Source organism: Nicotiana sylvestris, chromosome 6 (genome assembly GCF_000393655.2).
Source record: "Nicotiana sylvestris chromosome 6, ASM39365v2, whole genome shotgun sequence".
Lineage (NCBI taxonomy): Eukaryota > Viridiplantae > Streptophyta > Magnoliopsida > Solanales > Solanaceae > Nicotiana > Nicotiana sylvestris.
In genome coordinates, this window is record NC_091062.1 from 25,598,435 (window position 1) to 25,670,523 (window position 72,089).

Sequence of the window (72,089 nt, forward strand, 5' to 3'; positions counted from 1 at the left end):
TGGGACGTGTGGCTGCGCTCTTACCGAGGTCTGGCTGAGCTCGGAGGCAGAAACTGTCAGTTTTCCTGCGGTCGCACTGCGGACACGCATCTAACATAGGTCCAATAAAAGGGTCATGACTTTTTGTATACAGCTCCAAATGACTAACGGTTTGATGCATTGGAAACTAGAATCAAAGAGCTTTAATTTGATAGGTTGTGCATCATACAACACCTTATATAACCGGAGATAGGATTGACCAAAGTGAGGTCTTGTGCGTACTCAATTACAACTTTAGTCTATTATGAAATTTTCCAACTTACCATATCCAATGGATATCCATTATATCATTAAACATTGTTTTCACATAAAATAAAATAATTAGCCTACCTTGGCTCCACGAAATCTTAAATTACTTAGCAAAATTTTCCGGGGCTTTACACATTGGAGGTGGGAATGATAGGAACAACATGAACAATAGGAACATGGGATGATGATGTAGGTATAATGGAGGATATCGAAAGAGAAGGAGCAGGTGTGGCTTCCCTTGATGGATTTGCATTTTTCTTCAATTTGGGCTTCATGATTTTGGTTTTTGCTTCAGCCTTGGTTGATGATTTGGCTTTAGAGAGTGTTTGACTTGCTTTAGGCATGCTGATAAGATGAGAGACTCGAACAAGAGAAAGAGAGAATTAGTTCTTGATAAATGCTTTCGATTCTTGCTTAGGGTTTGAGAGAAACAGTGAGGTCTAAGAAGCTGATCATAAGAGCCTTTTAAAGGTGTTACTCCTGATTTTACTGGAAGAGAGAAGGTGACCGAATTTGAGTTCTAATGGGAATCTTATAACAATTACTTTGACTGTTAGGATTTCAGAAGTGATTGAGCTCTAATTGCACTAGGATTTGCCCTTACTCTTTGACTAGAAGATGATTGGAAGTGATGCTAACGGAATTAGAAGTCTGAGTATATCATTAATTTTAGAATATAAAGTCCTAGTGACTTTAGACAGTAAGCAAGTGTGTGAGCTTAATACAAGGATAAAGCTGAATCAAACACATTGTACTCTTATTATGCCTTTTCTAGCCAATTATTGGGATTCAACTTAGTGGGAAGAGTTGATTAGACCTAGTTCTAGTATATTCCTTTCAAAGTGATCCCTACTCAGAGCTTTAATAAAAATATCAGTAATTTGATCTTTAGTTTTACAAAAGTTAATTGAGATATTCCCCTTTTCAACATTGTCTCTGAGAAATTTATGTTTAATGTCAATGTGCTTGGTTCTCTTGTGTTGACAAGGATTTTTATCAATGTTTATGGCACTGGTGTTATCACATAAAATGGAAATACAATCAACAAATATACCATAGTCCCTTTGTTATTGTCTTATCCATAGCAACTGAGCACATCAAAATGTTGCTTCCACATATTCAACCTCAGCTGTAGATAGGGCTATTGAGCTTTTCTTCTTTGTTCCCCAAGACACCAAATAAGAACCTAGAAAATGAGCTATTCTTGAAGTGTTTTTCTTGTCAACATGAAAAACTGCATAGTCAGCATCAGCATAACCAACTAGATCAAAGCTATACTCTCTGGGATACCATAGATAGAGGCTAAGGGTCCCCTTGTGATATCTTAGTATCCTTTGACACCCTTCAGGAGATATTCCTTGGGATTTGCGTGAAATCTTACATATAGTCCACACTCACTTAACACTATATCAGGCCTGCTTGCTGTGAGGTACAACAATGACCCAATCATTCCTCTATATAGTTTATGTTCCACACTTTTTTCTTCTTCATCAAGGTCCAGCTTTGTTGAAATTGCAATGGGCGTGTCAATGGACTTAGAGGAATCCATGTTGAGCTTCTTCAATAGTTCTTTGATATATTTCTATTGATGTATCATGGTTCCAGTATGTATTTGCTTGATTTGTAGCCATAGAAAGAAGTTCAATTCACCCACCATGCTCATTTCAAATTCATTTCCCATTATCTCAGTGAATTCCTTGCACATTGCTTCATTGGTAGCCCCAAAGATAATGTCATCCACATATACTTGCCCAATCAGAATATTCTTCCCTCTACTCCTTAGAAATAGAGCATTGTCCACCTTTCCTCTTACAAAGTCTTTGGCTAAGAGGAATTTTGAGAGCCTTTCATACCAAGCTCTAGGAGTCTGTTTCAGTCTATAAAGAGCTTTATCCAGTTTGAACACTTCGTCATAAAATTCTTCACTTTCAAATCTAGGAGGTTGTTTGACAAACACTTTCTCCTTCAGGTAACCATTCAAGAAGGCACTATTTACATCCATCTGATATAAAGTGAACTCTATGTGGGCAGCAAATGCTATCATCATTCTTATAGCCTCCATTATAGCTGCAGGTGCAAATGTCTCATCATAGTCAATGCCCTCCTCTTGATTGTATCCCTGAACTACTAGTTTGGCCTTGTTTCTTGTGATATTTCCTTGTTCATCCAACTTGTTTCTAAACTTCCATCTGGTACCTATGACAGTTGTGTTCTTGGGTCTCTATACCAAGCTAGACCTTGCTTCTCTCAAACAGATTTAGCTCTTCTTGCATGGCTATGATCCAGTCTGGATCCTTTAGAGCTTCTTTGAATGGTCTTAGGTTCAACCTGTGAGAGGAATGTTGTGAGTGCAAATAGATTTCTTAGAGAATACCTGGTTTGCACCCCTGCATTTGGATTAGAGATGATATTCTCAATATGATATGAGCTTTGATGCTTCCATGGTCTGATCTGTATTCCTAGAGAAGATTCCCTCGAGGAGTGACACAAAGGAGCAGGTTCAGTAGGTGTGGCTTCATTAGTCTGGTTAGTAGTTAGAGTGATTCTTCCTTCTTCTTGTCCCTCACGATCACTGTCAATTTCCTTGTGATTTTCATATCCATCTTCATCAAATTCCTTTGTATCTCCATCACTAGTGAATCCTATGTCATAATCTTCATCCTGCAGACCTTTCTCAGTTAAATTGTTAGATTCATAAAAAAATAACATGAATATTTTCTTCCAAACACATAGTTCTTTTATTAAAAACATTATAGGCCTTGCTATGTGGAGAGTAACCCAAGAAAATTCCCTCATCATTTCTATCATCAAACTTACCTAGAGTTTCTTTCCCATTATTTTGCACAAAACATTTACACCCAAAGGCTCTCAGGTGAGTGATGTTGGGTTTTCTTCCTCAAAGTAACTCATAGGGAGTTTTCTAAAGAATGGGTCTGACCATGCATCTATTTAGCAGGTAGCAAGAAGTATTGATTGCCTCAGTCCAGAAACTCTTAGGCAGTCCACTGGCAATAAACATGGTCCTCCCCATATCTTCTAAGGATCTATTTTTTATTTCTACAACTCCATTTTGTTGTGGAGTCCTAGGAGAAGAGAAATTATGATCAATACCCTGTGAGCCATAGAACTCGAGGAATTTTGAATTTTCAAATTTAGTTCCATGGTCAGTTCTTATACTTAAAATATTGCACCCTAGCTTTTGTTGAATCATTCTGACAAATACACAGAAAACATCAAAGGTTTCATCTTTGAATCCCAAAAACAGTGTCCATGTATACCTGAAGAAGTCATCAACAATCACAAACACATACCTCTTACCTTCTTTACTCTTTATTCTTATTGGTCCACATAGGTCTATGTGAAGTAGTTCTAGAGGTTTAGAAGTACTTTCAAACATTTTAGACTTAAAGGATGACCTGATATGTTTCCCTCTAACACATGCATCACATACCTTGTTAGAGGTGAACTCAACTTTAGGTAGCCCAATGACCAAGTCCTTTGCTGCCAACTTGTTGAGTTGAGAGAGACTGGCATGTCCCAGTCTTCTATGTCATACCAGTAGATCATGTTCCACTACACTCAAGCATGTGTTCTCACTCTAGGAAAGTTACATAATTGATATCTTGTAGACATTGTTATGTCTCTTACCCTTTAGCACAATTCATCGGTATCAAGTTTAGTGATAGTGCAAATTTTGGAATTGAATTTTACCTCATTTCCTTTGTCGCACATTTGAGAGATGCTAAGAAGATTGTGTTTAAGACCTACCACATAATACACAACTTCTATAGCATGAGAGTGTGTCTTTCCAACCTTGCCAATACCTGTTATCTGGCCCTTTTCCCATTTTCAAATAACATACTCCCTCCTTAGAAAGCTGTCAGTGAGAGGAAGTGTTTCTTTTCTATAGTTATATGTCTTGAGCATCCACTATCTAGATACCAGTCCTAATTGTTTCCTCTCACCTTATCCTCCACCAAAATTCACAAGTTAGTTTTGGGAACCCACACAAGCTTGGGTCCCTTTTTGTTTGAAAAGGGGTGAATTAGATCTCTTCTTTTCCAAAAGGGGAGATGATTAGAAGCTATTTTCTTATTAACCTTAATTCACTTAGTATGGACATGAGCATTAACCTTTGGATCCTCTTCCTTCTTTACATTTTTAGTAATATCAAAGGCATTTTTAAACTGAGCATGAATTAAGGCAAGACAAGTGTCTCTAAACTGTCCTACTCTTCCATAATGAGTGCACATGTTATTTTCATAAATTCTTACATACTTTGGGTCAAACTTAAGGACAGGTTTTCCGTAGCCAATTCCAAATTTGTTAGAGCTACAATTTTCATTCAGCCAATTCAAGACATCAGAAAATCTATGCCATCTGCTTAGTCTAGAGAATTTATAATTAGCATTTCTAGGTTTTCATACAGGACTTTATTTCTACATTCAACATCACAAATATTATCATTAGCTATTTTTAATTCCTTTTCAAGCTTATCCTGCATATCACTCATTTTTCCTTTGCCATGTATATCAGGAGACTTCTCATTCTCAAAAGTAAGCTCAAGAACCTGGTTCTTAAAATCTTTGACCTGTTTCTCTAAACTAGCTTTGTCAGATTCAAGCTCTTTGATATCAAGTTTGACACAAAAAAGGTTGCTTATTAGCTGATCTTTTCCAGTACTCATTTAATCCATTTCATTCATTAAGGTCACAATTATGGCCATCAATAGTTTTTTGGACATAACATGAATATTTTCTTTCAAGTCAGATATACTTACCTGGTTTGTTTCATCTTCAATTTCTCAATCACTCATGGCCATCGTTCCTATCATTTCTTCCTCAGTTTTGGATTTTTCAATCACCATTAAAGCCACTTCAATGTTTTTATTTCCAAAGTCAGTTTCCAAGGTCCTCCATATATCATCAGCAAGATGCAAGAAGTCACTTTGAGGAGAGTGTTTCTAGACAAGCTTCGGTAGAGCAGATCATTTGCTTTAGCATTTTTTTGAACTAGATGGCGATCTTCTTCATCATATTCCTTTTCTCTTTTGTTGCACTTGTTACCATCACTATCCAATTAGGCTATAAGAATTGGTCCACGACTGACAATTACCCATAGGTCAAACTCAGTAGCCTGAAGAAATGTTTCCATACGCAGCTTCTATTCATCATAGTGGTGTTCATCAAACAAATGAGATCTTTCAATGAGCATTCCAAGCTGTACTGGGGGTTCTGTCTTTACGGCTTGGTGTTCATTAATCACAACATAGAGACTTATAGCCTCATCCTCATCTTCTTCCTCTTGATCACTTCCACTGTCCTCATATGTTGCAAAGAATGCTTGCTTTATTGCTTCAGTAAATCCTTTGCCTAGGATTTTTCCTTTGTTGGAGCCATTTTATCTCATCTTCTCCCGTTTCTCTTTTTTAGCTCGTTATTTCCTCCACTCAATTTGCTACATTGGGCAGTCCTTGACCATGTTATCTAGATTGCCACACTTGTAGCACCCATTATAGTTAGCTTTATCGATCTGTTTGGGCTTATTACTGGTCTCTCTCTTGGATGCATTTTTGGAATTCTTCATGAACTTCTTGAACTTGGCAAACATTGCTACGTCAGGATCATCATAGTCAGATTCATCATCCTTAGATGATTTAAGAACCAAGGCCTTATTCTTCTTTGGTTCTTCCTTGCACAGTTCTATCTTTATCATTTCATGAGTTTTTATGTTTCCAACCAACTCATCAAGTGAGATTTTGTCCAATTCCTTGGCTTCCTAGATTGTAGTGACTTTTGATTCCCATGAAACTGGAAGGATTCGTAGAACTTTGCTAACCAACTCTTCTAAAGTAACACCTTTCCAAGTGATTTCAGTGCATTGGTTATTATAGTGAACCTAGTCATCATACCCTGGACGGGCTCAGATTCCTTCATGGATAAAAGCTCGTAGTTTCTCATGAGTAGCTCAATTCTTGATCTTTTTACTTGGTATGTTCCTTCATGAGTAGTTTTGAGTGCATCCTATATCTACTTTGCATTAGAGCACACATAAATTCTATTGTACTCATTAAGACCAAGTCCACAAATAAAGATTTTCTTAGACTTTGCATTCTTATCCATCAATCTAAAATATGATGCCACGAATTCAGAGGGGTCCTTTGGAACTGTTTTATTATGTGCATTTTGTTTAGTAGGAATCAAAGGACCTTGGTTCAGTATGGTCCATAGTTCATAGTATTCAGTTGTCAGAAAGTCTTCTATTCTTGTTTTCCACCAACTGTAATATTTTCCATTGAACAAGGGTAGCCTGGTAGTTGATTGTCCTTCATTAATTTCGGGTGGAACACTCTTCTTGCTTCCAAGATATCTCTAGGTGTTAGCCGTGTAAATGAGAGAACCTGCTCTGATAATAATTTTTTATTTGAGTGCCCGTATGGATTACTAAAGAACTTGGTTTTTTACCGTGTTCCTTAAGCATAGAGTAAACAAGAAATAAAATGAACACAACGAGTTTTATATGAAAAATCACCAGGCTCAAAAGATGCAAAAAACATGACCTACCACATAGAATTTTCTACTCCAACTCCACTAGAACAATGAGCCAAAATATATCAATTACAAGACTGTAATTAAATACTATCCAGTACTCCTACTTCTCTTATTTGATTCACAAGTTACTCTAACTTGTAAAGCAAAATGCTCACTCCAACTCAGTAATTGTTTATGATAATTGATTATAACTCAATTTCCTAAAACATATTGGCTTAACTCACTTAGGAAGAATACAAGGCAAGTAGTCAACACAAGTGAACGACTTATGACTCTTTAATTGCTGTGTGAAAGGATAGTTCAGAATTCCAAAGTCGATCCTATTTAAAACGCAACTTGAGATCTTCTAGGATTCCTATTCATAGTCAGTTTCCTCTTTGATAGGACTCCTACTATTTCAAGGATTCCACAAACTTTGAGACTTTCGTCTCTGACTGAATTATCCGTATCTTCTTGAGCAATGACCCTTATCACTTATAGCATCCTTCATCTACCAAACTCGGACCTGGGTAACTTTGAGATAAAGTTACTATCTTGTTCAGACATATAAGTAAAGGTAGCATGTGCGCCGGTCTCGGGCCTAAGTGGGCCGGTCCAAACAGTCCCAGTCCCAGGCCGATCCCAATTTAAACGGACCAAACGATCCCGATTCTGGTGGTCTTTTTATAGGAACAGACCCAAGATCGGGCACACAATAAATGGTTCCAAGCTAAGTGGGTCGGTCCCGGGCCTTAGTGGGCCCAACAGATACTTTTTTTAAATTGTGTTATAGAAATTAGAGAAAAAAAGATGGTAATAAAATATCTAAGGCACTTTCTTGTAAATTATATATATAATTGTGACCTAAATTTTTTAACTCAAATTTAAAGATAAAAATATTTGAAGAGATATTCAAAGAAATGCATTATAATTTTATTATAGCATTAAAAAAAATATGACAATATCTTTATTAGTTTTCCTCCCCCCTATGGAATGAGCATAACAAGGTGCTAATACCACCATTGAGAAAAAAAGAAACTAATCAAGATGTGCCAAAATACAAGTTACATAATACATACTAATTTTTGTTCATACAAGTTACATGGTATCTCTTACAAACTTCATAAATCCATTAAGGTCCGGAGAAATTTTCGTTGGTGGTGGCGGAAAAGAAGCTTGGTCATTACCGCTTCCGGGCGAAGCAGAATCCTCCACAAGTTCACCTAGCATTTCTTCGTAATCTTCATCTACCTCTGGTTGTGATTCAGCAAGTCCAAAATTTCTTCTTTCTGAACAGATCTAATCTCTAAAAAGTACTGATTTTCCAAGCTCTCCCTCATAGACGCTCTATAATCACCGAGTTGAAGTCTTACTTGACTGAAAGTGCTCTCCGATGCCACTGGCGAAGCTTTTGAATAGTTAAAATATATTGGGTCATCCTTGAAAGAACATGAAAGTATTTTTCTTTGTCCTTCCACTATTCCAAATGATTAAAGGAGCCGTCGGGATTCACTTCCTCAATTCCCTATAACAAAAAAACTTAAAGCTCATTTAGTTGTGAAAAATCACTAGTAGTAGAACCTTGAGAACCCCTAAACCCCACCCAATCACTAAGTTCTCTTACTCCCACAGTTCTTTTATATGATTGAGAATTAGAAGAAAAAGGAGTTGGAACATTTGGTCTAGCATGATCTAATGCAACTTGATAAATGTAACGACCCGACTGGTCGTTTTGCTTTTTAGAAACCCGTCCCCATAAATAAAACTTCTCGCGCTTGCGTTAACCAATTTATGACCTGCGGGATGGTTGGTTCGGGATTTGGAGGAATTTGGGTTGAAATATGCTTATTTGATTCCTTAGGATTTTCTTAAAATGCTAAGTTTGACTTTGGTCAACATTTTTAACAAACGGACTCAGATTTTTGACGATCCCGGAGGGTCCATAGGAAAGTATGGGACCTGGCCGTGTGGCCGAAATCGAATTTCGAGGTCCCTAGCTCGAGTAATGAATTTTTATTAGAAATTATTAAACAAAAATTCTAAGGATTTAAAGAAACTAAATAATGATTGATCCTGTTGGTATTGGGCTCGTATGTTGGTTCTAGAGCCCAGTACATGTCTAATATAACATTTAATACTTGCCCGTAAAATTTGGTATCAATCCGAGTAGTATAAGTACGTTTCGGCACGTTAGAAGTGAATTGGAGAACTTGAAGTTCATAAGTTTGATTCAATTGGTATTAGGGGTGATTCCTAGATTTAGCGTTGTTTTGGGAATTCCGAAGGTTCGAGCAGGTCCGTTTCATGATTTTAAACTTGTCGATATGTTTGGGCAGGGCCCGGGAGCCCCGAGCGTCAATCGAACGAGGCTCGAGTGAAGTTGGAAAATTTGAGAAGAGCTAAAGCTTTAGGTTGCTGTCATAACTGCATCTGCAATTGGTCAGCCGCCGGTGCGAGACTGCATAAGCGCTCGTCCTCTCATAGATGCGGCCAAGGCAGGCCAGGTCCAAAACCGTAGAAGTGACTCCATAGCCGTAGAAGTGACTGTGCAGAAGCAGCTTCAAGACCGCAGAAACGGTCCTAGCCCGCTTGGCCAATCCCACAGATGCGGCCTCTTTCTCGAAGAAGCGGGATCGCAGATGTGGAAATCACTGAAGCAGTGAGCTTCATTTATTTCGGGCTCTAAGTTATTTTGGCCATTTTTCACTCACCCATTGGGTGATTTTGGAGCTCTTGAGAGAAGACCTTCACCTAACATCTTGAGGTAAGTTTATCCCACCTATTTCTAGTTTAATACTTGAGTCTTGAGTAGATTAACACACAAAGATTAAGGTAAAATTATGGGGTTAGAGCAAAACCGCAAAACCTAGGGCTTTGACAAAAGTTAGATTTGACCACGAAATGTGTTATGAAACGAATTAGAAATCATATATTATTGATCCTTGGGTTTTAAAGAACAACTTTCTTCGAAATTTTTTGGAATTCGGGCACGTGGGCCCGGGGTCGGATTTTAGAAAACTTGTGTTTAAGGTTGGGAAATTGCTTAAATAGTTAGAATGCAATCATGTGAGCTTGTATTGACTAGTTCCTACCTCGTTTATCTAGTTTTGAATCGTTCGGCTCCAAATTGAGAGCTTGAGCTTGTTCTTGGTATTGGGAGTACGCTTTGGAGCGAGGTGAGTCTCCTATCTAACCTTGTAAGAGGGAATTGTCCCCATAGGTGATGTAATCGAATAATTTGCCATTAAATGCGGGGGCTACGTACGCACTAGGTGACGAGAGTCCGTGCGTAGCTACTATTATGCTTAGTTCGGGTAGTTTAGGACCCAAAAACATGCTTTATGTGATATTCTTGCAATGTTATATTTAATTTGGATTGTTTAAATCATGGTGATTATGGTAAATGAGACTAATAAGAGGAACATTATCTTTCTTGGCCTTTTTAAAGAGAAATTGATATTTCAGTGAATAATTGCTCCCCAGTTATTTATTCCTATCTGCCTATTGCCGTGTTTAATTACATTTGACTGTGTCGCATGGTTGATTCGCGGGTGAGGTAATAGATGCATCTATGGTTCGTGTCGTTCGACCCTCGGTAGTGCACAATTTATTTTTTATGTTGGATCAGGCCGTACGACCTTGGCACTACTTGCGCATGCTTTACTCAGTATTTTTCTATGAATTGAGCTTTATTATTTGTCCTGGAATGAAAGTTTCCAACTGTGACATTATCTAGGAGAGGACCTATTATTTCTTGCTATACACTGCTAATTATTTGTTCTATCCATGCTCAGTATAATTCATTTCTCATATTATTTGACCCTAGAAGTGTCAAGTTGACCTCAACTTCTCTTTAAAAAGGCCAAGAAAGATAACGTTCCTCTTACTAGTCTCATTTACCATAATCACCATGATTTACACAATCCAAATTAAACATAACATTGCAAGAATATCACATAAAGCATACTTTTGGGTCCTAAACTACTCGGACTTAGCATAATAGTAGCTACGCATGGACTCTCGTCACCTAGTGCGTACGTAGCCCCTGCATTTAATGGAAAATTATTTGATTACATCACCTATGGGGACAATTCCCTCTTACAAGGTTAGATAGGAAACTCACCTCACTCCAAAGCGTACTCCCAATACCAAGAACGAGCTCAAACTCTCAATTTGGAGCCGAACGATTCAAAACTAGATAAACGAGGTAGGAACTAGTTAATACAAGCTCACAAGATCGCATTCTAACTATTTAAGCAATTTCCCAACCTTAAACACAAGTTTCCTAAAATCCGACCCCAGACCCACGTGCCCGAATTCCGAAATTTTTCGAAGAAAGTTGTTCTTTATAACCCAAGGATCAATAATATATGATTTCTAATTCATTTTATAACAAATTTTGTGGTCAAATCTAACTTTTGTCAAAACCCTAGGTTTTGCTCTGACCCCATAATTTTACCTTAATCTTTGTGTGTTAATCTACCCAAGACTCAAGTATTAAACTAGAAATAGGTGGGATAAACTTATCTTAAGATGCTAGGTGAAAGTCTCCTCTCAAGAGCTCCAAAATCACCCAATGAGTGAGTGAAAAATGGCCAAAATGACTTAGAGCCCGAAATAAATGAAGCTCACTACTTCAGTGATTTCCGCCTGCGGTCAAAGGACCGCATCTGCAAGAAAGACGCCGCATCTGCAGAATTGGCCAAGCGGGCTAGGACTGCTTCTGCGGTCTAGAAGCCGCTTTTACGGCTATGGAGCCGCTTCTGCGGTTTTGGGCCTAGCTTGCCTTGGCCGCATCCGCCAGAGGATTACCGCTTCTGCGGTCTCGCACCTGCGGCTGACCAACCATAGGTCAGCTCTTCTCAAATTTTCCAACTTCACTCGAGCCTCGTCCGATTGACGCTCGGGGATCCCGGGCCCCGCCCGAACATAAATCAACTATGGAACCCTTCCACTCTAATCTTGGTAACCCTTCCATTGTTAATGTAACAGCCTTGGCATGGAAATCTAGGACGACATGATATGGAGATAACCAGTCCATGCCCAGGATGATCTCAAAGTCGATCATATCAAGCAATAGGAGATCCGCTCTATTCTCGAAACCACAGAATGTGACCACACAAGGCCAGTAGATTTGATCTACAACCACAGAATCACCCACAGGAGTGGACATGTGAATAGGAGTGCCCAAAGGTGCAAGAGGAATAACCAGGAAACGAGCAAATAGAGATGACACATATGAATAGGTGGACCGTGGATCAAACAATACCGAAGCATCTCTACCGCAGACGGAAATAATACCTGTGATGACGGCATCTAAGGCCAATGAATCTGGCCTAGCTGGAAGGGCATAGAATCTGGTTGGAGCGACGGCTAACTGGCCTCCACCTTACTGAGAAGTAGCTAGCTGACCTCTCCCTGCCTAGCCTCTACCTCTAGGATAACCTCTACCGGTCTGTCCCCCGCCTCTGGGAGGCTGAGTAACCGGTGCTGAAATCATAGGCTGCTGACCCTGTTGTACTGCCTTGCACCGAAGTCTGGGGCAGGTCCTCTTCATGTGACCCGGATCTCCACACTCGTAGCAACCCCTCGTCACCATAGCTTGCTGCCCTAAAGTCTGAGCCTGCTGACCCGAATATGAATTAGAAGAACCCTAAATGACTGGTGGGCGATATGAACTCTTTGGCATGGTACCGAAGTAAGCACTGGAAGAACCCTGATGACTAGAATACCCGCAGGAGGAACCCCGAATAGCTGGTGGGTGGCAAGAACTCTCCGGCATCGCACTAAAATAAGGTCTCACTGGAGCACCTCGGGGAGGTGGTGGTGGTGCTGAATACGGGGGCCTGCTGGGCTGGCCCCTCCCTGTGTGCCCCCTGCCCCTAGCTAGGGAACCTCTAAACTCTCTAGAAAACCGGGCCCTCTTGTCCTGCTGAAACTGCTCTTTACCCCTCTGGCGATAACCCTCAATCCTGCAAGCAATCTCTACCACTAGCTGATACTCAGTACCCATCTCCACCTCTCGGGCCATGCTAGCTCGAATATCGGGGTACAACCACGTAACAAATCTCTACACTCTCTCTGCATCCGTGGGAAGTATCATGAGTGCATGACAAGACAACTTAGAAAACCTCGCCTCATAATCGGTCACGGACATCTGACCCTACTCAAGATACTCAAACTGATACCGCAGCTCTTCCATCTCAGGGGGTGGAATATACCTATCCAAGAATAAATGTGTGAACTGACCCCAAGTGAGGGGAGGAGAACCTGTTGGCCTTCCAAGAACATAGGACTGCCACCATCTACGGGCCCTGCCCTCTAGCTGAAAAGTAGTAAAGTTAATCCCATGCGACTCCAATATCCTCATGTTGTGCAGTCTGTCCCTGCACCTATCAATGAAATCCTGCGCATTCTCATGATGCTCACCCCCGAAGACAGGAGGGTGAAGTCTTGTCCATCTATCCAATAACTTATGCGGGTCACAATTCGCAGATGGTCTGGGCCTGGGCATTACTGCAGCAAGTGGCTGAGCCCTATCCAGGGGTAGTGCACCCGGAGTCTGATACACTGCAGCTGCGTGACCAGGAGCTTGAGCAGTAGGGGTCTGTGCTCCCCCACCTTCCTGTGATGCAGCTGGATCCATTGGAAATAAACTAGCATGAGTCATGGTGTCCATGAACTGCAACATATGACCCATGATCTCCTAGAAACCCGGTGTTGTCATAAAGTTCGCTGGGGTAGGCTCGACTGCGGGCACCTCGCCCTGCTCCTCAACGATAGGATCTCCCACAAGATCTTCTGGTGGTGCTATTGGGACCGCTTTGGGACGCCCTCGTCCCCTACCCTGGGCCGGTGCCCTCCCCTGGCCTCTAGCAACGAGGGGAGCAGCTCCTCCCGGGACTAGAACATCAGTCGTGCGTGTCCTCACCATCTATGAAAGAATAGAAGAGAGAAATTTAGTATACCAACCACTGCACAATAGGAAATGAATAAAGAGTAGTTTTCCTAATACTTTATAGCCTCTCGAAGATAAATACAGACGCCTCTGTACCAATCCGCATGACTCTATTAGGTTTGCCCATGACTTGTGAGACCTACGTGAACCTAGTGCTCTGATACCATGTTGTCATGACCCATTTCCATTATAGGTCATGATGGCCCCCAACACCATTGTCGAGCAAGCCAACGCAGAATTATAAATAAGCTCTCATTTTACTTTTACCGAAATAAACGCAGTAATTTCTTAAGTTAATGTTAAAATAAGTAATAACCAGTAATGTACCAAATATAATTATACAATTCCCAAAAGAATAGTCTACTAATGTGTGTGCCAAGACCTGGTATCACAAGTTGTGGTCATCTAGTAGAATATACAAAAAAATAAATCTATCCTATTGTCCAAAATAGAATAGACAGCAAAAAAATAAATAAAGAGAGAGAATTCATCAAGCTGCTGAACGGCACAAGAAGGGAGCAGGTCACCGTGGAAGCCTCAGAATATGCTCAGGGATGCGCACTAGACTAATAGCCAGTACCTGCCTCTGATCATGTACAATTAAGTACAAAAGTGTAGTATGAGTACATAAACAATATGTACCAGTAAGTATCCTGTCTAATCTCAAAGAAGTAGAGAGTAATTGCTCCCCAATTATATATTCATGTCTGCCTATTGCTGTCTTTAATTACATTTGACCTCATCGCATGGTTGATTCGCGAGCGGGGTAATAGATGCATCTATGGTTCGTGTCGTTCGACCCTCGGCAGTACATAATTTACTTTTTATGTTGGATCGGGCCGTACGACCTCGACACTACTTGCGCATGCTTTACTCAGTATTTTTCTATGAATTGATCTTCATTATTTTTCCTGGAATGAAAGTTGCCAACTGTGACATTATCTAAGAGAAGACATATTATTTCTTGCTATACATTGCTAATTATTTGTTCTATCCATGCTCAGTATAATTCATTTCTCATATTATTGACCCTAGTAAGTGTCAAGTCGACCTCTCGTCTTTACTTCTTTGAGATTAGACATGATACTTACTGGGTACATATTATTTATGTACTCATACTATACTTCTGTACTTAATTGTACAGGATATGAGGTAGGTACATCTTCCTATTAGTCTGGTGCGCATCCCCGAGCACATTCTGAGGCTTCTACGGTGAGCTGCTCCCTTCCTGTGTCATTTAGCAGCTTGATGGAGTCTCTCTCTTTATTTATTTTTTTGTTGTCTATTCTATTTCAGAAACTAGGATAGATTTATTCTTTTGTATATTCTACTAGATGCTCACAACTTGTGACACCAGGTCTTGTCATGCACATTAGTAGACTATTCTTTCGGGAATTGTATAATTATTTTTGGTACATTACAGGTTATTACTTGTTTTAACTTTAATTTAAGAAATTACTGCATTTATTTCAGTAAAAGTAAAATGAGAGCTTATTTATAATTCTGCGTTGGCTTGCCCGGCAATGGTGTTGGGCGTCATCAAGACCTATAATGGAAATGGATCGTGACAATAAGCATTATAAATAGTTTGAGCATTTATTCAAATTGAGGCTATTTCTTCCGAAAGTTTAGACAACTCCTCATCTTCAAGTGCTAAACCTTTATAAACAGTTTCATACCAAAATTGAGGACCTCCTAAATTTATAGTAGGATTTAACAAGGCAGCAACACCATAAATAAGGAAAATAGTGAAAAAATATTTTTTAAACTTTTTTCTCATAGAATCACTAGTTGGGTTAATTTCATAACCAGGACTAGTGGGTGCATCGTAATTCGGTTGAGTTTCATCAAAATCTATTTCCTCATCATCATTTTAATCAATAGTTGGATTAGAATAAAGAACATTCATTAATTTATGGTCTAATTGTTCACCAACTCCAATATTATGGCAAAATTAACTCCCATTAAATTTTAATAAACTATTATCGCTATCAAGAATAGGAGGTGTACGATGGATATGGGGTTTGGGTCGGGGAGCCGGGGCAGTGGAGGAGGAACATATTGGCCATTAGATTCGCCACTCTTGAATTTTTCATTATTTTTACCAAAAAGTTTTTAAAGGAAGCCATGTTAATTAATCAAATAATAGAAAATCGATAAACAAACAAAACTATAATATTAAAAATTAAGAGTTGGAACGAGTTTACCGAATTGATGAATAACTTGTTGAAAATTGATTATCGTTGAAGACTTCAATTCACCAACTTCACAATTTTTTCACAAATTGTAAAAATAAAGTAAACAATAATAGCAATTGTAGAAGAAAATTAGAGAGAGTTCTTTAACTTCGTTGCCGATCATGAAGACTTCCTGGATGTGATAAAGGATGGGTGGATGGAACAAGTAAATGGTATGGGCATGGAAAACATATGGACAAACTTGAAGGTGATTAAACAAGGGCTAAAGAAATTGAATACTATCCATTACCAAGGTATTGATATCAAAGTTAAAGAGATTAGGAGACAGCTTCAAAGCATATAGGAACAAATGAGAGATCATAGACAATCAAATGACTTGTATGAACTGGAGAGAGAGCTTAGGCTGGACCTCGAAAAATGGGGGCTTATAGAAGAAGGTATAGCTACATAGAAATCTAGAAACCAGTGGCTATGACTAGGGGATTCAAATACTTCCTACTTATATTCTTCAATGAAGACAAGAGTAGCACAGAATAGAATAAATAGTTTGGTAAAGGAAAATGGCCAACTAATTCAGAATGAAGAGGCAATCACTAAAGAAATTCTTGGTTTCTACAAGCAACTACTAGGGACAAATGCTACAAGGATCCCTGCTATAAATCCAGAGGTGATGAAGGATGGACAAATTTTAAACAGGGAGCAACAATTGCAGCTTATTGAAACTATAACTAGGCAGGAGATCTGGGAAACTTTAGCAGACATTGATGATTAGAAGGCACCAGGGTGTGATGACTATAATGTTTTATTCTTCAAAAAATCATGGAGCATAACAAGAAGTGAGGTAACAGAAGTTGTTCTCCAGTTTTTTTGATTCAACTAAACTGTATAAGGCCATCAATTTCACCTCATTAACCTTGATCCCAAAGGTTAAGAACCCACCACAATAAAACAGTTTAGGCCTATTTCTTGTTGCACAGTGATTATAAAATTATCTCTAAAGTGCTGACTAGAAGATTACACAGAGTAATGGATATATTGGTAGATAATTGTCAATCTGCATTTTTACATGGGAGGGTCATCAGAGATAATATTATTCTAAGCCATGAGCTTGTAAAAGGATACAATAGGAAAGGAGTGTCTCCCGGGTGTATGATGAAGGTAGATATGCAAAAGGCTTATGATTCCCTAGAATGGCCTTTCTTGGAGCAAATTATTTGTAGCCTAAACTTTCGTGATATTTTTGTTCAATGGGTAATGGCTTGTGTTAGCAGTGTGTCATACTCTATCATAATCAATGGGAAGCCTAGTGTGCCATTTCCAGCTAGGAAGGGGCTACGACAAGGAGATCCCTTGTCTCGTTTTTTGTTTGTTTTGGCCATGGAGTACCTCAATAGGTTGCTGAAGACATTGAGGAGTAATCCAGACTTTAATTTTCCCCCCAAATGCGATAAATTGTAGATATACAGCTTGGGTTTGCTGATGACCTTCTCATGTTCTCTAGAGGGGATGTTATGTCAGCTCAACTTCTTTTCAACTGCTTCAACTATTTCTCTAAGGCTTCAGGACTTAGAGCAAATCTTGATAAGAGCTCAGTGTATTTTGGGGGTATTGGAAGAGATACACAGTTGGAAATTTTAAATGTTCTAGGCTTTACAAAAGGGGAGCTTCCTATTAGATACCTTGGTGTCCCGCTGAGCACTGAACGATTATCTGTGATGTAATGTTACCCTTTGGTTGACAAGATGCTGGGTAGAATAACCTCATGGAATACTAGACACTTATCCTATGCTGGGAGAGTTAAACTAATAAAGAATGTCTTATTTTCCATACAAACCTTTTGGTCCAAAATCTTTATTCTGCTCAAAAAAATTATTCACATGATTGAAGCAACTTGCAGAACATTCTTATGGACGGGGGGTTCTGCATTATCAAAAAAAAAAAACATTGCTAGCATGGGATAAAGTTTGTTGGCCAAAATCACAAGGAGGCTACAATATTCTGAATGTTAGGATGTGGAATAGAGCAGCTATATGCAAATTATTATGGAACTTATGCCGGAAAAAGATAAGTTGTGGGTTCAATGGGTCCACATTTATTACGCTAAGAAGAGAGAAATTTGGAGATAGAACATAAACAAGCCTCTTAGATGTTGTTGAAGATACTGAAAGCTAAACATTACCTTACAGATATTGGTATTGATATTGATGAACTGAGGCGGATGCAAAACTTCTCTATAAAAAAATGTACCAGCTGCTATGTAGTATGTTTGTAAAGGTTCCATGGAGGAAATTGACTTGCAACAACTATGCTTCTCCAAAGTGGATATTCATTCTAAACCTGGCTGCTTGGGGTAGATTGAATACAAAGGACAGGCTGGCCAAATGGGGTATTGTAAGTGAACAGAAGTGTATCTTGTGTAAAGAGCAGAATGAGATCATTACACATCTCTTTTTTGAGTGCAAAATTTCTACTGAATTATGGGGAAAGATGCTTCTATGGCAAGGGATACGAATATCTGTGATGACATGGAAAGAAGAACTACATTGGGCTGTTTCCAAGATGAAAGGCGAGAATGTCAGTGCTGAGATCTATAGAATGGCCTTTGCAGGTTGTGTTTACTATATTTGGCAAGAGAGGAATCTAAGGGTATTTCAGAGTAACCAAAGAAGTGTTGGGATGATTACAAGATAAGTGATTCAAGACATATGCTGTAGAGGGAGCATGAAGCATACGATGGCCAGGAGGCTTGAAAGCTTAAACTTTTATCCATAACATAATTACACCGGTAGGTTATTACAGTAGATTATAGTAGGTGAATATTTCAAAACTCTCACCAACTACATAACTTCTAAAAAATTAGAGAGAGATTGATGATTTTGTTAGAAAAATGAAAGAATGAGGGGATATTTATAGTTGAAAATAGGGAAAAAGTATAATTATAAAAAGTTTGAGGTTAAAATAAAGTTGGGGGAGGGGAGGGTTAAATGGCTATTTTGTAAATAGCCAATAGACCAAACGACTAGTTTTTAAATGCCCAAACGAACAGATATTTTTTAAAAAATTTTGAACGTTGGGACGGTTTGGGCCCGCCAAGGACTGGTCCGGTCTCGGTCCTAAATGGTCCCGGGCGTAGCAGTCCTAAAGTGAAGAACCGGCCTAGAAGATCGGACCAGACCCACATAGCTGGTTCTAACCGGTTCAGGCCCGTTTAGGCCCAGAAGCCCACATGGTCCGCAATCCTGGGCATGCCACCCTTACGTACAAGTATCAATCATAAGGAGCTGACTCTTTGTCCTAAGGAGCTGGTTCTTTAGAACAATTAAGCAACTACGTTGAGGACCTGACTCTTTGAACATTTAGCCATACTTTGTTTCATCAAAACATCAATACTCAACACAGTTTTAAACTATTTCTGGATGCTCATCTTCGTGATCGAGAAAAGTCCCACGCGATCGCGAAAAACAAAAATCACAGACCTCCAAATTTCTCTTCGCGAATGCGAACAAACAGCCGGGAATGCGGTGCATAGAAACTCAAAATCGCACGCCTCCTCACGCGATCTCGATGAACAAACGCGTGGCTTCCAGACCACCCCACATTCCTTCTTCCGAATGCGGTACAACCCACGCGTTCATGTTGTACTGATGACCATAGCTCTGCAATCGCATAGAAAAATTCTCACCGGTCGCCCAAACAACCCTTCGCGATCGCGTATAAGGAAACCAGAAGCACATACGTCAACAACTTCAGCAAATCTTCTAATTTTGTATTTCATCATCATATCGACCTTGAATATGACAAATGTTACCAAATATACTAAAAGCTCAAAACTAAAATTGGAATAAGCCCAACTATGTTGGGCGTGATGGTGCTTGATAAGTTATAGTTTTCTTAGCACGTTATGTTATCCGATTGACGATTTAGTGAATTGGAAGTTTCCAAGTGTATTGTATATATGCTATCTGTTTTTATCTGGAATGCTATAATGGCTATAGAGATTGTTGACTCTTTTCCTCTGCACTGTATATTTGCCTCCTCAAATTTGGACACTTGCTCTTAATGTTTCTTAATGTTCAGTGAGGAGTTTTTTTCTTCTTTTCTTCGTGGTTAGCGGGATCGGATTTTGGTTTCGAAAGTTGGATTAGGTCCATTGTGTCATTTATGACTTGTGTGCAAAATTTGAGGTCAATCGGAGTTGATTTGATAGATTTCGGCATCGGTTGTAGAAGTTGAAAATTCAATAGTTTCATTAGGCTTGAATTGGGGTGCAATTCGTGTTTTTGATGTTGTTTGATGTGATTAGAGGCCTCGACTAAGTTCGTATCGTATTTTAGGACTTGTTGGTAAGTTTGGTTGAGGTCCTAAATGTCTCGAGTGAATTTCGGATGGTTAACGGATCAAAAGTTAGACTTGAAGCATTGCTGACGTCTTACCTTCTGGTGTGATCCTACATGTGAGGGTATCAACCGCAGGTGTGGCTAAAGTGACGCAGGAGCGGAGCTGGGTCTGGCCAAGGGAGTGTCACTAGGCGGGAAGAAGAAGCACTTCTGCGAGTCCGCAAAAGCAGAATGTTTGTCGCAGGGCGAAGTTTTGGAAATTGGCTTGGGCGCGCACGCACGGTCTCGCAGGTGCGATTAATCATATTTTAAACTATTTGGGATTTGGTATGAATATCCTTTTTCCTTTTTTCTTTTTCCACAGCCAGGCAGGAAGTTATATATCATGTCCATTAACTTCAGATTTAGCGTTTACCAGAAAATTAACCTCAATCAGTCAGAGCTATTACTATAGAGATTACTGAAAGAAATTGTTAGGTTACTTTAAATCTAACAATATATCGAGAGACATAACGAACAAATCGATAACTAAATTCAAATCTATAGAGAGCAAAAGATAAACATCATGTACAACCTTAAACTGAGAAACCTTCCATTGTCAGGTTACTGTTATATCCACTCTTTTCAAAAAAAGTAGCTCAGTGCATTATCACTATGTATAAAGTCCAAAAAAGGGTCGAGCCGTATTAGGTTTATTATACGCACATTTACCTTATATTTTTGTAGGAATCTGTCTCAAAGCTTGGATATGTAACCTCTTGATCACTTGTTAGACATTCTATCATTGTGTCAAGGCTCTCTTTTTCAAATTGCTCTTTCTAGTCAATGCTAAAATCTTTATAACAGTGTTCTTTATACTTTGATGTCAAATTCAACTACTTGTGAATTGTGTTTATGTCAAGCTCTTAATTAATGGTAGTTTAACTATACTCAAACAGTTTCTTCTTTTCTTTTTCAAATAAAATTATTTCCATGTATACATATATGATGCTTGTGTCAAGTTTGACAATTATTTGGATATGCAAAAATGTAAGTAGTGCAGAATGCTAGATTAAACCTATATAGGATGTTGAAATGCTAACAATTCCTTTTCGTTAGTGTAAGTGATGCTGGATTAGGTGGACATCAACTTATCAAAGTAGACAACAAAAAGGTAAGATGCTTTCCTTAGTGTTACACTAACTTTAAGAAGTGGAAATCGTTAGGCAATTGTTGGAGGTCTATCATATTTGACAAAGAACACAGAGAATGTTTGCTTCATAAACTATCAACCTTTATTCTGAAAAACTAAGCATCTACCATTTGCGTCTGAGATATGTACTGAATGGACGAGACAATAAGGGGTCGTTTGGTATGATAGATAAGCAATGTGATAAAAACCTAGTATCACCTCATCCCTTGTTTGGTTACCAAGCTTGGGATAAGTTATCCCGCAATTAAAATTAGTACTGGGACCTGCAAGAGGGTGGAATACTAATCCGAGGATAAGTTATCCCAAAATAAAAGCAGTAAAATTGACAATCTCATGATTAATATAATATACCAAACAATTAATAAAAAATAATACCTGAATAACTAATCCTAATATAACTAATCCCAACATAATTTGTCTTCAAACCAAATGACCTCTAAAAGACCTCAAGCAAAAAGGATATACCCTTGAGTGCCTTCTACATTTGGATTTGCTCTAGGATTTTAGGATGCCTATTAAATTCTTCCTTTCTAACTTGGATTCTTACAAGGCTAGGAGTAGCGGATATGAATAGAAGACATGGAACACTTAGTCAAAGGATAAGAATAGTAGCAAGGTGAAGGTGTATTTCATTCATGAAGAGCTTGGTTAAGTGCCCATGACTGCGCTCAGGTGAGAAGCTACATATCCTAATTGGTGGTCAACTGACCACCCTTCCTCGTTACACTGCATATATAGGTAAAAATGATTGACATATAAAAAAGTTCGTAAATAAAAGAAAGACATAACTTCATATCATAAAGATAGTGAACTAGAAACCATATTTTGATTTGTTTGAGAATTTCAAAGATTGCTCTTTCCTCTCTACTATATGGCAGGGAGTCCCTCCAGCTCGTCTGGTTTACAAGTGCATATTCAGTATGCAAACTAAAAGGCCTGGTGATTTGTTGCATTGAGCAAAGTCGTATATTCATCATCTATTACAATAACTAAGTATTTTTACAAAGTATTAGCAAGCGGAGAAGGCAGAGGCGGATCTAGAATTTTTATAATATGGGTGCACCACTAAAAAAAGGAGTAAAAAAAAAGTATTAAGTGGGATTTGATCCCTGCTCCTCTAGATAAATAACTCAGAATTCAATCAAGTGCACCTTTTAGTCTCTTTGGAGCATGGGTGCTAGCAGATAATATTAGACCAATTCTAAAAAATATGTACATAAAATACCTAGTTTAGCGGAGAGATCATGGGTTCACATGCCCCATAGATTTACCTATAAATCCACCCCTGCGAGAAGGTGGTCAGAACAAGAGAAGACACGTCACTAAACAACAACATAGGAAAAAACAGATTCTGCTAAGCGATCTATCAGCCTGTGATAGTTGCCTTCTTAACCTTGGACTACTGCTGCCTGATAAATTATATGAACTTGGATATGTATATAAAGTAGTCGATGAGTTCCCAAACATCCGCGCATAAACCAATTCCCCTGTTGTCGTGCCACCAGGACTTAGCATAGGTTCGGGCATGTAGCTAGAAGTATAAGGTTGATGTGTTGGAGACTGCTGAAGTTGCTGGGATCGATGTGAATCACTAGGTGCTATCAGTGCGTGACCCCCACATCTCGGACTAGGAGGCCTTTGTGGTATGATTATACCAAGATTCGGGGCCTTTCCTTCGGATAGTTTTGTAGCTTGGCCGCGACCATAGAGTGGAATCAACGTTTTCTGTGATACTTCAGCTTTGCAAACAGGACATTGTGGTTGTTGGTGATCAGTATTTTCGGACGATTTGCTCTGAAAATGAATCCATTTATAGATGCAAGGCCAACAATAAAGGTGACCACAGAAGGTAACAACAGGATCATGCACAAGATCCAAGCATATATTACACACAAAGCCTCCAGAGAGAATGTCGTCAAGCTTATCATCAACTGTCTTACACTTCTCCAAATTAATATCGCGTTCGTCAAAGTTGGTGTCTGTTATTTGCTCCTGGAAAACGTGCTCTAAGGCCATAGTATGCTTCTTGATGTAATTCTCTGTTTGCTAATATATGCCTGTTAAACATACGCCAAGATGAACAAGGTTAGATTCCAGGATATAAGACAGCTGCAATTCAGAAAAAGGTGGAGGTTTATAAAAACAAGAACAAACTGGGAACTTTATTAGGCAATATTTCTTTTCTCAGAACAAACTGGAAAATGCTTCTAAGATTGGCCAAAACCAAACTATTAAAGGGGGTTGGGCCAAAAAGGACAGGCCCTACATAATATTAAATATATGAGGACCTTATTAATTCTAATCCATCAAAGGAAACTATGTTATCCACAAACTCTCCAAATATATGTTGCTGAGAAACATCAAGATTTGGTTCCACTGAAGAGGATTTAATTTCATCCATCTACCTCTACAGTCATACCTCTCTATAATAACATCCATATATAACAACCATTCATTATAAAAGCCACATTTTTCTCGGAACCAATTTTTATGTTATGTTGTTATATGTGTGTAACGACACTTTACTATAACATTCAAAATATATCGAAACAAATAAGGTTGTTATAGAGAGGTTTGACTGTATATCAGTCGAAACTAATACCATATGCTTTCAGGCTCCAATGGTTCTTGATTATGTAGTGAAGCAACAATTATCTGTAAGCATAAGAAAATTTGGCAATTTAAACACATACAATTCTAAAAATAGTCTCTAAAAATGTTTTAAATTACTCCTTTTACTCGTTTACCTTCCCATGCACCCCTCCCCCTTACCCTCCCACTCCCTTTGTTTTTACTATTTCTGACTGAAAGTAATATCTGAAAAAGAAATAAATTTATATTCTATGGACTCCTTCCACCAGATTATTTTACTGATCATAATACATTCAAATCGAATAAAGGAACTGGTTTAACAAAAGTACTCTAAAAAGTGACCTGATACAAGTAGAAAGAACTTCAATCTTTCATCATAAGGCAATTAATCAGTATCAAGTACTAGTAATCAACCAATTCACAATTCATAAGAAAATTTCCTCAGTAATCTCAAGGGTGCTCTAGGTAAGGATTTCTACCATTTGCTCAACTGATAATTAACACTACTTAACAAAAAGTAAAAGGGATAACTTGTACCAGTACCACTAAATTAAAGAGTGATATACATAGGTTCATACGTAATTAAGTTGTCAAGAAATTAAAAAAAAAAAATCAGGGGTCATAATTTACAAGGTAAACAGTACTATGGCTCTTTGTACCTAAAAACCAACTCCAGAAAGGTATAATCTTTTTGTCCTATTAAGATCAAAATTCGACATGGATATATAAAAGTAAAAATTAGAAGGAGAATACAAAGCACATTTAAGGTTTGCTAGCTATACAGCTGTAAATAAGGGCATAGAAAAGAAAGGGTTAAAAGATACATATTTTAACACAAATCTTTAATTTTTCCAAGAAAATTACCAAGTATTTTTGCCTCCGAGAAGAGAAAGAGGTAAGTGTTTTCAACTATATATTATACATGAAAAGAAAATTAAAAGAAACAGAGAAAGAAAGAAGATACATACCCAAATACGTAATATCAAGAATGTTCCTGAAACTGGATACAAATATCGGAATGTTCAATCCAAACACTTGGTCTTAGATAAAGTTAAAGATGAAGTTTTTAAAAGGAGAAAGCAAGTAATAATCTGTATACTCTGCGGAAACAGAGGTTAAAGTAGAAGCTGGAAAGATAAAAGTAGCGTTGAAGAGGAGATGAAGGAAGAGGTTTGAGTTAAGGTCTATATATATACTGCTTTTTAAATACGCGCCTATAGATACAGGTGTTTTGTATGTATAGTCAAATTAGCTTGTACAAATAAACTAATACTAGTATTATATTCATATAAAATTATAATAAGGGTACTTAATTTTAATTGTCACACTTCTTCTGGATTGAAAGCGAAAAGAAAAATACATGGAAACCCATGGGCAATTTCACTCGTCATCCAATATTTGTTTTATTTTCTTTTTTAAACTTCCATCCCCCTTACTTTTGGCTTTAACGATTCCCATTTATAAATATTTAAATATATTCATCCTAATTTATTTAACGCTCTTTCTTTTTTGGTCAGTTCTAGAAAAAAAGTATCTTTCTCTATGTTGAAATAATTTATCTTTAGAATTCTACTTGAATTAACTTATAACCATATAAATATTTATGATTTTTTCAACCACAAATTTCAATAATATTTTTTTTTTTAATTTCGTACCGTATCAAATATCGTCACATAAATTAAGATAGAGGCAGTAGTTATTTTGAACTCAGAAGAGGATATATTATATTCTTCCCACTCCAGGATAGTCACATCACTCTTAATGTATCGCATCAAAGTCATGAATTTTGTAGTATTTTATATTGTTTGTGATATATAAGCATAATACAATTAGTTTTTTTTAGTACAAGAATTAGTTTTATAATTTTAATAAAGTAAACTAAAAGTTGAATGATCTTGTGAATCTTCTATTGATGATGAATTAGATAGTATACATTTTGCTACGTGTCACGACCCAAAATTCACTATAGACCGTGATGGCACCCAACATCGTTGTGAGGCAAGTCAACGGTGAACCATCTAAATAATTATTCATTTTGTTACTTTTGAAATCATAAACTTTATTAAATAAGGGAATTAATGCATTTGAAATCATAAGTGCATACAATCTTAGTAAGACATAAATTAAAAGGTGCCAATATTAAAGCAAAACCATTAACATCAACTATAATCTCCCAAAATTCGGCGTCATTAGTGCATGGACATTTACTAAGGAGTACAATAATAATACAACATTGGTCTGAAATAATAATACAACATCTGTCTGGAGTACTAAGGAGTACAATAATAATACAATATCTATGCGCCGCGACACGTAGCCTGGAATGCAACTCACCATAAAGTCTCCTCAGAAGCTGCACCTACGCGCCAAGATGACCATCAAATGAACCTGTCAGATCCTGCACATTTAGTGCAAAAGTGTAGCATGCGTACGTAAATCAACACGTACCAGTAAGCATCTAGACTAACCCTGGAGAAGTAGTGATGAGGGATCGATATCGACATTTACTAGTGGTCCAATAAAATAATATAATAAATTATAAACATATATATATGAAACAAACAATAACAATGAGGTAAAAACTGTAACTCACATAATCCTCCAACATTTTCTTTTGACGATATAAATCTCTCAAATCTCGTATGCTATATCAAAAGATCCGAAATATCAAGTGCAATCACAACGGATAAGGAATATCATATAAATGCCAGGTTTCAATCAAAGAGAAATCTCATGAATATTCGGACTCCTAACGGTATCATGCACGATTATGCCGAGGTCGTACGACCCGATCTAGAGTAGTGTGTGCATCGCCGAAGCTCGACCGACGCAAATCAGAAATGCATCTCAATATATTATAGAGGCGCTCGACCCGATCCACATGAAAGAAAGAAACTTATCGAATTAAAGGCTATATGTTTGCAACATAAAAATAGAAACGTAAATAATCATGACTTTACCAACATTCGAATATCTCGTCAGATAGCTTAAGGTGATGAAACTCGGCCTAACATATTTCCAGTTTAAATTTCAATTATGAAGTCAAGTAATTAAATTAGCAACTTGAGTTCAAATAATTCAAATATTACATGATAATTTAAGTCTACCCGGATATAAATATGCTTTTAGCTACGTACGGACTCTCGTCACCTCATGTATATATAGTATCCACAACTAGTAGCACATAACAATTTAATACCTACGGGGTAGTTTTCCCCCTTACAAGGTTAGACAAGAGACTTACCTCGCTCCAAAGTTCCATAACGGGCTCCAACGTCTCTCTAGTACCTCATACCAATGCCCATCAATCCGAAACTAATCAAAAAACATGCAAACCAATAAAAATATGCTCGAACACTCATAATTAATCAATTTATAATAATTTGCAACTTCGCTCGAAAAGTCAACAAAGTCAACCCTCGGGCCCACGTGCCCGGATTCCTAAGTTTTTGAATATAATCAATACCCATTACACCACGAACTCAAAATATATAATTTATTTCCAATTCATAATCGCGGTCAAACTCAAAAATATCAATTCTAGGGCTTCTACCAAATATCCTATATTTTTAACTTAAATTCTTTAATTTACAAGCCTAAATGCGTGTATTCATCTCACAGCATGTAGAAATCACTTACCTCATGATTGATGATGAAAATGGCACTCCAAAATCATCCCAAAGTCGACTCCTATGGAAAAAATAAGGTGAAAATGAGCCAAACCCCCAATTTAAAACAAGTATGCGCATCAATCCTTCTTCGCGATCGCGAAAATACCCTCGCGATCGCGAAGGCCAAAAAAATTAGCTTCCAACAATCCTCCTTCGCATTCACCATATCGTGTTAGCGATGCCTCCAGGTCCTAATGCTTTGCGTTCGCGGTCAACACGCCGCATTCATGATCAACGCGACGCGTTCGCGAAAGCTTAACGGCTCCAGTTCCCTGGCTCCCCATCCTTCTACATGTTTGTGACTCCCTGTCGCATTCACGGAGGGCAACTCAGATTCTTCTCCGCGTTCGCGACCCCCTGCGTCACGTTCGCTATGAACACTTCCCAGCAGTCTAAAAATCCTTCTTCGTAAACGCGTATATCTTTTCAAGATCGCAAAGCACGACACTAGCACAAGCAGCCAGCACAATCAAAACACTTTAACTTGGTCTGAAACAACCTTGAATCACACCCGAGGCCCCCGAGACCCCATCCAATCATACCAACCAGCCCCAAAACATGACACGGACCTGCTCGAGACCCCAAATCACACCAAAAAATATCCAAACTACGAATCGACGATCAAAATTCTTCTTTTAATTTTTAAACTTTTAAACTTCGACGAACGCATGCGAATCATACTTAAATATTCCGGATTGACGCTAAATTTTATGTACAAGTCACAAATCATGTTACGAACCTATTCCAAAGCTTGGAACCTTAAACGGACATCAATAACACCAAACTTTACTTCAAATCAAACTTAAAAAATTCTAAAATCTTCAAAATGTCAACTTTACACAATAAGCGCCAAAATGCTCCCGGTCCACCTAAAACTCGATCCAAACATACGCCCAACTCCAAAATTATCATAGGAACCGATTGGAACCTTCAAATCCCCATTCCGAGATCGTTTACTCAAAAGTCATATCTTGGTTAATTCTTCCAAGTTAAAGCTTCCTAATTAAGAATTTTCCTTTCCAAATCAACTCCAAACTTCCCGAAATTCAATTCCGATTATACGTATAAGTCGTAATATATAAAGTGAAGCTATCCAAGGCCTCAAACCGGCGAATGCTGCGCTAGAGCTCAAAACGACCGGTCGAGTCGTTACACTAAATTCAGAAAGAAAAAAAAAAGAGATGAAATAATTCAATCAACTTTTGACAAAAGTAAGTAGGTTTGACAAAAAAACATGAAGTTCTCCATTACTCATTTCACCACCATTCGCTAAAAAAATAGGATTGGGAAGTTCTAAAAAGAAAAAATTAAGAGTAGGAACACGTTTCTATCGCATTGTAATTTAATAAGTATTTGGTTAATTGTTTCATTGCTTCAATAATTAAATGATTAACCAAAATCTAACAAAGAAGAATGAAAAGGTAGCTTACATTAATTAGTTAAAGCAAACTGAGGTGAAATTGAACAAATATGGAATAAAACCATACCCGAAGGGCTTCGGCAGCTTCAAGTGATTAATATTTGATTTGTCGCATCTTATTCTATGTAATTTATAACAACTTAACTTAACCACAATCTAAACCTTAATCAGTAACAATTAATATACTAAAGCATAGCAGTGGCAACTTCTTCTCAAATTCGGACTCCCTTCCTCCAATATTGTCTCTATTTTACAAAATCTTTCCTTAAGAGCTTCGTAGTCGTACAATCACTTTCATTTATTGATGTTTCCCACGGTGTTTCTTTATGCTTTTGTGGGATAATATTAAGTATTTTGTTGTTGTTGTTGTTGTTGTAATATAGAAAAGTTGATCCAGTTTCCTGTACCAATCAATGAAGTCCTAGGGATTCTCATGTCGCTCACCTCTAAAGACAGGAGGGTGTAGCCTGGTCCATCTTTCCAATAGATTCTGCGGCTCGCCGGCCACAGCTGGTCTAGGCTGAGGTATAGCTTCTTCCACTGGCTGGGCTCCGCCCACGAGTAGTGCGCCAGGGCTTTGATAGATGGCACCTGCATGCTCGGGAGCCTGAGTTGTAGGGGTCTGTGCTCCCCCTCCCGCCTGAGATGTGGTTGGGTCCACTGGAAATAAAACAGTCTGAGTCATAGTATCCATGAACCGTAGCATATAACCCATGACCTCATGGAATCCCGGTGCGGACATGAAATCCACCGGGGCTGGCTCTGATGCAGGCACCTCACCCTACTCCTCAATAATAGGATCCATCTACTAGATCCACTAGTGGCATAATTGGAGCAACTCTAGGATGCCCTCGTCCTCTACCACGAGCTAGAGCCCTCCCTCGGCCTCTGCTTCGGCCTCTAGCAACAGGGGCGCAGCTCCTCCATTGTCTGGAACATCTGTCGCGCTCGTTTTCACCATCTGTGAGAGAATAAGAGAAAGAAACTTAGCATAACATCAACTGCACGATAGGAGATGGAAAAATAAAGGTTCCATAACACCCTATAGCCTCTCAAAGATAGGTACAGACGTTTCTACACCGATCCGCAAGACTCTACTAAGCATGCTCATAACTTGTGAGACCTACATGAACCTAGTGCTCTATTACCATGTTGCCACGATCCAATTTCTCCTATAGGTCGTGATGACACCCAATGTTACCGCTAGGCAAGCCAACAGTGAACTATCCATGTGAATGTTCCTTTTTAACAATTTAGAAATAGTTGGTTTTTAATTATTAGGTAGGTAAGAAGTGAGAAAGTTAATAAAATAAAGAGTAAATAATTATAAGAACTTTTGATACCCAATATTTCCCTCATATTTTTTTAAATATACATATATATTTCCAAAATAGTGCATATGCATCATCACTTGATTTTAAGACATATACAAGCATTTTTCATAATTATTCATAATTTAAAGAAGTTTTAAATCAATTTATTTCTATAGTTTATTATATAAATATTCATTAATTGCATCACAAATTATTTTTTATCATTTAATTCCATCATTTACACCCAGATTAGGTTTTAAATACTTTAATATATTTATCATGAATACATTTGCATTTTAAAAAGCTAAAATTGCACATTTTGCAATAATAGCCCATATATACTTATATTTGCCATATCTATGTAAAAAATAATTTTCTATAATTTTACAGAGTTAAATAATTGTTGTTACCTATTTTTATGCACAAATAATATTTTTACTATTTTATTTGTCATTTTACATATTATTTTATTAATTAAAAATGGGTATTTAAAATCTGGCCCCGATTTTCAATTAAATTTTCGGACCTAAAGCTACCCAAACCAACCCAATTACCCCCAACCCACCTACTTAATACCTAGCCTAGTTTTGCCCAGCCTAAATCAAATAATACCCTAACTTAGTACCCGTTTTTACTCGACCCAAATTACCCCTTTAATCATGGTCGTTGATCTTGAAAGATCAACGACCCTCATTCGTCCGTCCCTTTTTAATCAACCTACCCTCCCCAAAACCTAGCCATTTTTTACCAAACACCGCACTTAAACTCTCTTCTCTCTTCATCTCTGAAACCCTAACGTCGTCACCTAATTTCCTTCTTCGATTCCAACTGGATATGGAATCCCTTGATGATTTTCTTACCTTATTGGTCCTATCTCGCTACTGGCTACTCGATTATAGTATAACCTAATAGTTTGCCTAACATGGAAAGCCGATTTCCCCATTTTTGGACCAAATCTGGTTCGAATCTTTCCCCTTTCTTCATCTATGTTCATTCTTCATCTTTTCGAGTACGAATCTCCAAGATTTTCTTTAATCTTTGTTTACTCTAAAGCTGGGGTTTAGATCTTTTAAGATTTCGTTCTTTTTTTTTTTGGTTAAAAATATTATCTATATTTCTGCATGTCTATCTATGAATATTTTTCGCGATTTTTGTTAAAACGTTTTCCGCCTAATTTATTTTGCCCTAAAATTAGGGCTTCGATCTTTTAAGATCTGTTCTAGTTCTATTTTGATTGAATATTTTCTATAATGTTTTCGTGTATCTATCTATGTGCATCTCTATATGATTTTTCATAGATATTTCTGACTAATATTTACTTACCCTAGACTTAGGGTTCTCAGATTTTCTTAAATCAGAACAAAATTAGTTTGACTCTCTGATTTTTAGTGCATTTTGGGTCTATATTCATCTTATGTTATTGCTTTTTTGTATATGCTGGTAATATTGTCTTCCTTAAAAATAGGGTTCAAAACCTTTAATGATTTTTCGATGCTCTTTCATTTCTCATATGGGACTAATATTTTCCTTATTTCTGTTCAGTCTACCATGTTTCCTTTATTCCTTTACCTTATTTTTCTTGAAACTGATTGTTAATTGATTCCATATGATATTTTCCTTATTCTAAGTGTTACTCGCCTAATTACACGCCATTATTCCCTGATAATTTACTAAACTCTGTATTATTTGTCCTAAAGCTAGACTTCAATTGATTCTGTGATTGATTTATTTCCTTACTTATATGTGTTTGATTACTTCCTTTATTTGCTCGCCTAATTGAACATTATTTACCCCTCCCTCCCCTCACTCTTTTCCCTTTAGACAGACTTCAACTATGAATACTTTCACTAAAAAATCTAGAGCTTAGTTCTATAATCTTTATGGGCTCTCTCTTATTTACTACTAGTCTTGGCCGGCTGAAAGCCAATGCCAAATATTTTGGACTCTTGACTCTGTGGTATTATTCGGGTTTGCTTGCTTAACTGGTGAGTAACTAACATTTGTCATTTCATCTCTATGCATCCCTGAACTATGTTTACAATCCAGCATGTTTAAAAGTCCATTCTGAGCATGATTCTGCATGTCTATATGATTCTCTTTCATTTCTATAGTTGGTATTGTTAGTGTCACGACACAAATTCCACTTAGGGTCGCTATGGCGCCGGACACCGCTGTCAGGCAAGCCAATCATGTATATTTAATTAAATTTTCATTTAAATAATTGTGAAAACTATGATTTTTCCTTCAATTGCATTAGTAAAATATAACCATATCAAATTAAATAAAAATGTTTGGAATTAATACAGAATAACCTATAATCATCCCAGAACCCGGTGTCACAAGTGCATGAACATCTACTAGTGAATGGAATAAAATACAGTAACTATCCGGAATACAATTGGACAAAAATAAAAATACAATACAACACGCTGAAGGAGACTCTGCTGGTTGTGAGACGTCTCGATAAATGAAACTCACCTAAGTCTCCGTACCAACCATGTCGTTATGCCACTAAGCCACTAGCCACACATGAACCTGTGCAACAAAAATGCACAACAAGTGTAGTATGAGTAGAAACAACGTGTACCCAGTGAATATCCCGTCTAATCTCAAAGAAGTAGAGATGAGAGATCGACTTCGACACTTACTAGTAGTCCAATGATAATATAGTAAAAATGTGAGGAGATCATGAATTTTTATAAAAATAATTATAAACTCATAAAGTCAGATAGCAGGTAAACAACTTCTCAAATAGTAATGGGTTTCCAAAGATTTATTTTTCATCCTCTTTATCAATTTATCTCAGGCTAGGAAAGGCAATTATCAACATCTATAAATCTCAGGCAAGCAATACAAGCATGCATATATCATGTCGAGGTCGTACGGCCCGATCCAACAATATTTAAACTGTGCACTGCCAGAGGGTCGAATGGCGCGAACTATAAATGCATCTATTTAATCAACCAAGGCGTTGGGTCCGTTCCGAAATTAAACACACACACAGACAGTCAATCAAAAAATCAACAAGGAACAATTATCCAAAGAAAAAGCCAATTCTCTTTTAACAATTTAAGAAAATGAAGTTTAATCTTTTTTTTTTAGAAATTCATTTACTTATTCGATGTGATTTAAGCAATTTAAACTGTCAATAAGATTACAAATATTTCCAAGTATAGCATGCTCTTGGGTCCTAGACTACCCGGACTTAAACGTAATAGTAGATACGCACGGACTCTCGTCACCTCGTACATATGTAGTCCCCACAAATAGGAGCACAAATCCCATTAATTCACCTGTGGGGACAATTCCTTCTTACAAGGTTAGAAGGAGACTCACCTCACTCCGAAACTCCAAAACCGGCTTCCAAGCCCTTCCGATGACTCAAACCGATGCTCCAAAACTAGCCAATAATTATGTAAATCCATTAATAGGTGTTCAATTACTCATTATAATCCAATTTATAATAATTCCTAACCCCGATTGAAAAGTTGACAAAATTGCCCTCAGGCACACGTACCCGGATTCCGAAATTTTCGAAGATAAAGGTTACCCATAACTTTACGAATTCAAATATATAATTCTCTTTCATTTTCATGCCCAAATTCGTGGTTAAAATCCAAAATACACATTCTAGATCTTTCTTCAAAAATTTCAAATTTCTACTAATTTCCTTGACCAAATTCACATACAAACTTTGTATTTAGCTTGTAATGAGTAGGAACAACTTACCTTGACATAGATGATGAAAATCCCCACTTGAAGCTCTCCAAAAATCGACCCCCATGAAAGATTTAAGATAAAAATGAGCCAAAACCCGTTTTAAAACACTTCACTGTCCAGGCGACCCTTCTATCCGATCGCATTCCTCCGACCACGATTGCATAAGCCAAATCCCAACGGCCTCCAAAATGCACTATGCAATCGCACACTCTTCCCCGCGATCGCATAAGCCAAATGTCCAATAGCCCCTAAAGTGCACTATGCGATCGCACTTCTCTCCATGCGTTTGCATAAGCCAAAACAACAGCCTCCAAATTTTGCACTATGCGATTGCACTCCTCTCCATGCGATCGCATAGAGTAAAAATCTACTGCACTAACACCAGAAAACCAGCAATCACCCACAAGGCTAAAAATGTTTGTTGAGCATCCGAAACACACCCGAGGCCTCCGAGACCTCAACCAAACCTACCAACCAGTCCTAATACCTCATTCAAACTGAGTCGAGCCTTGAAATCACACCAAATAACATCAAAATCATGAATCGCAACTCGATTCAAGCTTAATGAACTTAGAAATTTCAAACTTCTACATTCGATACCGAAACCTATCAAATCATGTCCGTTTGGCCTCAAATTTTGTACACAAGTCACTTTTGACATTATGGACCCATTCCAAGTTCTGGAATCGAAATCTGCCCCTGATATTAAAAAGTCCACTTCCAGTCAAACTTCTCAAAAACTTTCAAATTTCTATCTTTAGCTAATGACGCCAAAATGGCCCACAGATCTCCGAATTCACTTCAGATCACTCTTAACACCAGAATCACCATACAGAGCTATTCCCAGACTCGGAATCCCAAACGGACATCGATAACACTAAAATGCACTTCAACCCAAACTTATGAAATTCTTCCAAAAATGCTAACTTCTACATTAGGTGCTGAAACGTTCCCGGGTCTTCCAAAACCCGATCCGGACATACGCCCAAGTCTGAAACCATCATACGATCCTGCTGGAACCTTTGAATCCTGATTCCGAGGTCATTTACTAAAAATTCAATCTTAGCCAATTCTTCCAACTTAAAGCTTTCGAAATGAGAATTCTCTTTCCAAATCAATTCTGAACGTCCCGGAATTCAATTCCAACCACGCGTACAAGTCATAATACATGAAGTGAAGTTGCTCATGGCCTCAAACTGTTGAACGACGCACTAGAGCTCAAAAAGACTGGTCGGCTTGTTACATTCTCTCCCACTTAAACATATGTTCGTATTCAAACGTGCTTAGTTTTACGTTGGAGTTGTCCGAAACCACTGTTTAACACCTCGAGCACCTACCTGTGCTACCACAACTCAGCTGAGCATATTAGCTCGATCAAATTTGAAGATATTTTCTTGTATTTAGGCAAATAGGCCTTAGAGCCTAGTCTCTACATCCGAAATTCTCTGTCAGGCCTGCTTCCAACATACGATCATCGTATAATCACCACACGATGTACCAGAACTTGACTGCATACCTTTGCTGAATTCACACCTTACAGCACTTTATTCACAGGACTAAAATTACATTCTCTGATCTTAATAGTCGAAATTCCACGAATCTGATGCTCCCATTGCACCTCATGACATATATAGGTCTTGCTCTAACTCTTACAATACCACCATGACGGAAGATGCAAGAAATTCATAACCAACTGTCGAATCAACATATCATTGGGTCTATACTTATAACAACAACCATCATCTTGTTCTGAACCAAATAATGGTATTTGTTCTTTAATACATTTCATATAGTTCGATTACGCTGATCCTAGATCCAATAATCTTGTCTCACCTGGTATGAACTGCTTAGGCAATAAGCCACCCGGACATAACCAAAAATATCATATGATGCCACAATGTAACAATAGGCTACCAACTCGAACGTGATACATAAGGAAGACGAACTCTGGAAGGGACTACTCAACTCACGCAACTGCTATGAACTTTCCTTAGAAAATGAAAAACAAAACACAAAAAAACAGAATGTAGAAATTGTACTCAACATCACACTGTTGCAGCGTGCAATCCGATCCAAACAACATACCCATGGCGGCGTGCCACTCGATCTACACATAAAATTCACATAAGGTGATACACACCGAGCTAAATTGCTCATTACAACAAAATACCAAATATCGCTCACAAGCACTCTAAGTGAATACTACCATCCCTAGGGAGACACATAGCTCCATAAGCTACAAAACGCAAACACAACTGGGGTACGATATATGATCTGAATCTCAAGAGCCATACTGCTCACATAACACCATCGCTACGCGGAACCTCAACACATAAGAGAATTGTCAAGATGCCTCGCAGCTCATATGGCACAATAATATTACATGAAATAGCCATCGATGAAATCGCATCCAACGTCCGAATACTCCTCCATAAGGAGTGCTATGCTGAAATGAACACATCTGGCCTGATATAGAGCCCACATTCATATTTAAATCCATCCACAGACCTCAAGTTGATTATGATCGTACCAAACTAGGCTAATAACCTTTCATGGGTCCACAATACCCCCTTTTCTCATAACACACGAGATCAACCATCATAATCGGATCAATCCTCCATAGTCCACAACCCAATAAACCAGGTGCACTCCAGGCATAAATTCTCAAATTAATGTTATCACCACTATCTTCATACTTGGTTTAAATTCTTCAATCAATCAAGTGACTACATGCCACATTTATACAATCTTCTCGTGGGACACGCTCCCACAACCTTCCGCACCAGATAACAAGTCTGCACATCCTCACCACCGGCCATACCATGCTATAAAGCAAATCAAGAATCCACAAATCAATACACGAAGCCTCTTGTACAAGGCACTGATCTCTGGTAAAGCTAAAGACAATACCAACTTACTTTAAACTTCAAAACTCCTTTCCTACTCATCCGAGCTCGCGACATTCTTGCCAACACCGAACCGCAACCTTGACCTTCACTTTCAAATTTCATATCGCTCACTGCACCCAATGTGCCAATATGCGGTAGTACAAGAATTTCATCATAACTCTTGGGCCACTAATAGATTAATACCTCATCATATAAAAACTTTTTACTTAGCTCATTTCAGGAGAACCATAGCAACACATGAGTGAATTCTCATAACCGTAGAACATTCAAATCCTCAAGTAGTGGTCTAAACCACCATGACCCTTCCGGGATCCGCCTACACATAACAAGACCATAATACCTGAATACTTCCAAATAAAATCAATTACGACGGTCGTCAAGCCTCGCACGCACCGCCACAAATCACATGCATCACTTAATCACGCTGAATGAACTGATCACCGCCACCATTATGCCAATTCAATAATGGTTAACCAAATCTACTTCTTCTAACTTATCCTCAATTGTCTTAGAAATAATAATAACTCCCTCCAACACATAACAGACTCAATCCGCACTCATCTCGTGTGGTCTTTAAACACGAGACCATGTTGTCTCAAATTCAATGAACCACCCCATACCTTCCTTGTGCGCTTATTCACATCTTAATTGGTATATCTATTCTGATAATTCCTCTATGAACCCGGAGTCTTTTCTCATTTTCCTCCCAACTGCTACACTACAAGTCAAAAATACCATAGAACACTCCAAGCCTCTTATCATAATCTTCTACAAAAGCTCGATCCTTAACCATACAACGGACTCGGAATCCTTAGGCACCACATCTTTAACTATTGAATTTGCTAGGACCATTGTTGAGAGTCACCCACTCTGGCTTGGTCTCGAATACAATCAACTCCGAGGTTCCGTTGGCACATGAACACCCATTTCTATGAAACACTCGACTGAATCGCTTCCCTTGTAAATCACCTCTGTACGGAGCATAAATCCTAAATCTTTCCAAAGCCCAAAACATGAGTCCATAAGGCCAACTACAACACACCTTTGTCAATTCCTTTGCTCAACTTACCACCTATGTTCTTTTCCCTTAGCTGGAATAACCCATCCATATGCTCATAACCTGAAATCCCATAAATAGACGACCATGTAATCAACCATAGGTGGTGGGACTCTCCCACTTAGCTTAAAGACACTATTACATAGCTCTGGAACCCACCAAGACTCTTTATTTCTTATTGATATGACTTTGCACCATCAAACCGCCAGATTCCTTGAAATCCTTCCGTTAGCACTTCATGAACACTCTGAATCCCCATCAATAACCACATATTTGACCTCTTACCGGATGGCCAGTAAAATCCTTTGCAGAAGCTTCGCCAACCACGCGATCGCTAACCTACTCACAGGGGATAAACCACATGTGGAAATTACCTACTACGACATCAATACCCCATCCTGAGCCCGTGTTCATTCACCAGCTGCACAAGTCCATTCACTCCTCGTGGACATCAATTAAATATGCGATAATATCCTTCCATCCCAAGTCATGTTGTATCCTTCTTCATATAGAGCAACTCCCTTCTGTCATATCCAACTTCCCGCTGCATAATCGCCAATACTTCAAATTAAATCAGTAGACCCAATCACTGCCCACTAACATTCCCAAATCATTCCGAACTTTCCTCAAAGGTGCATAGTCATCCTTCCATAAAACCCATATGCAACTCCGCCACTCTCCCACTTTGGCGAAACTCACTCTTTTAATCAGCTACTCGACCCCCGCTTCTTATACCCAGCCTTCTAGAAATTTAACCACCAGCTGACACTCCCCACATGTCCTTCCTCATCCTTGGCTGCCTGGTTGTTGCCTTAATTCAAAATCTATCTCGGTAGCTCTCGAACCAATAGATCACTACTAACTTTAAACCTTTCCAAAGATAATTTTTCTCAAGCCGTCAACATTAGAAACACCGATTCAATCCTGAAACACCACACCCCACGATCTCTGACAACCGTTTTTTCAATACTATTTCATAATATCCTGTCCCAAAGGCGAATTGAAGAAAACCATAACACCGGCGAACCTAACATATTCAATCGAGGACGACGATACCACGCGCAGATGAAAATTTCTCCACACTTGAAAACACTAAGTCTCGTTACCCTATCATCCCAAACCTGAACATTCGTAGGCCAATTGCCTTTCTCCGCCGGAAATGAAATACCAAGTATCTGAATCATGCACTAAGTAGACCTCCTTTTCAAATCCTTCACTGCCCTAACACAAAGGCAAGAACCTTACCAACATGTCCATACTGTATGATAACTGATCATGGGCAATCATAGAAATCTGTGCATAGACTTAAAGCTCTCAAGAATACTGCTACTGAGCTGGAATGACAAGATATCCTTTTGCAAGGCGACGACAATAGCCCAATCAACAATGCAGGGAGAAACATCCCGCACCACATCTATAGTACCATTAAAATTCTTTAATTCTCGATTTATAATAAGCGCTTCACGTCGCATAAAATTGAATAGGAAGGAAATAAAGGCATAAGACTCAAAGGAATCAAACCGCACGATGAGGAATCAAGAAGAGAAGTGCTCCTAACAGCCCTGTAGCCTCTCGAAGATAGGTACAGACATCTCCGTACCAATCTGCAATACTGTACTAGACTCGCTCATGACTCGTCAGACCTAAGGGAACCTAATGCTTAGATACCATATTGTCACGGCCCAAATTCCACTAAGGGTCATGATGGCGCCGGGAACGGCTGTCAGGAAAGCCAATCACGTGTACTTAATTAAATTCTCGTTTAAATAATCACGCCCGATTGACCTCAAATTGTGCACACAAGTCACTTTTGACATTACGGACCTTCTCCAACTTCCGGAATTGGAATCTGACCCCAATATCAAAAAGTCCCCTTCCGGTCAAACTTCTCAAAAATCTTCAAATTTGTATCTTTAGCCAAGTGACTCCAAAATGGGCCACGGATCTCCGAATTCACTTCAGATCGCTCTTAACACCAGAATCACCATACGAAGCTATTTCCAAACTTGGAATCCCAAACGGACATCAATAACACTGAAATGCACTTCAATCGAAACTTATGAAATTCTTCCAAAAATGCTAACTTCTACAATAGGTGCTAAAATGTTCCTGGGTCTTACAAAACCCGATCCGGACATACGCCCAAGTCTGAAATTATCATACGATCGTGTTGGAACCTTCTAATCCTAATTTCGAGGTCGTTTACTCAAAACTTCAATCTTAGTCAATTCTTCCAGCTTAAAGCTTCCGAAATGAGAATTCTCTTTCCAAATCAATTCCGAACGTCCCGAAATTCAATTCCAACCACGCGTACAAGTCATGATACCTGAAGTAAAGCTTCTCATGGCCTTAAACTGATGAACGACATGCTAGAGCTCAAAACAACTAGTCGGATCGTTACAGTTAGTTCCAAGGTTGGCTATCTTTGAATAATGTGAATCCTCTTAAAGGATAGCTTATTGTTTTAACCTGTCCCATACATGCTGCTTGTTGATCCTAAACTTGTTATGAACTTATCATCCTTAGGGTACTACTAGTATAGAATTAGTTCATCAACTTTACGATTTGTATTGTTACTTAATTCATGTGCCCGACCAGTTTGTTTTCTAACTTGTCTTGTATCCCTTTAGATTTATATGATGATCTGACTATTTGCCTTGACACTTGCCTCAATATTTTCTATGATTAAACAAGGTTTTCCTAAATGTTAGCATGCACACTTAGTATAATTAGGTCTTTTCTGACTTGACCATGTTTGAAACTGTGTACTTTGCCACCTTTGCTTGTTTTCTTAATGTCATTATGCCTGTAGGTTCCGTGTTCTAAAATTTTGTTATGGTTGTCTTATTCTGGGAAATCCAAACTGTTAAAGTTGTCCCTTCCCCTATTTATATGCTATTACTCTTAAAAAAAACTCCCAATCTTAGTCCTTTAGGTTCTACTCTCAACCACTCTAGTGTAAGCACTACTCAGAGTCTATATGAGACTCTTGTGGACTCTAACACACTGGGAACTGGTTCCTAATCCCTTTTGAGTCATTTTTGGTATGTGGTTCTGGTGTAAGTATTGCCCTGGGTCCCTGCGGCCCTTGGGAACTTTGACACACTGGAAGCCTAATTTTATATGTGCTATGGGTGACTTACTGTTATATTGTACCTGTGAAATAAGCTTAGAAGCTGATTGGTTTGAAGGCCTGGCTTTTAGGTTTATTTGGGCATGATGAAGGCTCCCTATAGTGTATTCTTATTACTGTTATGTAATTCATTCATTATCTGGTCTGTAATAACTCTGTAATAAACATATTCTGGGGTATTTAGTAAAATCGGGGGGGGGGAATTCTTATTTCCTTTACTTAAACTGGATAGAAATCCTGCCTATAGGGATTCGTCTATGCTATTAATTCTGTTCATTTGTCAAAATTGTTAAGCCCCGTAATGTGTTTTAGAAATCCTGCCTATAGGGATTCATCTATGCTATTAATTCTGCTCATTTATCAAAATTGTTAAGCTCTGCAATGTGTTTTAGAAATCCTGCCTATATGGATTCATCTACGCTATTAATTCTGCTCATTTGTCAAAACTATTAAGTTCTGCAATGTGTTTTAGAAATCCTGCTTATAGGACACATCAATATGTATTAGCAATCATGCCTATAGGACCCCCAATGTTTGATTCAATTATTTGCTAGTAATGGGTACAATTTCTGCCCATATACTATTTAATTAGAAGTCATGCCTATAGGATTAAGGTCAATACAGTGTTAGATATCATGCTTATAGGATCTAAAATCAGTCTAATTTTAGATATAATGCCCATAGAATCTAAAATCAGTGTAATGTTAAAGATCATGCCTATAGGATCTGCACTAGGCGATTAACTGCTTTACTCATTTCTTTAATAGTCATCAACGCTGGTTTAACCATTGTCACTAGAAATCATGCCTATAGAACTCAGTCAACCCATTCTAAAAATGATCCAGTAATCACTACTATTAGTTACTGCACAAGGCGCCTATAGGTTCAAATAACTCTAATTGAAAGCAGTAGTCAGTTATAGAATCACTCAGAAATTACTGCTAGCATGTTTAAAATCCAGACTCATATAGAAATCATGTCTATAGGATCTACAGCCTTAACTGCTAAAACTGTCAATACGTTTGCGTGCATTTGCTGTTTATGTGTGGAGGTCAATATGAGCATGTATCTGTTTGTTATCTGAAAGTCCTAATTGTTTTGCTTGTCGCCTAGTATTTTACTTTGTTTAGCAACTTAGGCTGGGTCTAGAACTATCCCTAATATAGGTCCCAATGCCTCTAAGACCATAGGTGAGGGACGGGTAGTGCACGCATAGGATATAAGTTAGAATTGATTAGAACGCTTTAAGTAAAAACTCAAAGATAGTAATCGGGTAGCAGGATATTGTAATCTGTGCCCGTTGAATAATATGAGTACACCCCGACTCGAGGGAGTTGGGAAATACTATTAATGTTGCACGGGGTGATCCTTTAGGCTAAAAAATTTAGGACCCCCCATCTCTATTAAATAGATTTCTTTTCTTTCCTAGACTAATTCGCTTAATTTAAGTTCGGTCGGGACCCACCGTTGTGGACCTCGGGGGTGCCAAACACCTTTCTCTCAAGCTAATTTTGAGTCCTTACCCGATCTCTGGTGATGTAAACTGGTATAACATGAGTTATCTGCTCTAGGTGCCCTAACACACCTTAATCCGTTAGGTGGCAACTCTAAACCAATTCCTTTCCCTATCCTCTCTCAAAAGGAGTTGTCAGAAATGTCGAAACCCGATTTCACGATAAAAAGGGGGCGAAAAGAACAAATGTGATGAAATAAATACTCAAAAATCATCAAATATCTACTAGCATAATTTTCAAGACCTGGTGTCACAAGTATATGAGATACTAGTAGAATATACAAAAAACTAAGCTACTGTCTGAAATAAAGTAGACAGGAAGTAAATACAAAAGAAATACTTTGGGTGCTGCAGAACGGGCTCGGAAGGCAGCTCACCGCTAAATCTCGGGGTATCAGGAGTGCGTGCCGGGATGACCAGATGCACCTGCCTTAGATCCTGCACGAATAGTGCAGAAGTGTGGCGTGAGTACATAAACAACATGTACACAGTAAGTATCCAGTCTAACCTCAAAGAAATAGTAACGAGGGGTCGACATCAACACTTACTATGGGCCAATAAAGAAAATACAGACATTTTAATTAATCATGGAAAACAATAATAATAACTCAATAACAAGCATCGAATAAATAATCCTTTAACTAAAAGTTACTTCCAACTAATTTATGTAATTAACATAACTATTACTTCTCAAGCCATAACACATATCAAATGGACTTAAGCTCTGAATATTATCACACACGATTTATGCAGAGGTCGTATGGCTCGATCCCAGTAATCTACTGTGTGCAGTGTCGGGGGTCGAACTGTGATGACCTGGCTAGTCGTCTCATGAGTTACCGCTCTGTTTCACCCATTTCTACTTCTTTATGCTTTGTTTATCTATGTTATGTGGTATCGGGTTGGTCGGATCGAATCTGGAATGATTTTGGTAAGGTTTGAGACACTTAGTCTCTTTTAAGGGAGCTTAAGTTGGAAAAGTCAACTGAATGTTGACTTATGTGTTGAGGGCTCAGATGTGAGTTCTAATGGTTCGGTTAGCTTCAAGAGGTGATTTGGGACTTAGGAGCATGATCGGAATGAGTTTTGGAGGTCTGGAGTAGATTTAGGTTTGAATTGGCAAAAGTGGATTTTTGGCGATTTCCGATTGGTAGGTGAGATTTTGATATAGGGGTCGGAATGGAATTCTAAGAGTTGCAATAGCTCCGTTGTGTCATTTGGGACGTGTGTGCAAAATTTCAGGTCATTCAAATGTGGTTTGGTTGGGTTTTTGATCAAAAGCGGAATTCGGAAGATTTTGGGAACATAGGCTTGAATCCGGTGTGTTTTGGTTGATTTGATGTTGTTTGAGGTGTTTTGAAGATTGGTACAAGTTTGAATAAGGTTTTGGGATTTGTTGGTGCTTTTGATTGAGATCCCGGGGGCCTCGAGGTGATTTCGGATGGTTGATGGGGAGTTTGAGGAATTGTTGCAGCTCCAAATTTTGCTGCTTCTGGTATTTCCGCACCTGTGGATTGGGGACCGCAGGTGCGACGCTGCATGTGAGGACGATTGGTCGTAGAAGCGAAAAAGGGCTTGAAGAGAAGGGACCGCAGAAGCAATTAGGAGGATCGCATCTGCGAAGTCGTAGATGCGGGTATAGGACCGCAGATGCGTACAATGGGGAGTTAAGTGATTTTCGCCGAAGTAGATGAAGAACCGCAAATGCGGTACTGCAGAAGCAGTAAATAGGGCCACAAATGCGAAAATGTTTGGGGAGAAGGTATAAATTCTGTCCTTCGCGATTTTGAACTATTTTCACCATTTCTAATTCGGCTTGGGAGCTTTTTGGACGATTTTGAAGAGGGATTTTAAGGGAACTTCAATGAGGTAAGGAATTTGGACCAAAAACTTGTTCATGTGCTATTATTTCACGAATCAGAGTTATGATTGTGAGCACGTGATTTTTGTTTCGCACGACAATCGCTCCAAAAGGAAGTAAAAAATAATAATTGGCCCTGCTGTACAAATTTTGGATTTCTGTGCGGCACCTTGTTAATTTATTTGTGACTTCGGCCCATTTTTATTTATTTACTTTATTAAAACAAAATTCAAAAATATATATGTGTTCTGCATAATTCGAACCGTAATCCGGTCGTTAAATAGAAAATCATAAACGGGCATCTTTGTCCGTGATTTTGTTTTGTTTGATTTTACTTGTCTTGAAATATTTTAGTATATAATTGTGTTGAGTGTGTATTTAATTTTTTGATTTTTGTTTAGTTTTGTTTTTAAATAAATAAAGAAAAGAAATAAAAATAATAAAAAAAAAGAGAGAAAAGGGCCCCTTCTTCTTCCGGATTGGGCCAATTTATTAAATTGGCCCAAAACAAACAACGTCCAAACCAGGCCTGCCCGGTCCAACACCAGTGATGCCCAGGTTGTCTAAACGACACCGTTTTAATCCAGTGTGGTCTGGGCCGTTGATCTCAAATTGATCAACGGCCAAGATCAATTCCCCATAACCCATAAACTAACCCGACCCGTCTTACCCGGACCGAACCCAAACCCTCAACACTTGAAACGACACCGTTCCACTTAACCATCAGATCCAGACCGTAGATCTAAATTGATCTAACGGTTGAGATCCGTCCACCCATTAACTATATAAGTTCATAACCTTACCCTGCCCCCCCTATCCGATACCCAGCCTTCGTCTTCAACCTCATCCCCTTCAAACCCTAGAGCCGCCCCTGTATCCTTCACCATGGAAACCGGCGGCATGAACGCCGGTGACCTTCCCCTTAACACCCTAGAACGCCCTTGCCATCCTGAACCCAAATCTATCAACCATGTAGTTCGAATCCCTCCCTACCTTCTCGAATCTTCATTTAAAGATTCGAGTCAAAACTCGATCTACTCAGTTTAACTCCAGTTTCATACCAGACACTCCCCAGACCCCTTCGTGACCAAACCATACTTGGTTTGGTCCGAATCTGATCAGGGAGGCATGAATCCCAGATCTGAGTTTGGAAATTTTGTGTTCCTCCGTCACTGGTTCAACCGAAGAGATTAAGGTCTAATGGACTTTAATCAAAGTATTTCTCGTCTGAGAAACACTTCGTTTAAAGTCCGTTCAGCCTTAAGAAAGGCCTGACCAAGTCCGAGTTAAGGTTTTGATCTTTTGCGGTTTAAGGTGAGTTTTCTTTCTTTTCTTAGTTGTTTTGGTTCGTTTGATTGTTGTAAGGGTCTGTTCGTTTTCTGTTTATGTCCTTGACCTCTATCAACTGTGCTTCAACCACTTTGCCTGAACCTCTGTTTGTTTGTCTAAATTCCCCCCTCCTATTCTGATAAGGCATTATGTATTTGTTTGTGCAAGTAGCTGATTTTCGAGTTTGGACTGACTAGTTGACTCCTCGAGTGTATTTCTGCTTAGTCAGTATAATTCGAACCATGTATCGATACTGTTTAAATGTCTGATTTTTGGCTACGATTGTGTATGTTAATGCTAATATAGTCGAGTCGACATGTGTCGTCAATTAGTTTCAACTGTCCGAACAATAACAAATCGATTTGCTTCTGTTGAACATTTGCCTGAATCAATTAAGAACCAAGTCCTGTTACTTATAGTCGTTAATATGATTTCAGAAACCTAAGGCTTGGTCTGTAACTGAAATCTGAGTTGATGGCATGTGCACTTGTGCACAGCATGTGCATTGTGCACAGCCTGTTTTCCTGCATAAAAAGGCTTTTGATTTTAAAAATGGTTTGACAGCATATGCTGTCAGATATATTCTATTGCCCATATTTGCTTTTGGTTAATAAAATGGGAAAGTTTAAGGCTGCCAGGGGAATGATGGGGTTTTATACTTAATTAGCTAAAGTGGAACTGAAAAGGAAAAGGCACATGGGAGGGGTGTTTGATATACTCTAAACAGGCTGTTAAAAGGGGAAGGTGAAGGCTTATAAAAGGAGGACCTGGGGACACAGGGGAGAGAGAGAGATATACAGAGGATTGGAGAGATAGGCAGATTTGAGAGAAAGAAAGAGAGATAGAGACTGAACCTTGAAAGCTGAAAAAGAAAAACACACACACAGAGAGAGAACACTGAGAAAGAATTCTTTGATAGCTCAAATAGATTTCAGGACTGAACATTTGAGAGTTCAAATTCTGGAAACAGAAAATTGGAAAAGAATTTTTGTCTGATAACTCAGACAGACAAAAACTAGAAATTGCTTCCTTTCCTTTTGTTTTGATTTCACTAAATCTGGACCTGTTTTTGTGCAACACTAATTTCTCCCAACTGAGTCTGCTTGGTTGTTTGCTTTGTTCTATTCTGAGACTTGGTCTAGCTGGGATCTAGATTCTGCCCCAATTGTTTCGTTTGTTGCTGCTGCTGTTACTCTGATTCCTGTTGCTGCTGACCTTTCTGCTTCACTTCTTCTTTGCATTTCAATATTCAGTGTTCTCCAGGTACACATTCGAGTCCCCATATTGGTGTAACCTAAACAGTTTGAAAGCATGAAATGAAAAAGAGTTGAAGAAGTTCAAAGTTATTTGTCGTAATATTTGTGGTATATTAATGGGCCTGTGTAGTTGTTAGTTTACAATTCAACAGTACGAAAATGTATGTTAACTAACACTCATCTGAGTTTAGTCCTTCATGTTTTAGTTTGTAGTTGTTTTGTTAATACGGGGTATAGATACTCCAAACTTATACTATGCTGCTTTGTTTTATTTTATGTCCTTTTGCTGTGTCTCGTTAGGTAGTGCACAAGATCACATTCAAATCACCTTAGTAACAATGTCTAGTAGTTAATCCCTTTAATCTAGGCCAATTAAGTTCAGTTAAGTTCAACTCAAAAAATGTTCGGATTAGGTATTGCATTTCATCAATCTCATATGTAGTCTTTTTGTTCGACTGAAACATCCTCGCAAGGCATGACGTTTTTACTTTATAAGTAGTTAATCAGAAACTGACAAAAATCCGGATTAGGCCAAAGCCTATAATTGAATTAGCATGTACCTTTTCTTCTAGTTTTAGAGACAAATGCATTAGAAATGTAGCCATTTTAGGATATCCTTTTCTAAAATAGAGATGAGCCTCGCCAAACAAAGATGCAAAATTGCGGGGCCCTCAATAAATAACCATGGTAATTATTTAGAATTCAAGATAGGCCATTTAATAAATTTCATGGCCTTCTACAAAGATAATAACGCGTTTAGATTCTTTAGGCGCGACTTTAGTAAATTATATTCTTAAAAATCGGGTGCACATTGATGTGACCCAAGTCCAAGTCCCAACGGAGTCAAAATATGTTAACAACTACGGGTGCATTGATTGTGACGTGGTTCGAGATGCATTTTCACGACGTTGTAATTCTATAAAATAAATGATAATAATAAAAGCGGTTTAAACTTAATAAAAGCACATAAGTCACAACCTGTATTTAAATCAGATATTTAGCCATTATAACAATTTAAGCGACCGTGCTAGAACCACGGGATTCGAGGGTGCCTAACACCTTCCCTCGGGTCAACAGAATTCCTTACTTAGAATTTCTGGTTCGCAGACTTCATTTGGAAAAGTCTAAAAATTCCTCGATTTGGGATTCAAGATAAACCGGTGACTTGGGACACCAAAAGCCAAACCTTTCCCAAGTGGCGACTCTGAATTAAATAAATAATCTCATTTCGAATATTGTCACTTAAATTGGAAAAACTCCACCCGCGCATCTAACCCTTCGGGACGGGGCGCGCAAAAAGGAGGTGTGACAGCTCTGGCGACTCCGCTGGGGACTAAAACCCAGAACCACTGGTTCAGGGTTCAAGAATTCGAGCTTAGAATAATTGTTATATTTGGCTTTATTATCTGATCTTTATTACATATTTTTGCATAACGTGCTAAATGTTGTCTTTTACCGCTTTGATATTATCTGAACTGTATATAAACTGTGCCGAAACCCTTCTCTCTTCACCTCCGGGGAGAAGCTCGCTGGTCGAGACTCCCTATTCTGTTAGTGTCAATACCCGAAATAAGAAAGAGGACGGATAAGTTACGAAGCCGGACGGCCTTTTGGTTCCCGGTAAGTTGCCCCTCCTCGACTCGAGTTGTCCGCTCGGGTACACAGTCTAGAACAAATACCAAGGTTTAAACCTAGTATAACTCGACTTCATGCCGGATCCCTAGTAGGAACGCTTATTTGCATCATGTTGCATTTGACTTAGGGGGCTCAACACAGGGGTTGGGTCCGTCTAGGACAAGCAACCAGAAATGAAAAGGCCACCCTGCTGCATCTTATTTGTTTTGCGCATTTATTTGCTTCGGTTCCGCATGTTGATCGGTTTCTAAAAAAAAAAATAGCAGCGTAGGGAGATAATTACTTATTTTGAAAAAATAAAACCAATGTCCAAGTAGTGTCGAAACCTCGTCGGAATTTTTCTAAAAAAATATATAAAACCAAAAGTTGTCTTTTAGTTTGATTCATTAAAAAAAATATAAAAATTGTTCTTTTCTTTTTAAGAAAAAAAAGGGATATTTATTTAAAAAAAAAATGGAAAACTCATAATTCAAAAAAAAAAGGTGTTATTTCTTTTGTAGTACCCTTTTATAAATTCGGACTAATAGTCCAAATATTGCAAAAAGAAAAAACAAAAAAAAAATATTTTTTAGTATTTATCTTTCTCCAAAAATAATACTTATTCTTGATTGCTAGGTTTATTTGATTTTCTCTATTCACGATATGACCGAACTACGCGGGTCTGATTCTCACCGGATGTGAGATACGTAGGCAAATCCCATCGGTTCCGGCCCCAATTTTTAAAATCCAAAAAAAAAATATTTTTCCTTAGAAAAAAAAAAGAAATAAAAGATATAGAAGTTTTCTCTAAAATCAAATAAAATAAAAAATAAAAAAAATAAATAGTCTTCTTCTTTCTGAAGTCTTTCATATGAAAAAATGAAATAAGCAGCAACAAAAATCAAAAAAATAATACTCTTTGCTTTCTAGTCTTTTTTTGTAAAATGTCCAAAAAATATATATTTGAAAAATTGAATTTCAAAATATTAGGATTTTTCTTTAGAAGTGCTTTTGTAAATAAATAAAACTCATAATTCCGCATCATTTTCTTAAAAAGTCCCTCTTTCAAAATTCAAGAGGCAACATCATATACATTCTTTCTTCCGTAGAAAAGGTAAAACAAAACAAAAAAAAATCAACCAAACATATTTTTCTTTTTTTTTTTAAATTTTCCAGAATTCCAGTCAAAAGCAAATAAACTTTTAGAAGTCTTTCTTTAAAAATAAAACAAGAATCAGAATAAACAAAATTTTCTTTCTTTTTTTTTTTAAAGAAGTTCTTTCAAAAAATCCAAAAACAAAAATCAAATCTTTTGAGTCCTATGCTAAATGAGCACTTGCTTCTTCATTTTTATATATTTGTTAGTTTCGAACTACGTAATGGTCTGATTCACGTAGGCATCGTGATACGTAGGCAATCCTCATCGGATCCGGTCGCATTTCTTTTACTGCAAAATAAAAAATAATGATAAAAGAAAAACAAAAAAAAATAAAAACAAAAAAAAATAATAATAAAAAAGAAAAGAAAGGGGAAAAACTAATAAAAATGACGGAATGACGCATGCTCTCGTAGCAAACATATAGTAATCCACTTAACTGTATAGGTGCATCATGCCCAACGTGAGATTAACTATCTGTTATTTGCTGCAAATTAACCGTGCGCTTGTCGATGAGTATATCCAGGGTTTTTGAAAGACGGTTGGTTTGGTGAAAGTCTGGCCTCGCACCCATACTTCACAAGGTCAAGGGGAAGTGTTCAGCTGCCTAGGGCCAGAAGCGGTACTCACACTTACTTCACCAGGTCAAAAGGAAGTGTGGGAATGTCTTCAGAAATTCCATTGCAAACAATCCCTGTTTCTGAGGAGAGTTCGATCTCAGCCGTCCTCACGCCTGAATCCGCAACTGCGGAGGAAAATAGAATCCTACGGCTCCGCATGCTGGAAATGCTGGACGACTGGAATAGTGGGAAAGAGCCGCCAAGTGTCATCCCCGGATTCCCTGAATTATTCTCCAGGTCAAGTGGGACTTCAAATGTTCCCATAAATTATCCTGCTACCCCATTCGGGTACCCAGCCACCTCAGCCTTCTCTGCTGGATCGCCTTCTGACCCTCATCCCCGAATGTCAGCCACCGATGCAAGCATGAACATCTTTACTGCATCGCCTTGCCCGATTACGGCACAACCTGCCACGTACAAGCCAAGCTTTGACTCATCCTCTTTTACATTCCAAGCACCATCGTTCTCAATGGAACCAACTAGATTCGCTACCAGCACTAATCCTCTACCGCCTCAGTGCGAGCTTGCGCCCAGGCAGGATCAGAGCCCCAGGATTGCAGAACAAAATGAGATTGCCAAAAGAATGAGAAGCCTTGAACAAAGTTTGAAGAATATGCAAGGACTGAGCGGACAAAAGAGCGTCTCTTACGCCGACTTGTGCATGTTCCCTCATGTGCACCTGCCAACGGGTTTCAAGACCCCAAAATTCGAGAAATACGATGGGCACGGTGACCCCATTGCACATCTTAAAAAATACTGCAATCAATTGCGGGGAGCCGGCGGAAAAGAAGAACTGCTAATGGCATATTTTGGAGAAAGTTTGGTGGGAGTCGCTTCGGAATGGTATATGGACCAGGACATATCTCGCTGGCATATATGGGATGATCTTGCCAGAGACTTCGTAGGGCAGTTTCAATATAATATTGACATCGCACCAGACAGAAATGCTTTGTCAAACTTAAAGAAGAAACCCTCGGAAAGTTTCAGAGAATACGCCATCAAATGGCGTGAGCAAGCGTCAAGGGTAAAACCTTCCATGGACGAGATAGAGATGGTCACTACTTTTCTCCAGGCTCAAGAGTCCGACTATTTCCAAAACATGATGTCGGCCATGGGAAAGCCTTTCGCAGAAGCGATTAAGATTGGAGAGATGGTGGAGAACGGTTTGAAAACGGGAAGAATTTTGAGTCAGGCAGCCATAAGGGCAACCTCCCAAGCCGTCCAAAGCGGGTCTGGAGGAATAGCAAGAGGGAAGAAAAAAGAGGAAACCTCCATGGTAGTGTCAGAGGTGGGAGAATATCATAATCCCGGGCTTTGTTCTCCGGAAAGAACCCCGCAACATCATTTCCCCCACTAAAATGCGACCTACGCTCCTCAGCCTTACATGGTTATGAGCACCCAGCCTTATATCCAGCGGTCACAACCAGTCAATCGGGGGCAGGCCCCACATCCTAGGAATCAGCCTCCTTACCGAAACCACTACAATCCTCGACCTCCTCCAAATAATTTCCGTCCTCGGGAACCACCCAGGAGACCCAACTACACACCAATCGGTGAACCCTATTCCACCCTATTCCCTAAGCTTGTCCAAATGAATTTGTTGCAGCCCATACCACCGAACGGGCAGAACCCGGGGTCACCATCATATCAGCGGGGTGTTAGATGTGCGTACCATTCAGGGGTAGAAGGGCACGACACCAACGACTGTTGGACATTGAAACAAGCTGTAGAGAATCTGTTAGACCAGGGGAAGATTGTGTTGAGAGACGAGGATATCCCAAATGTGACCAATAATCCGTTGCCCGCCCACGACAACGGGCCGATAGTTGGGATGATTTGTGAAGACGAGGAAGTCGATCTGGCACTGAAAGCCATAATTGCTATTGCTGATACAGAAAAGGGACCCAGGGTAACTCCGGAACAAGAAAAGGGAATAAGTGATGTATTCAAGCAGGCCTCCATGGTATGGGGGACGGTCAAAACACCTCGGCCGAACGAGCCAGTGTTTGTCGGACGCATACCACAGGAGCCAAAATACAACAAAGAGGAAGATGATAAGGTGTCCCCGCTCGACGAAAGTGAGGAAATATGTGAGGCAACAAGGGAAAAGCTATGCGAAATGCACATGGTCCAGCCAGGAGAGGGCACTAGCACCGTTGAAGTATCGTACATGGGGCCAAGCACCAAGCTTCAAAACTAGAAGGCTACACCATTCTTGATCAAACGGAAGTCCTAATGAACCTGTCTTGCCACTTTCTCTGCATCACGAGTAACCCCCGAGGGTGACTCAGATGTTTTTCTTCAGTTTCATGTTTTTAATTTCCTGAATGTCGACCTTTTTCCTTATCTTCCCCAAAATGCCAAGAAATGAAATCATGCTTGATTACTCACTTTCTTCTTCTATGTTTTCTTTTGTGTTCTCTTCAATTCTGATAAATGCAGCTTTAAATAACATGACATGTTTGCGGACTTCATGCCCGGATCACGAGAACTCCGATCAGACTTCAAATAATGAGTCAAAATTTGAGATATAAAGAATTTGAAAGTAGGAACAACTAAAGAAAATTGGTTCATGGTTTGGAAAATGTCCGTCACTAAAGCAGAATTTGAGAGCAGTAAATGGGTTTAGACCCGTACAGAATGATAACCTTAATAACTGCGGTTTGTCACGGGCAATTATACCCAGAAAGAATGGTCCATACGTCATTGAAGAACGTTACCAAATGGAGCATTTGTATCTGGGCGACGTCGAAAGAAACGACGTCAGCCTTGCTTGGAAAGCAGGTGCGGTGATATGTCTAAATCACTCTGGCGGTATCTTTGCACAGTTTGAGATGACGAAGGCTTTCATTCTCGCTACCCAAACACTATCAACCCTTTGCAAAACCCATTTGAGCTGGTTACTCTTCTTTGATTACCCTCTTTGGAACCTGAAAATATTGTTGAAAATAAAGTGAAAAAAAACAGAAACAAAACAAAAACAAAAACAAAAACAAAAAAAAAACAAAAACAAAAACAAAAATCCAAAAAAACAAAAGTGTGCCTGAACTACGTTTGACTTGATTCTGAAAGGATACGTAGGCAACCTCTCCGTGGGGTTCAGTCACACCAACAATAAAATCCAGGAATTCCCCCGAAAATAAAACTGGGGCAGAAGTTATAACGATTCAACAATGATCCCACCCAAGAGTTCCAAAGTTGTAGTTCAATCCAAATTCTTTTCACCCCAAACCTTTTTAAGTCCTTCTGATCAATCAGCAAAGCATTTCAAAATAGGAAGATGGAATTATTTGGGTTCGATACAACAAAATGAGGAGAATAAAAAATGAGAGAGTCTTGTCGGTAAAAACCTATTGGGCACCGTGAGGCGACGAGAGAAGAGAAATTGAAATGAGAGAGCTTGTTTAGTAAAAACTCGCAAGGAGTACTAGCAGGCGACAGTAAGAAGAGAAATGAGAGAGGTCGACTAGCGAAAACCCGCAAAGGGCGTTGTTGGCCAAAAAGATGATTCCACCTCAGAAAGTCCTGGCAAGGTTCCCGGGTTTTTTTTTTTAAAAAAAAAAATATAGATCTGTTTTGATTCATGAGGAAATGCAAGTTCTCGGAGGTCGGGCATCCAGTCCAAAAGGCATGTCATGTCAGTTTGAAACTGGCATACACTCCAGATAAGTCCTTCTTTTCTCCCCGAAAGGGGCGTTTCTCTTTAAACTCATATGTTCTCCTTTACATAGTTTTCTTTGAGTTCTTTTTGATCTAACTCTTAATTCCGTAGTAATCGCAAAGAAAGGTGGCAGGACCGGTTTTACAGGGCTCCGTTTGGCGAGAGTCGAATAAAATGTACAACCTCGGTGGCGCGTCAGTCCCATCCCGACTGGCCATGATAGTTGATTTGCTTCCAAAATCGACAAATCCCCACAAGCTATCCCTTGTACAATTCCCCAAAGAAATCCACCCCAGCACATCCCCAGCAAGTTTGCTACAAAAAAAAAAAAAAAAAAAATATCCCCACAGAGTCTCCCTGATAAAATCCCCACCAAAATCCCCAAGCAGAAAGGGACAGAAAAGCCAAAGCCTTATAAGGCAAATCTGGAAACGCAAGTCTGAGTAGTCCAAGAGTTTTCGCATGTGAAATCCAATCAATAGCAGAGTTTCTCAACAAGAATTGGGCCAAGACAAAGCAATTGGAACAGTCAAGGCCCCCAAATCAACCGCCGTTTTCAAACTAATAATCTTTCTTTGTTTAGGAAGATTGAGACATGTGCGACACAAAGCAGTTGTGCAAGAAGTAGGTGTAGCCCAAAAGAGATAAAGCGCGCAAGCATTAAAACAACCCCGCAGCAGAAAACGACCAAAGGTAAGTTTCCCATAATATTTTCATGCATTTCGATGAATCTTCCCGGCATGACCCGATGAATCTTCCCGGCATAACCCGATGAATCTTCCCGGCATAACCCGATGAATCTTCCCGGCATAACCCGATGAATCTTCCCGGCATAACCCGATGAATCTTCCCGGCATAACCCGATGAATCTTCCCGGCATAACCCGATGAATCTTCCCGGCATAACCCGATGAATCTTCCCGGCATAACCCGATGAATCTTCCCGGCATAACCCGATGAATCTTCCCGGCATAACCCGATGAATCTTCCCGGCATAACCCGATGAATCTTCCCGGCATAACCCGATGAATCTTCCCGGCATAACCCGATGAATCTTCCCGGCATAACCCGATGAATCTTCCCGGCATAACCCGATGAATCTTCCCGGCATAACCCGATGAATCTTCCCGGCATAACCCGATGAATCTTCCCGGCATAACCCGATGAATCTTTCCGGTACAACCCGATGAATCTTCCCGGCATAACCCGATGAATCTTCCCGGCATAACCCGATGAATCTTCCCGGCATAACCCGATGAATCTTCCCGGCATAACCCGATGAATCTTCCCGGCATAACCCGATGAATCTTCCCGGCATAACCCGATGAATCTTCCCGGCATAACCCGATGAATCTTCCCGGCATAACCCGATGAATCTTCCCGGCATAACCCGATGAATCTTCCCGGCATAACCCGATGAATCTTCCCGGCATAACCCGATGAATCTTCCCGGCATAACCCGATGAATCTTCCCGGCATAACCCGATGAATCTTCCCGGCATAACCCGATGAATCTTCCCGGCATAACCCGATGAATCTTCCCGGCATAACCCGATGAATCTTCCCGGCATAACCCGATGAATCTTCCCGGCATAACCCGATGAATCTTCCCGGCATAACCCGATGAATCTTCCCGGCATAACCCGATGAATCTTCCCGGCATAACCCGATGAATCTTCCCGGCATAACCCGATGAATCTTCCCGGCATAACCCGATGAGTCCTCCCGGCATAACCCGATGAATCTCCCCGGCATAACCCGATGAACCTTTTCGGCATAACTCGATGAATCTCCCCGGCATAACCCGATGAAGCCTCCCGGCATAACCCGATGAATCCTCCCAGCATAACTCAATAAATCTTTTCGGCATAACCCGAGAACTTTTCCATGCAATCAGCATTAGGGTTTAAAACCCTAAACTGAATTTTCCTTCCAGCCAGCTTTAGAGTTTTAAACTCTAAACTGAGTTTTTCCATGCAATCAGCATTAGGGTTTTAAACCCTAAACTGAATTTTCCTTTTAATCAGCATTAGGGTTTTAAACCCTAAACTGAATTTTCCTTTTAGTCAGCATTAGGGTTTTAAACCCTAAACTGAACTTTTCCCTTTCAGCCAGCATTAGAGTTTTAAACTCTAAACTGAGCTCTTCCATGCAATCAGCATTAGGGTTTTAAACCCTAAACTGAATTTTCCTTTTAGTCAGCATTAGGGTTTTTAACCCTAAACTGAACCTTTCCCCAGCTAGCCGGTATTAGGGCTCCAACCCTGAACTAAGCATGCATATCCTCTTTTATCAATTTTATGAACTTCCTGGTAAATAATTAACGAAATTTTCCTAGTGAAACTGGGGCAGAAAATTTCGTTCGTTTGTTTGTTTTTTCCCGCAGGTCTAACCTCGAGCCACACGGATCGAAATGACCCACGAGATGAGTCTCAACTCAGAATCAAAGAAGAAAAAGACAAAAGAAGACATCCCGAGATATCAGAGTGAATGGAGAGCAGATCGACTCCCAACATTTGACTAAGGCCCTGAACCCTACCAATCGCGTCTCACTCAGTATCCCAGAGATTAAACAAGTCGCCGCAACTCGCAAGCATCAAGATTCAGATCGAAGTCTACAAGCAAAATCAGCTAAGACCCAAGATCAAGTTATAAAAGAATCATAGATAGGAATCTTGTAACTAGCAGTTGACATGCATATAAGTAGTTAGTTCAGTTTCCAATTTTCGTTTGGTTGTAATAAGGCGGTCAGTGACGCAGCATTGACAACAGCAACAGCAGTAGCAGCGAGCATTGCAATACCATGGTAGTCCCAGCTACCAAAACTTCTCGAACTACATTGACCTGATTCCTGTTTAGCCCAGGATATGTAGGAAATCTTTGAAGCAAGATTCGGTCAGATCTTTCAAAAAAGAACATGCTTCATACGGAGTGGTCCATAGGCAAAAATCGCTCATACACGCTCACTTCATCTTTGCACGAAAACTCTTCGTGTTTCCGAACAAAGAGGGGCAGCTGTGAGCACGTGATTTTTGTTTCGCACGACAATCGCTCCAAAAGGAAGTAAAAAATAATAATTGGCCCTGCTGTACAAATTTTGGATTTCTGTGCGGCACCTTGTTAATTTATTTGTGACTTCGGCCCATTTTTATTTATTTACTTTATTAAAACAAAATTCAAAAATATATATGTGTCCTGTATAATTCGAACCGTAATCCGGTCGTTAAATAGAAAATCATAAACGGGCATCTTTGTCCGTGATTTTGTTTTGTTTGATTTTACTTGTCTTGAAATATTTTAGTATATAATTGTGTTGAGTGTGTATTTAATTTTTTGATTTTTGTTTAGTTTTGTTTTTAAATAAATAAAGAAAAGAAATAAAAATAATTAAAAAAAAAGAGAGAAAAGGGCCCCTTCTTCTTCCGGATTGGGCCAATTTATTAAATTGGCCCAAAACAAACAACGTCCAAACCAGGCCTGCCCGGTCCAACACCAGTGATGCCCAGGTTGTCTAAACGACACCGTTTTAATCCAGTGTGGTCTGGGCCGTTGATCTCAAATTGATCAACGGCCAAGATCAATTCCCCATAACCCATAAACTAACCCGACCCGTCTTACCCGGACCGAACCCAAACCCTCAACACTTGAAACGACACCGTTCCACTTAACCATCAGATCCAGACCGTAGATCTAAATTGATCTAACGGTTGAGATCCGTCCACCCATTAACTATATAAGTTCATAACCTTACCCTGCCCCCCCTATCCGATACCCAGCCTTCGTCTTCAACCTCATCCCCTTCAAACCCTAGAGCCGCCCCTGTATCCTTCACCATGGAAACCGGCGGCATGAACGCCGGTGACCTTCCCCTTAACACCCTAGAACGCCCTTGCCATCCTGAACCCAAATCTATCAACCATGTAGTTCGAATCCCTCCCCACCTTCTCGAATCTTCATTTGAAGATTCGAGTCAAAACTCGATCTACTCAGTTTAACCCCAGTTTCATACCAGACACTCCCCAGACCCCCTTCGTGACCAAACCATACTTGGTTTGGTCCGAATCTGATCAGGGAGGCATGAATCCCAGATCTGAGTTTTGGAAATTTTGTGTTCCTCCGTCACTGGTTCAACCGAAGAGATTAAGGTCTAATGGACTTTAATCAAAGTGTTTCTCGTCTGAGAAACACTTCGTTTAAAGTCCGTTCAGCCTTAAGAAAGGCCTGACCAAGTCCGAGTTAAGGTTTTGATCTTTTGCGGTTTAAGGTGAGTTTTCTTTCTTTTCTTAGTTGTTTTGGTTCGTTTGATTGTTGTAAGGGTCTGTTCGTTTTCTGTTTATGTCCTTGACCTCTATCAACTGTGCTTCAACCACTTTGCCTGAACCTCTGTTTGTTTGTCTAAATTCCCCCTCCTATTCTGATAAGGCATTATGTATTAGTTTGTGCAAGTAGCTGATTTTCGAGTTTGGACTGACTAGTTGACTCCTCGAGTGTATTTCTGCTTAGTCAGTATAATTCGAACCATGTATCGATACTGTTTAAATGTCTGATTTTTGGCTACGATTGTGTATGTTAATGCTAATATAGTCGAGTCGACATGTGTCGTCAATTAGTTTCAACTGTCCGAACAATAACAAATCGATTTGCTTCTGTTGAACATTTGCCTGAATCAATTAAGAACCAAGTCCTGTTACTTATAGTCGTTAATATGATTTCAGAAACCTAAGGCTTGGTCTGTAACTGAAATCTGAGTTGATGGCATGTGCACTTGTGCACAGCATGTGCATTGTGCACAGCCTGTTTTCCTGCATAAAAAGGCTTTTGATTTTAAAAATGGTTTGACAGCATATGCTGTCAGATATATTCTACTGCCCATATTTGCTTTTGGTTAATAAAATGGGAAAGTTTAAGGCTGCCAGGGGAATGATGGGGTTTTATACTTAATTAGCTAAAGTGGAACTGAAAAGGAAAAGGCACATGGGAGGGGTGTTTGATATACTCTAAACAGGCTGTTAAAAGGGGAAGGTGAAGGCTTATAAAAGGAGGACCTGGGGACACAGGGGAGAGAGAGAGATATACAGAGGATTGGAGAGATAGGCAGATTTGAGAGAAAGAAAGAGAGATAGAGACTGAACCTTGAAAGCTGAAAAAGAAAAACACACACACAGAGAGAGAACACTGAGAAAGAATTCTTTGATAGCTCAAATAGATTTCAGGACTGAACATTTGAGAGTTCAAATTCTGGAAACAGAAAATTGGAAAAGAATTTTTGTCTGATAACTCAGACAGACAAAAACTAGAAATTGCTTCCTTTCCTTTTGTTTTGATTTCACTAAATCTGGACCTGTTTTTGTGCAACACTAATTTCTCCCAACTGAGTCTGCTTGGTTGTTTGCTTTGTTCTATTCTGAGACTTGGTCTAGCTGGGATCTAGATTCTGCCCCAATTGTTTCGTTTGTTGCTGCTGCTGTTACTCTGATTCCTGTTGCTGCTGACCTTTCTGCTTCACTTCTTCTTTGCATTTCAATATTCAGTGTTCTCCAGGTACACATTCGAGTCCCCATATTGGTGTAACCTAAACAGTTTGAAAGCATGAAATGAAAAAGAGTTGAAGAAGTTCAAAGTTATTTGTCGTAATATTTGTGGTATATTAATGGGCCTGTGTAGTTGTTAGTTTACAATTCAACAGTACGAAAATGTATGTTAACTAACACTCATCTGAGTTTAGTCCTTCATGTTTTAGTTTGTAGTTGTTTTGTTAATACGGGGTATAGATACTCCAAACTTATACTATGCTGCTTTGTTTTATTTTATGTCCTTTTGCTGTGTCTCGTTAGGTAGTGCACAAGATCACATTCAAATCACCTTAGTAACAATGTCTAGTAGTTAATCCCTTTAATCTAGGCCAATTAAGTTCAGTTAAGTTCAACTCAAAAAATGTTCGGATTAGGTATTGCATTTCATCAATCTCATATGTAGTCTTTTTGTTCGACTGAAACATCCTCGCAAGGCATGACGTTTTTACTTTATAAGTAGTTAATCAGAAACTAACAAAAATCCGGATTAGGCCAAAGCCTATAATTGAATTAGCATGTACCTTTTCTTCTAGTTTTAGAGACAAATGCATTAGAAATGTAGCCATTTTAGGATATCCTTTTCTAAAATAGAGATGAGCCTCGCCAAACAAAGATGCAAAATTGCGGGGCCCTCAATAAATAACCATGGTAATTATTTAGAATTCAAGATAGGCCATTTAATAAATTTCATGGCCTTCTACAAAGATAATAACGCGTTTAGATTCTTTAGGCGCGACTTTAGTAAATTATATTCTTAAAAATCGGGTGCACATTGATGTGACCCAAGTCCAAGTCCCAACGGAGTCAAAATATGTTAACAACTACGGGTGCATTGATTGTGACGTGGTTCGAGATGCATTTTCACGACGTTGTAATTCTATAAAATAAATGATAATAATAAAAGCGGTTTAAACTTAATAAAAGCACATAAGTCACAACCTGTATTTAAATCAGATATTTAGCCATTATAACAATTTAAGCGACCGTGCTAGAACCACGGGATTCGAGGGTGCCTAACACCTTCCCTCGGGTCAACAGAATTCCTTACTTAGAATTTCTGGTTCGCAGACTTCATTTGGAAAAGTCTAAAAATTCCTCGATTTGGGATTCAAGATAAACCGGTGACTTGGGACACCAAAAGCCAAACCTTTCCCAAGTGGCGACTCTGAATTAAATAAATAATCTCATTTCGAATATTGTCACTTAAATTGGAAAAACTCCACCCGCGCATCTAACCCTTCGGGACGGGGCGCGCAAAAAGGAGGTGTGACAATGATTAACGAAACTTAAGGGCTAAAATTGGGAAAACTAGGGCTTGGAAACTTAGACCTTTGCTTGAGGATTTGAAAGACCATTTGATGTCCGATTTCAAAACTTTTAATTTGTATGAACTCGTGGGGAGATAAGGAATCTATTGATGTAAAAATTATCGAATTTCGAGATGTGGGCCCGGGGGCCGGGTTTTGGTAATTTCGGGATTTATGTTGTAAATTGATTATTTTCGCTTGGGCTTCGTTGTCTTAGCATATTTTGACGTCCTTGTTCTGATTTTGGATAGATTCGACGCGAATGGAGGCCGATTCGAGGGGAAAAGGCATCACGAGCTAGAGAATTGACCAGTTCGAGGTGAGTAATGATTGTAAATGATGTTCTGAGGGTATGAAACCCCAAACTTGCACATCGTTGTGCTATATTGAGGTGACACACACGCTTGATGACGAGCGTTGGGTCGTGCACTGTTGGGGATTGTGACTTAGTCCATCCCGAATGACTATTTTACCACGTATTTGACTGAAATCTATTTGCTTTCATCATGATTTGGGTTGAATGCCATATTTGGTCCTTGTGCCAACTATTTGAACCCTTCGGGGATTTTTACTGGTATTTACTCACTGTTTTGACTTTATACTTGAACTTAGTCATGTTATATTTCACTGTTTTCGTACTCAGCCATGTTTACTCTGTTTTAACATTTACATGATCTTTTAAATGATATTTTGGGCTGAGAATCATATTTTACTATTGCCCAAGTGGCTTGTGAGGATTTTGACTGAGTAAGGTCGAGGGCCTATGTTGTGAGGAAACATTTGATAGGAATTATGAGGCCGAGGTCCTAAGATATGTACGCCATGAGGTGGCTTGATTGATATGAGGCTGAGGGCCTAGTGATGGTGCCACGAGGTGGCTTGATATTGCGCTTGGGCCGTTAGGGGCCTTTGAGTTTGCACACCCCCAGTGAGCGCGAGTACCCATTGTGATCTGAGATTGAGCCCGAGGGGCTGGTATTGTTCTGAGATGTTGCCCTAGGGGACGGATTTATTGATATTGTACCCTAGGGACGAACCTTTATGTGTTTATATTTTTCTTAATTTCCTGTCAGTTACCATGCTTAATTATTGAAAAAGGCTTTTCATGAAGTTAAATTTGAGAAGGATTTTTACCTATCTTTCACTGGTTTACCATTTTAATGGTTTACTGCTTCATTATAGCATGCTTTTGTGCCTTACGTGATTTCCTGCTTTTAGTCTTTATTTATGATTATTACTCACTGAGTTGGAGTACTCACTTTACTCCCTGCACCCTGTGTGCAGATTCAGGCATATCTGGTCCCACTCCCGAGTACTGAGCATTTCCAGCTCAGGCGGATCCGAGGAGTCTCTAGGTAGTTGTCGGCATTCATAGCCCGAAGCTCTTCCCCATCTTATTTTTTCATGATCTTAGTTTCTGTATTAAACTCTGTAGTTTGATTTGCAGTATTCCGTTTTGTTAGATACTCATGACTAGTGACACCCCGGTATTGGGCTATGTTGGGTTATTTTCCGCGAATTATGCTATTAACTGCTTAAACCTTGTTTTATTTGATCGTGCTTAGACTGTTTCTTAATGCTTAATTGTTAAATACTGAAATGGGTAGTGTCAGCTAGCCTTGTCTTTACGAGAGGCATCATCACGACCGGGTCTGGGTTTAGGGTCGTGACAAGTTGGTATTAGAGCCTAGGTTATATAGGTCTCACGAGTCAAGAGCTGGTTTAGTAGAGTCTCATGGATCGGTACGGAGACGTTTGTATTTATCCTCGAGAGGCTACAGAACCTTTAGGAAAAATTTCACATTCTTGAATTCTTATCGTGCGTCCTTGATTCAGCTTGAAAGGTAACTCTTTGAATTCCTTCCACGCGTTCATATGTGCGCATGAGCGCTCGGTATCGGATATGCATCGATGGCTTATGATTCCCTGATCGAGGGGCGAGATGTAATCTCTGTGCATTGATATTGGGTTAGTCTGGAGGACTCGAGGCCAGATTTTTGCCTATAACTTAAGCCCTGAGCTGTTGATTTTGTGAGCGCATATTTCTGGATCCATATGTTTTGTTGTGTCCCTATTAAGGGAGGTGATGACTGGATAGTTACGTGATGAGTGTGATGTGACTGCGAGATGTATTAATGTGATTTGGAAGCGACGAGAAGGTTTTGTTGGAGGATAGAAGGACTATTAGGTGCTCGATTTTCATCTTGACTTGAGGAATAGCCCCGAGTTATGGGTATGTGAAGAATCTTTCCATATTTCCTAATTTGGAGTGGAGTAAATTTCATATTGCGGTCTGAAGTTAGACTCAAGAAGTTTAAGTGACTGCGTAATGTTTATGACGGTGGAAGGTATATAGAAATGTTAGTTTGAGGCAAAGCAGGTGAGGTTATCTACTGCGGATTGTTCTGAAGTTGACGTAATCCCTTATACCATTTATTGGAAAATCTTTGTTACCAGGGAAATATATGTTTTACAATTTGAATTTGGGTTTCTCAAGAGAGTAGGCTTGACTACTACGAGTGTGAATGCGAGATTTACAGAAGATATAAAGTACCAGATGGTCTGTGTTCCATGATCTTATGAAGGATTGAGTTTAATCTCACTATGGTATTATGGCAGCAATAAAGTATATGCGTTATGAGTTATTGTGTATGTTTTGGTCTATGGCTTCGAGCCAAGTGGGGGAGTCCACTATTAATTAGTCGATTGCACGATTATCTGCTATGTTGGTTCCAATTTGAGACGTGCGAGTGAATCAGTCATCCGCTTCAGTGCCAGTTACTTCACCACCACCTGCCCAGTCAGTTAGGGGTCTCCCTAGAGGGGGAGGTCAATCAGGTGGCGGTCAGCCCGTTTCTATGCACTTCCAGGTAGACCCGATGCTATTGCTTCAGATGTTGTTATTACCGGTATTGTTTTAGTCTGCCACAAAGATGCCTCTGTATTATTTGATCCCGGTTCCACCTTTTCTTTGGTGTCATCATACTTTGCTCGTTATTTGGGTACGCCCCGTGAGTTTCTTGTTTCACCTGTTCACGTATCTACCCCGGTGGGCGATACTGTTGTTGTAGACCGTGTGTACCAGTCGTGTGTGGTGACTATTAGGGGTCTAAAGACCTGTGTGGATCTTTTATTATTGTGTATGGTGGATTTTGATGTCATTTTGGGCATGGATTGGCTATCTCCGTGTCGTGCTATTCTGGACGGTCATGCTAAGACAGTCACATTGGCTATGCCGGGTGTGCCACGGATTGAGTGACGAGGTGTGACTAATTATGTTCCTAGTAGACTGATATCATTATTAAAAGCCCAGCGTATGGTTGGGAAGAGTTTTTTTTCGTATATAGCCTTTTTGATGAAGGTTGGTGCTGAGACTCCCAGTATTGATTCTGTTCCAATTGTGAGGGATTTTCCCGATGTGTTTCCTGTAGACCTGCTGGGCATGCCACCGGACAGGGATATTGATTTTGGTATTGACCTGGTGCCGGGCACTCAGCCCATTTCTATTCTGTCATATCGTATGGCACCAGCGGAGTTGAAGGAATTAAAGAAGCAGCTTTAGGAACTCCTTGATAAAGGGTCCATTCAGCCTAGTATGTTACCTTAGGGTGCGCCGGTTCAATTTGTGAAGAAAAAGGATGTCACTATGAGGATGTTCATTGATTATAGACAATTGAACAAGGTAACAATTAAGAACAAGTATCCTTTGCCTCGCATTGATGATTTATTCGACCAGCTTCAGGGAGCGAGAGTGTTCTCCAAGATTGATCTCTATTCAGGTTATCACCAGTTGAAGATCAGGGACTCGGATATTCTTAAGATAGCTTTCAGGACCTAATATGGTCATTATGAGTTCTTGCTGATGTCTTTTGGGCTATACAATGCCCCAACAACGTTCATGCATTTGATGAACAACGTGTTTCGGCCTTATCTCGACTCATTTGTCATAGTCTTCATTGATGATATTCTGGTGTATTCGTGTAGTCAGGAGGAGCACACAGAGCATTTGAGGGTTGTGTTGCAGAGATTGAGAGAGGAGAAGCTTTATGAAAAATTCTCTAAGTGAGAGTTTTGGCTCAGTTCAGTGGCTTTCTTGGGGCACGTGGTATCCAGCAAGGGTATATAGGTTGATTCGAAGAAGATAGAGGCGGTTCAGAGTTGGCCCAGACCGTCCTCAACCATAGAGATTCGCAACTTTCTTGGTTTGGCGGGTTATTATCGCCGTTTTGTATAGGGATTTTCATCTATCGCATCGCCCTTGACCAAGTTGACTTAGAAGTGTGCTTCATTTGTATGGTCGGACGAGTGTGAGGAGAGCTTTCAAAAGCTTAAGACAACTTTGACCACAACTCCAGTGTTAGTTTTGCCATCAGCTTCAGGTTCATATACTATGTATTGTGATGCTTCGAGAGTTGGTATTGGTTTTGTATTGATGTAGTAGGGTAGAGTTATTGCTTATGCTTCTCGTCAGTTTAAGCCCCATGAGAAGAACTACCCCGTTCATGATTTGGAGTTGGCTACCATAGTTCACGCGTTGAAGATTTGGAGGCATTACTTGTATGGTGTCTTGTGAGGTGTTTACTGATCATCATAGTCTCCAACACTTATTCAAGCAGAAGGATCTTAATTTGAGGCAGCGGAGATGGTTAGAGTTGCTAAAGGATTATGATATCACTATATTGTACCATCCGGAGAAGGCTAATCTGGTGGCCGATGCCTTGAGCCGAAAGGCGGTGAGTATGGGGAGTTTGGCATATATTCCAGTTGGGGAGAGACCTCTTGCGGTTGATGTTCAGGCCTTGGCCAATAGGTTTGCAAGATTAGATATTTCGGAGCCTAGTCGGGTATTGGCTTGTGTGGTTTCTCGGTCTTCCTTATATGATCGCATTATAGAGCATCAGTATGATGATCCACATTTGCTTGTCTTTAAGGGCAGAGTTCAGCACAATGATGCTAGAGATGTGACCATTGGTGATGATGGGGTGTTGAGGATGCAGGTCCGGATTTGTGTGACCAATATAGATAGGCTTCGGGAGTTGATTCTGGAGGAGTCCCATAGCTTGCGGTATTCCATTCATCCGGGTGCCGCGAAGATGTATCAGGATTTAAGGCAACACTATTGGTGGAGGAGAATGAAGAAAGACATTATGGGATTTGTAGCTCGGTGTCTCAATTATCAGCGGGTGAAATATGAGCATCAGAGACCGGGTGGCTTGCTTTAGCGTATAGATATTCTAGAGTGGAAGTGGTAGAGGATCACTATGGACTTTGTAATTGGACTTCCACAAACCTTGAGGAAGTTCGATGCTATTTGGTGATTGTGGATTGGCTGACCAAGTCCGCGCACTTCATTCCCGTGTGTACTACCTATTCTTTAGAGTGGTTGGTAGAGATCTATATTTGGGAGATTGGTCGTTTGCATGGTGTCCCATTTTCCATCATTTCAGATAGGGGAACTCAGTTTACGTTGTAGTTTTGGAGGTCTGTGCAGCGAGAGTTGGGTACTCAGGTTGAGTTGAGCACAACTTTTCACCTTCAGACGGACGGACAGTCTAAGCGAACTATTCAGATATTGGAGGACATGTTGCGTGCTTGTGTCATTGATTTCGGAGGGTCATGGGATCAGCTTCTACCTCTTGCAGAGTTTGCTTATAACAACAGCTACCAGTCGAGTATTCAGATGGCTCCATATGAGGCCTTGTATGGGAGGCGGTGTAGATCTCCAGTTGGTTGGTTCGAGCTGGGTGAGGCTAGACTATTGGGGACAGACTTGGTGCAGGATGCCTTACAAAAGGTGAAGGTGATTTAGGAGAGGCTTCGTACAGCGTAGTCGAGGTAAAAGAGTTATGCGGACAGGAAGGTTAGAGATGTGTCCTACATGGTTGATGAGAAGGTTTTGTTGAAGATTTCGCCCATGAAGGGTGTTATGAGATTTGGGAAGAAAGTTAAATTAAGTCCTCGGTTCATTGGGCCTTTTCAGGTGCTTCGGAGGATTGGGGAGGTGACTTATGAGCTTGCTTTGCCACCCAGCTTGTCGATTGTGCATCTGGTATTCCATGTTTCTATGCTCCGGAAGTATATTGGGGATTTGTCTCATGTTCTGGATTTCAACACAGTTCAGTTGGATGATGATTTGACCTATGATGTGGAGCCAGTAGCTATTTTGGGTTGTTAGGTTCAATAGTTGAGATCAAAGAATATAGCTTCAGTAAAAGTGCAGTGGAGAGGTAGGCCCGTGGAGGAGGCTACCTGGGAGACCAAGCGGGAGATGCGGGGCAGATATCCTCACCTGTTTGAGACTTTAGGTATGTTTCTTGATTGGTTCAAGGACGGACTTTTATTTAAATTGGGGAGGATATGATGACCCAGCCAGTCGTCTCATGAGTTACCACTCCGTTTCCCCCATTTATACTTCTTTATGCTTTGTTTATCCGTGTTATGTGATATCGGGTTGGTTGGATCAAATCCAGAATGATTTTGGTAAGGTTTGAGACACTTAGTCTCTTTTAAGGAAGCTTAAGTTGGAAAAGTCAACCGGATGTTGACTTATGTGTTAGCTTGGATGTGAATTCCGTTGGCTCGGTTAGCTTCGGGAGGTGATTTGGGACTTAGTATCGTGATCAGAATGAGTTTTGGAGGTCCGGAGTAGATTTAGGCTTGAATTGGCAAAAGTGGATTTTTGGCGATTTTCAGTTGGTAGGAGAGATTTTGATATAGGGGTCAGAATGGAATTCCGAGAGTTGTAGTAGCTCCATTGTGTCATTTGGGATGTGTGTGCAAAATTTCAGGTCATTCGGATGTGGTTTGGTTGGGTTTTTGATCAAAAGCGGAATTCGGAAGATTTTGGGAACTTAGGCTTGAATTCGGTCTGTTTTGGTTGATTTGATGTTGTTTGAGGTGTTTTGAAGATTGGTACAAGTTTGTTTAAGGTTTTGGGATATGTTGGTGCTTTTGGTTGAGGTCCCGGGGGCCTTGGGGTGATTTCGGATGGTTGACGGGAAGTTTGAGAAATTGTTGCAGTTGCAGATTTTGCTACTTTTGGTATTTCCACACCTACGGATTGGAGACCACAGGTGCGACGCCGCAGCTGCGACGCCGCATGTGTAGGTGATTGGTCGCAGAAGCAAAAAGGGGCTTGAAGAGCAGGGACCGCAGAAGCGGTTAGCAGGACCGCAAATGCGAACAATGGGGAGTTAAGTGATTTCCGCAAAAGCGGATGAAGAACCGCAAACGCAGTACCACAGAAGCGGTAAATAGGGCCGCATATGCGAAAATGCCTGGATAGAAGGCATAAATTGTGTCCTTCGCGATTTTGAGCTATTTTCACCATTTCTAATTCGGCTTGGGATCTATTTGGACGATTTTGAAGATGGTTTTTAAGGGAACTTCATTGAGGTAAGGAATTTGGACCAAAAACTCGTTCCTATGCTATTATTTCACGGATTAGAGCTATGATTAATGGAATTTAAGGGCTAAAATTGGGGAAACTAGGGCTTGGAAACTTAGACCTTTGCTTGAGGATTTGAAGGACCATTTGAGGTCGGATTTCAGAACTTTTGATATGTATGAACTCGTGGGGAGATAAGGAATCTATAGATGTAAAAATTATCGAATTCCGAGACGAGGGCCCGGGGCTCGGGTTTTGGTAATTTCGGGATTTAAGTTGTTAATTGATTATTTTCGCTTGGGCTTTGTTCCCTTAGAATATTTTGACATCCTCATTCTGATTTTGGATAGATTCGACACAAGTGGAGGCCGATTCAAGGGTCAAAGGCATCGCGAGCTAGAGATTTGACCAGTTCGAGGTGAGTAATGATTGTAAATGATGTTCTGAAGGTATGAAACCCCGTACTTCCACATCGTTGTGCTATTTTGAGGTGACGCACACACTTGATGACGAGCGTGGGGTCGTGCACTGTTGGGGATTGTGACTTAGTCCGTCCTGAATGATTATTTTACCGCTTATTTGACTGAAATCTATTTGCTATCATCATGATTTGGGCTGAATGCCATATTTGGGCCTTGTGCGAACTATTTGAACCCGTCAGGGATTTTTACTGGTATTTCCTCACTGTTTTGACTTTATACTTGAACTCAGTCATGTTATATTTCATTGTTTTCGTACTCAGCCCTGTTTACTCTGTTTTAACACTTACATGGTCTTTTAAATGATATTTTTGGGCTGAGAATCATATTTTACTATTGCTCGAGTGGCTTATGTGGATTTTTACTGAGTAAGCTGAGGGCCTATGTTGTGAGGAAACATTTAATACAGATTATGAGCCGAGGGCCTGAGATATGTACGCCACGAGGTGGCTTGATTGACATGAGGCCGATGGCCTAGTGATGGTGCCACAAGGTGGTTTGATATTGCGCTTGGGCCGTAAGGGGCCCCTCCAGGAGTCTACACACCCCTAGTGAGCGCGGGTACCTATTCTGATCTGAGATTGAGCCCGAGGGGCTGGTACTGTTCTAAGATTGAGCCCGATGGGCTGGTATTGTTCTGAGATGTTGCCCGAGGGGGCGGATTTGTTGATACTGTGCCCGAGGGGCGAACCTTTATGTGTTTATCTTTTTCTTAATTTTTTGTCAATTACCATGCTTAATTGTCAAAAAAGGCTTTTCATGAAGTTAAATTTGAGTTAAAGGATGTTTACCTATCTTTCACTGGTTTACTATTTTAATGGTATTACTGCTTCATTATAGCATGCTTTTGTGCCTTACGTGATTTCCTGCTTTTAGTCTTTATTTATGATTATTACTCACTGAGTTGGAGTACTCACTTTACGCCCTGCACCCTGTGTGCAGATTCAGTAGTATCTGGTCCCGCTCCCGAGTACTGGTCATTTCCAGCTTAGGCGGATCCGAGGAGTCTCTAGGTAGTTGTCGGCGTTCACAGCCCGGAGCTCTTCCCTATCTTATTTCTTCATGTTCTTAGTTTCTGTATTAAACTCTATAGTTTGATTTGGAGTATTTTGTTTTGTTAGATGCTCATGACTAGTGACACCCCGGTATCGGGCTGTGTTGGGTTATTTTTCGCGAATTATGCTATTAACTACTTAAACCTTGGTTTATTTGATCATGCTTAGACTGTTTCTTAATGCTTAACTGTTAAATACTGAAATGGGTAGTGTCAGCTGGTCTTGTCTTCACGAGAGGTGCCATCACGATCGGGTCCGGGTTTAGGGTCGTGACATGAATGGTACAAACCATAGATGCATCTATTAACCTGTTGAGGCGAACGACCCACTCCCATAAAAGTAGAAGAATTTACCTCCTTCGCGAAAATACCTGCGATGCGAGTGGACATGAATATATCAAAATTATTATAAAAAATTTCAATTCTTTCCAAAAATAAGAAATCTAAATTGGACACTTTAAATCTTAATATCCTTATTTCTTAACTCTATTTAAGACATTTAATATGCATGTTCGACATAACAGTGCAAACAAGGCATGATGTGAATCTAAAACTACTCGGACGTCACATAAAATACAGTTATGCATGAACTCTCATCACCTAGTGCGTACGTAGCTCCCCACACAAGTAATTCATAACAAATACACCTAAGGTGATGAGTTCCTTCTTACAAGGTTACGCAAGAGACTTACCTTGTTCTCAAACTCACTTCTGGTCCACAAATACTCTTTAAATCCTCAATTCGGTGCCGAACAATCCGAAACTAGTCAAATGTTTTATAAATTAATCAATATATGTTCAAAATTTCATAATTTAACTACTAGAGTAATTACCCAACCTAAATTGGAAGATTCGTAAAATTCATCCTCAGGCCCACGTGCCCAGATTCCGAAAATTTTCGAATATAAATGTTATCCATAACCTCCCAAACTCAAATATATAATTTTTACCCAATTCAATAACCATTTTAGTGGTTAAATTCCATTTTTATCAAAAGCTAAGTTTTTCAACTAAACCCATAATTTTCACAATTTATATGTTAAAATTTACCCATAATCTATGTATTAAACTAGCATTGGGTAGAAATTACTTACCTTCAAAAGCTAGGCGAAACCCCCTCTTGAAATAGCTCCAAAATCCCCCCAAAAGAATGAAAAATGAGAAGAAATGGCCTATGTACCGTTTTTAAAACAATACACTGCCCAGCTGCCCCTTCTTCGCGAATGCGGAAAGGGCCTCGCATTCACGAAAGCAAAGCTCCCCAAGGCCCAGGAAACCTTCATCGCGAATGCGAGGGAACATGTTCGTGAAGGCTTGTCCCACCTGTTCATCGTGAACACGAAGGGTAATGGGTACTGCCTCCTTCCAGGTCCCTTTATTCCACGCAAACGTAAGAGGGCATTCGTGAACACGTAGACCTAGGACCTCAAACCGTTGTGAAAGTGACCGCTTGCCTACAAATGTGAAGAACAACTCACCTCACTCGGGACCCCTTCCAGGTCCCTTTCTTCCACGCAAACGTGAGAGGTCATTCGTGAACACGTAGACCTAGGACCTCAAACCGTTGTGAAAGTGACCGCTTGCCTACAAATGTGAAGAACAACTCACCTCACTCGGGACCCCATCCAAATGCTCTAGAATTTGAAATCTGGTGTTTTCAACTTAGCTCCAGGTGGTCCAAAACATACCCGAGCCACTCGGGACCCATCCAAACGCACAAAAATAATACGGGCCTGCTCGAACTCACAAAACGCGTTAAGCAACAACAAAACTAAGAATTGTACCCCAAGATCAAATTGAATCCAATTATGAACTTCAAGTTTCCAATTCGCTCCGAACGCGCCGAATCATACTTAAGCTACTCGGAATGATACCAAATTTTGCGTGCAAGTATAAAATCATTATACATAACTATTCCCAAGCTTGAAACCCCAAACAGACCTCGATAACACCAAAACCTAC

At 39.5% G+C, this 72,089-nt stretch overlaps 2 protein-coding genes across 2 annotated transcripts; one reads left to right on the top strand and one right to left on the bottom strand.

The window, feature by feature from the left end:
* Window positions 1-18,215: 18,215 nt before the first annotated feature.
* On the top strand, window positions 18,216-18,665 carry LOC104223667 (uncharacterized). The gene has a single exon (XM_009775138.1). The coding sequence runs from the start codon at window positions 18,216-18,218 to the stop codon at window positions 18,663-18,665; it is 450 nt and encodes a 149-aa protein (XP_009773440.1).
* Window positions 18,666-22,732: 4,067 nt separating this feature from the next.
* Window positions 22,733-25,242, bottom strand: LOC104223666 (E3 ubiquitin-protein ligase RMA1H1-like). The gene is made up of 2 exons (XM_009775137.2): window positions 25,064-25,242; window positions 22,733-23,560 (listed from the first exon to the last, which is right to left on the bottom strand). The coding sequence occupies exon 2, from the start codon at window positions 23,517-23,519 to the stop codon at window positions 22,803-22,805; it is 717 nt and encodes a 238-aa protein (XP_009773439.1). The 5' UTR covers window positions 23,520-23,560; window positions 25,064-25,242; the 3' UTR covers window positions 22,733-22,802.
* Window positions 25,243-72,089: the final 46,847 nt, after the last annotated feature.

Coding starts and splice junctions, on each gene's coding strand:
- LOC104223666 (XM_009775137.2), bottom strand. CDS start 23,519: ATGGCCTTAGAGCACGTTTTCCAGGAGCAAATAACAGACACCAACTTT.
- LOC104223667 (XM_009775138.1), top strand. CDS start 18,216: ATGTACCAGCTGCTATGTAGTATGTTTGTAAAGGTTCCATGGAGGAAA.